The following is a 72,089-nucleotide window of genomic DNA, read 5'->3' as shown; positions in this document are numbered from 1 at the left end:
AAGGAGATGTCTCCCAGGCCATGGCGGAGCACAGATCTCCCAACACAAGGGACCCAAGGAAGACAACACCAAGACATATAATAATTAAAATGGCAAAGATCAAGGATAAGGACAGAGTATTAAAAGAAGCCAGAAAGAGAAAAAAGATCACCTACAAAGGAAAAACCATCAGGCAATCATCAGACTTCTCACAGAAACCTTTCAGCAGCACAAGGGAGTGATATGATATATTTAATGCAATGAGGCAGAAGGGCCTCAAACCAAGACTACTCTACATGGCAAGATTATCATTTAAATTTGAGAGAGGGTTTAAACAATGTCCAGATAAGCAAAAGCTGAGAGAATTTATGTCTCATAAAACCATCTCTACATGTATTTTGGAGGGACTGCTATAGATGGGAAATGTTCCTAAGGCCAAATAGCTGCCACCAGATGTAATAAAAGCACAGTAGAGAAAGTAGACTAATTAACTACTAAGCAGATGCAAAATCAAATCAATTACCCCCAAAGTCAGTCAAGGGATAGACAAGAGTACAGAATATGATACCTAATATATAAAGAATAGAGGAGGAAGAAAAGGAGGAAAAAAAAGAAACTTTAGATTGTGTTTGTAATAGCATACTACGTGAGTTAAGGTAGACTATTAGATAGTGAGGAAGGTACCCTTGAACCTTTGGTAACTACGAATCTAAAGCCTGCAATACCAGTACATACCTATTGAGAATCACCCTAAATGTAAATGGTCTGAAAGCAACAATCAAAAGACACAGAGTCATTGAATGGATAAAAAACAGGACCTGTCTATATACTGCCTACAAGAGACTCACTTCAAACCCAAAGACATACACAGAAGTGTAAGGGATGGAAAAGTGTAAGTGAAGGGATGGAAAAAGATATTTCATGCAACTAATAGGGAGAAAAAAGTAGGTGTTGCACTACTTGTACCAGACAAAATAGACTTCAAAGCAAAGAAAGTAAAAAGAGACAAAGAAGGATATTAAATAATGATAAAGGGGTCAGTCCAACAAGAGGGTATAACCATTATAAATGTCTATGCACCCCAAAAAAAGGAGCACCGACATATGTGAAACAAATACTAACAGAATTAAAACAGGAAATAGAATGCAATGAATTCATTTTAGGAGACTTCAAAACACCACTCACTTCAAAGGACAGATCAACCAGACAGAAAATAAGTAAGGAGACAGAGGCACTGAACAACACATTAGAACAGATGGACCTAACAGCCATCTATAGAACACTCCACCCAAAAGCAGCAGGACACACATTCTTCTCAAGTGTACATGGAACATTTACAAGAATAGATCATATACTAGGCCACAAAACGAACCTCAGTAAATTAAAAAAGATTGAAATTGTACCAACCAGTTTCTCAGACCACAAAGGTATGAAACTAGAAATAAATTACACAGACAACAAAAAAGCCCACAAACACAGGATGACTTAACAACATGCTCCTAAATAATCAATGGATCAATGACCAAATAAAAACAGAGATCAAGGAATACATGGAGACAAATGATAACAATAACACAATACTGCAAAATCTGTGGTATGCAGAGAAGGCTGTGCTAAGAGGGAAGTATATTGCAATGTAGGTTTACCTCAGAAAACAATGAACAGTCTAAATTCACAATTACCATATGAACAGTCTAAACTCACAATTAATGAAACTAGAAAAAGAAGAAATGAGACACAAAGTCAGTAGAAGGAGAAACATAATAAAGATTAAAGCATCAATAAATAAAATCAAGAAAAGTAAAACAATAAAAAGAATCAATGAAAACATGAGCTGGTTCTTCAAGAAAATAAAACAGATAAAGCCATAGCCAGACTTATTATGAAAAAAAGACAGTCTATAAACATAAACAGAATCAGAAATGAGAAAGGAAAAATCACTACAGAAAACACAGATATACAAAGAATTATTAGAGAATACTATGAAAAACTGTATGCTAAAAAAACTGGATAACCTCCAAGAAATAGACAACTTTCTAGAAAAAAACAACCTTCCAAGGCTGACACAAGAAGAAATAGAAAATTTGAACAGACCAATCACCAGCAACAAAATTAAACTGGTAATCAAAAAACTACCTAAGAAAAAAATGCCTAGTCCATATGGTTTCACCACTGAATTTTATAAAATATTTAGTGAAGACCTAATACCCATCCTCCTTTAAGTTTTCCAAAAAGTAGAAGAGGAGGGAACACTTCCAAACTCATTCTATGATGTCAGCATCACTCTAATACCAAAACCAAAGACAGCACAAAAAAAGAAAATTACAGACCAATATCCCTGATGAACATAAATGCAAAAATACTCAACAAAATATTAGTAAACCAAATTCAAAAAATACATCGGAAAGATTATCCATCATGATCAAGTAGGATTTATTCCAGGATAGCAAGGATGGTACAATATTAAAAAATCCATGAACATCATCCACATCAACAAAAAAGGACAAAAATCACATAATCATCTCCATACATGCTGAAAATCATTTGACAAAATTCAACATCCATTCATGATAAAAACTCTCAACAAGATGGGTAGAGAGGACAAGTACCTCAACATAGCAAAGGCATATATGACAAACACCCAGCCAATACCATACTTGACAGTGAGAAGCTGAAAGCTTTTCCTTTGAGACTGGGAACAAGACAAGGATGCCCACTCTCCCCACTTTTATTCAACACAGTTCTGGAGGTCCTAGTCACTGCAATCAGACAACACAAAGAAATAAAAGGTATCCAGATTGGTAAGGAAGAAGTTAAACTGTTACTGTTTGCAGATGACATGATATTGTATATAGAAAACCCTAAGGAATCCACCCCAAAACTACTAGAATAACTGAATTCAGCAAAGTTGGAGGAAACAAAATTAATACACATAAATCTGTTGCATTCCTATATATTAATGATGAACTAGCAGAAAGAGAAATCAGGAAAACAATTTCATTCACAATTGCATCAGAAAGAATACAATACCTAGGAATAAACCTAACCAAGCTAGTGAAAGACCTATACCCAGAAAACTACAAGACACTCATGAGAGAAATTAAATTAGATACTAATAAATGGAAATGCATTCCATGCTTATGGATAGGAAAAATTAATATTGTCAAAGTGGCCATCCTGCCTAAAGCAATCTATAGATTCAATGTAATCCCTATCAAAATACCAACAGCGTTCTTCAATGAACTAGAGGAAATGGTTCTAAAATTCATATGGAACTGCAAAAGACCCTGAATAACCAAAGCAATCCTGAGAAGGAAGAATAAACCTGGGTGGATTATGCTCTCTGACTTCCAGCTCTACTACAAAGCCACAGTAATCAAGACAATTTGGTACTCGCACACAAACAGACCGATAGATCAACGGAACAGAACAGAGAGCCCAGATATAAACCCACACATATATGGTCAATTAATATACGATAAAGGAGCCATGGACATAGAATGGGGAAATGACTGCCTCTTCAACAGCTGGTGTTGGCAAATCTGGACAGCTACATGTAAGAGAATGAAACTGGATTACTGTCTAACTTCACACACAAAAATAAACTCAGAATGGATGAAAGACCTGAATGTAAGTCATGAAACCATAAAACTCTTAGAGGAAAATGTAGGGAAAAGTCTCTTGAATATAAACATGAGCCACTTTTTCATGAACCCATCTCCTCAGGCAAGGGAAACAAAAGCAAAAATGAAGAAATGGTTCTACATCAAGCTAAAACGCTTCTATACAGCAAAGACACCAGCAGTAGAAAAGGCATCCTACAGTATGGGACAATATATTTCTAAACGACATATCCGACAAGGGGTTACCATCCAAAATATATAAAGAACTCACATGCCTCAATACCCAAAAAGCAAATTACCCGATTAAAAAATAGGCAGAGGATATGAAGAGACAGTTTTCCAAAGACATTCAGATGGCCAAAAGGCACATGAAAAGATGCTCCACACTGATAATTATCAGGAAAATGCAAATTAAAACCACTATGAGATACCACCTCACACCAGTTAGGATGGCCAACATCCAAAAGACAAATAACAACAAATGCTGGTGAGGATACAGAGAAAGGGGAATCCTCCTACACTGCTGGTGGGAATGTAAATTAGTTCAACCATTGTGGAAAGCAATATGGAGGTTCCTCAATAACTAAAAATAGAAATACCATTTGACCCAGGAATTCCACTCCTAGGAATTTACCCAAAGAATACAAGTTCTCAGATTCACAAAGAAATATGCACCCCTATGTTTATTGCTGTACTATTTACAATAGCCACAGTATGGAAGCAACCTAAGCATCCATCAGTAGGTGAATGGATAAAGAAGATGTGGTGCATATACACAATGGAATATTATTCAGCTAGAAGAAGAAAACAAATCCTACCATTTGCAAAATATGGTTGGAGCTGGAGGACATTATGCTCAGTGAAATAAGCCAGACAGAGAAAGACAAGTATCAAATGATTTCCCTCATTTGTGGAGTATAACAATGAAGTGAAACTGAAGGAACAAAATGGCAGCAGACTCACAGACTCCTAAGAGGGACTAGTGGTTACTAAAGGGGAGGGGTGGGGAAGGAGAAGGGGATTGAGCAGTATTATGATTTGTACACATGGTGTGTGTGTGGGTTACGGGGAGGACAGTGTAGCACAGAGAAGACAAGCCATGACTCTCTGGCATATTACTACACCGATGGACAATGAGTTCAATGGTGTATGGGGGAGACTTGATAATATGGGTGAATGTAGTAAACACATTGTTACTCATGTGACACCTTCATAAGAGTTTATGTCAATGATACCTTAATAACAAATAGATACATATTAAGCCTTAAGAAGTCACAATAAAATTGGATTCACTCATTCAATACAATCAACAGCTTGAAGTCTGATATTCTTTCTTCTTTATTCACATCTGAATGTCCAATGTCCAGTACATATTAGGAGTCCAATAAATATTCATTGATTGACTATCCATGGTGGTCTTGAAAATTTGTCATTTAGGAATAAATATGATTACATGTAGCAAAAAGCATGCTTCTGAACAGCTCCCACATTAAGCTGAAAGGCAAAGAGTAAATGGAACTGGTTTGCTCCAAGCTGTCCCAACTTACCTCCCAAGGCCAAGAAAATGGAGTACTCTTAACCAGGCAGAAGACAAAGAAGAGGCCTTTTTTACAGGGAACAGGTGGCCAGAAGGTAGTGGTACCAAACACCTTTCTTTCTGCTTTCCCAATCTGCCATCCACGGTGACAGACTCTCACTGTGCAGACATCCTCCCTTGGGACGTGGTTGTCACTGAGCGTCAACTTCAGGTGATGATCCAGAGAGCAAAATTCAAATCACTTTACACACACGAGTACCCGTCTTCGTACGACATCCTCTGCGAACAGGACTGTGTATTCTGATGATGTGCCCATTCAGAAGCAGGGGCCTGCTCCGCCTGCTCCGTCATGTGGGCACAGAAGTAGAGCGCATACTCGTCCTACTCCCACGGCCACCTTACCTGGAACAGAGGTCTAAGTCTTATTGTTTCTATTGCTTTTTCTTGCTTGGGAATACAAAATGCAGTAACACTGGGAAATAAAGCCCTGAGGCAGTTAGCAGGTGTTGACTTGTGACCTTTTGTTTTTTATGCCAGAACTTGTCATTCCTAAACACACTGGTGTTTGCTCCCCTTTCCTCACCTGCCAATGAGATGAGGTCAAGTGGATGGATCCTTGTGGCTGCAAAGGACTGTCTATGACGCTGCTCTTGCCCTTTGACACAGCAATCCCCCAACTAAAAGGTGTAAGAAACAACTCAGACGTGAAATGTCCACCACAGTCCTGTGTAGACAGAGCATAGTGGTCCATGAACGCTGACGGGGTTGAGAAGGGAAAACAAAGCTGATGCCCAAGCTGCTGGTTTGGAAAACTGAGCAGCCGGCAGGGCCACTCCCTGAAAGAGAGGCACAGCCAGGGCACGAGAGCGGGGCTCCAGCTGCGTGAGCTGTGCGCTGAGAGGCTGGACTGCTGGGAGTGGGGGTGAGAGGGCTCTTCAGACTTAGGCAAGTGTTAGAGCAAATGAAGATGACTGTTTCCAGTCCTGTTTACTAAACCAGCATTGAACACCTAGGCCCAAGCCCTACCCTACAGCACACGGCCTCTTTTTGCACAGGTTTTTACATTTTTTTACAAAAAAGAACATGCTATAGAGACCAGATGCGACCCGTAGAGCCCAAAATATTTACTATCAGGCCCTTTACAGAAAATGTTTGCCAACCCCTGCCTTAACCCATAATTGTTCTTTACTGACATATAACTTCAAAAGAGATTCAGGAATATAGAGCTGTCCAATCTCCCTTCAAATGATACTGAAGTGATACTTTTAAGTCTGGTTTCTGGTTTAATTTTATGTCTTCATCCATGCTACTTTCAAACACCACCCCCACCTTGCCCCCTCCCCCACCAGTGCTTCCCCTAACACATGGCTCTGTCTACTTGTTTATTTTATTTTTGTCAGCTGTGGACTCAAAAGTTATGCAGTCAAGTTTCTTAAAAGGTTGGTTCTGAAAAATGCAACGAACTCATAGACACCTAGAAGAGACGGGTGGTTACCATGGGGAGGATTTGGGTGGGTGGGTAAAATAGTTGAAGGGGATAAAGAGGCACAAAATCTCAGTCACAATATAAATTAGTCACAGGGATGAAAAGTACAGCATAGAAAATACAGTCAATAGTTCTGTAACATCTTTCATGTAGATAGATTGTAACTACTCTAATTGGGGTGAGCATTTAATATTATGTAACTGTTGAATCACTATGTTGTATACTTTGAAACCAATAGATATTGTATACCAACTACAACTAAAAAAAATTCTGGATAAGGCTATAAACAGCTCTTAGTTGAGTACATTTTGAATTTTAGTGCCTCAACCTTTTACTGTCTCAAGTATCTTTTTATTTTTGAAGCTTTGATAACCCTGGTATCCAGATGTCACTTACTAGGTCACTTCAGCCACTATATATATATATATATATATATATATATATATATATATATATGTATTTTTTTTTTAATTGAAGGGTAGTTGACACACAGTATTACATTAGTTTCAGGTGTACAACACAGTGATTCAATATTTATATAGATGATAATTCTAGGTACCAGCTATCACCATACCAAGTTGTTACAATATTTTGACTATATTCTTTATGCTATATATTACATCCCGGTTACTTATTTATTTTACAATTGGAAGTGTGTTTATATATATATATATATATTTTTTTTTGTGAGGGCATCTCTCATATTTATTGATCAAATGGTTGTTAACAACAATAAAATTCTGTATAGGGGGGTCAATACTCAATGCACAATCATTAATCCATCCCAAGCCTAATTTTCATCAGTCTCCAATCTTCTGATGCATAACGAACAAGTTCTTACATGGAGAACAAATTCTTACATAGTGAATAAGTTACATGGTGAACAGTACAAGGGCAGTCATCACAGAAGCTTTCGGTTTTGTTCATGCATTATGAACTATAAACAGTTCAAATATGAATGTTCATTTGATTTTTAAACTTGATTTATATGTGGATACATTTCTCTCTTTATTATTATTACTTTTAATAAAATGCTGAAGTGGTAGGTAGATACGAGATAAAGGTAGAAAACAGAGTTTAGTGTTGTAAGAGAGCAAATGTAAATGATCAGGTGTGTGCCTGTAGACTATGTGTTAATCCGAGCTAGACAAGGGCAATAAAACATCCACGTATGCAGAAGATTTCTCTCAGAACATGAGGGGGGAGGTTCTAAGCCTCACCTCTGCTGATTCCCATTTTCTCACCTGATGGCCCCCCTGCAACTGTGCCTGTCTTAGGTTGTTCCTCCCTTGAGGAATCTTACCCGTCTCTGGCTAACCAGTCATCTTCCGGGTTCAGCCACTATATTGCATGTATGTATAATACGAATCTAGATTCATTTTTAGCCAAGGTCTGTAATTTTCCTATTTTGCCTATTTATGGGGTTAGGTTTTCTTTCCTCTCCCCTCTAAAATAGCTTAGTCCACAGTGACCTAAAAAGTTTTGCTCTTCAGAAAATCACTTTCCACAACTTTCAGTGCTTGAGGTTCCTCAATTTAGTAATTTCTTAGTAGAACTGGATTATCAGCTTTTCTGCTATAACTGTTGACCTTTTAAAGGATAAAGTTAGTTTTGGGGTAGTATTTTTATTAAGTGATTATTGAAATCTATTTATCTCCAATCTATAGATAATCTTTCTCAGATTGTTTGCTTTAAAATATATATACAGAATCCCATGAGCAGTCAGAGACTGTCCACCAGTGTTAGTTAAGAACAGCTTCACCCAGGCAACACACTTGGGAGCCCTAAGGATACAGAGGTTCTAACCAGGTAATGAGGTAAAAAGGCAGTTTAGGAGAACAGAAGAGCCTTTGGGGAGGACATAGGAATCTGGCTCCCCTCCATTTATTCTGATACCACCCCAAATTTGCTCTCCAGCCAAGTAGTTTGGACAAAGCTGATCCTATTTGCGTAGAAGAGAACTGACATGGCAGGCCCGAGACTGCAGCCCTTAGAGAGGCTGGCTTGCAAGGCTGGCCCTTGGCGGACATCTGGGGGCTTGGATTCCAGGAACGACCCTACCCTTTCCTTGCAGAGAACTCTGAGTGGCACCCTATGCCCAATGGTGCAAACCATGTGGTTTATGCTACATGCCTGCTTTCCTTCAAGGAGCCTGGAATTCTGGCTTGTGCTCTGGCAGAAGCAGCTATGTGACCAGCCTCTCAATTAAAACCCTGGATCCTGAGTCTTGGTGGACATTTCACATGTGTTGTCACAATTTGATGCTGGGGCAATTCAACGTGTCCTGTGTAAGTCTACAGGGAAAGATTGTGTGGAAGCTTGTTTCTTCCAGCCTTCATTCCATGCAGCCTTTTCCTTTTTCTGATTTGTTTGTATTGTTTTGATGTAATAGATTATAGTCATAAGTATGACTGTATGTTAAGCCCCATGCATCCTGGCAAATCACCAAAACCAGGAGAAGTCTTGGAGATCCTTAGCTACAGGTACGGGCCCAGAGACGCAGGCCAATCAGCACAGCCAACATCTCTAGCTAGTGACAGATTAAGGGATTGATTTATAACCAGTCAGTGAGACTAGAGGGGCCATTGCTGAGGCTCCTGACAGACGCCAGTGCTCTCCTCTGCTGGCTGACTTGGGCTGAGGCTGCACCTGCTGGCTGCCTTCTTGCGACCAAACAGGAAGGGCCTGGAGCTGCCCGGGGGAGGGTACCACATGGAGTCTGTGGATAACACAGGCAGAGAGAGGGTAAGGACTTGGGCCTAGATACACTGAATTGCTTGATCAAGTTCCTTCAAAGCCAGTCCTACCCTTCTAGGTTTTTCTGTTAAATGTGGAAAAGTTTTGTTATACCAATTTGAACTGGTTTTATTACTTGCAACTGAAAGAATCCCACTGATGTAACCTTGAACCATGCCAGAGTCTGAGAGTAAGATGACCAAGTTGGACCTGTCACAGGTTTCTAAGCTGGGAAGTCCCACGTTCAGAGGTGTGTTTGAGCAATGCCCGTCTGGTGGGTAAATAAGGTGGACGGTGAGACAAGACCAGTTGGAAAGCCACGAAAAGGAACTATTAGGTAGGAGGGCCCACTAGGGTAGTGTCAGCAGAGAGTAAAACCCTTAAATATTCAGGAAATACAAGTGACAAGAGCTGGTGAAGGATTGGGTGTGGAGTTTAGGCAGAGGAAAATCAAAGATGACTCTGGTTTCTTAGTTGAACTCAGCAAAAGGTGATGTTCTTAACTGAGACAATAAGAGTAGGAGCAGATTTAGGAGTAGGAAGATCACGCTTACTTTGGAGATGCGTCTGCAATAACCCAGGACAACAGCCTTCTAATGATTTGGAACTATGGGTGGAAGTATGGAATTAGGGAGAGGGCAGAGCTGAAGACACAGACACAGTTACCAGCACTCAGGAGATGGCTGAAGGTAGGGCAGCAGATGAAATCACCCATTCTTGGGTACTGTGAGTCTGCTACTGTTTCTATTTATTTATTTATTTAAAACTTTAAAAAAATTTTGTTATCATTAATCTACAATTACATGAAGAACATTATGTTTACTAGGCTCGCCCCTACCCCAAGTCCCTCCCACAAACCCCATTACAGTCACTGTCCATCAGCATAGTAAGATGTTGTAGAATCACTACTTGTCTTCTCTGTGTTGAACAGCCCTCCCCTTTCCCCCACCACCCACATTATACATGCTAATCATAATACCCCCTTTCTTCTTCCCTGCCCTTATCCCTCCCTATCCTCCCATTCTCCCCAGTCTCTTTCCCTTTGGTAACTGTTAGTCCATTCTTGGTTTCTGTGATTCTGCTGCTGTTTTGTTCCTTAAGTTTTTCCTTTGTTCTTATACTCCACAGATGAGTGAAATCATTTGGTATTTGTCTTTCTCCACTTGGCTTATTTCACTGAGCATAATACCCTCTAGCTCCATCCATGTTGTTGCAAATGGTAGGATTTGTTTTCTTCTTATGGCTGAATAATATTCCATTGTGTATATGTACCACACCTTCTTTATCCATTCATCTACCGATGGACACCTAGGTTGCTTCCAATTCTTGGCTATTGTAAATAGTGCTGTGATAAACACAGGGGTGCATCTGTCTTTTTCAAACTGGAGTGCTGCATTTTTAGGGTAAATTCCTAGAAGTGAAATTCCTGGGTCAAATGGTATGTCTATTTTGAGCATTTTGAAGAACCTCTATACTGCTTTCCACAATGGTTGAACTAGTTTACATTCCCACCAGCAGTGTAGGAGGGTTCCCCTTTCTCCACAACCTCGCCAACATTTGTTGTTGTTTGTCTTTTGGATGGTAGCCATCCTTACTGGTGTGAGGTGATATCTCATTGTGGTTTTAATTTGCATTTCTCTGATAACTAGAGATGTGGAGCATCTTTCCATGTGTCCGTTGGCCATCTGAATTTCTTTTTTGGAGATTTGTCTGTTCAGGTCCTCTCCCCATTTTTTAATTGGATTATTTGATTTTTGTTTGTTGAGGTGCGTGAGCTCTTTATATATTTTGGATGCCAAGCCTTTATCAGATATGTCATTTACAAATATATTCTCCCATACTGTAGGGTACCTTTTTGTTCTATTGATGGTGTCTATGAAAATGATCATGTGGTTTTTGTCCTTTTTGTTAATGTTGATGGATTTTAGAATATTGTACTATCCTTGCATCCCTGAGATGAATCCCACTTGGTCATGGTGTATGATCTTCTTGGTGTATTTTTGAATTTGGTTTGCTAATATTTTGTTGAGTATTTTTGCATCTCTGTTTTTTTCTTTTTTTGTGGGGTCTTTGCCTGGTTTTAGTATTAGAGTGAGGCTGGCTTCCTAGAATGAGTTTGGAAGTATTCTGTTCTCTTCTACTTTTTGGGAAACTTTAAGGAGAATGGGTATTATGTCTTCTCTACATGTCTGATAAAATTCAGTGGTGAATCCATCTGGCCCCGAGGTTTTGTTCTTGGGTAGTTTTTTGATTACTGACTCAATTTCTTTGCTGGTAATTGGTCTGTTTAGATTTTAAAGGAACTCAAATTTTAATTTCTAATACTTCATCTAAAATTATACCAATGGCTATTCTTTCATAAAATTATGGTTTCGCTAAAAATGTTAGGGTAATGTCTAAAGTTAAGGTAGCATTCTCTAAAACTAATTTTAACAATCATGAAGATCATTCTCCCTTTACTACTTCTCATCATATATCAGAAAAATAATCTTTCAAACAGTTCATTTTATTTTAAATTATATACAGTGAAAATCATGTAAAGAGACAATTATGAACAAAATACACTTTAGTAAATTACTTTCCTGTAATGAAGCCGAGCACAAGAATAGTTTAAAATGTTTCCCAAAATACAACGTGAAGGTTACTTAACATAGTACTGGAGGTCCTAGACACAGCAATTAGACAAAACAAAGAAATACAAGGAATCCAGATTGGTAAAGAAGAAGTCAAACTGTCACTATTTGCAGATGACATGATATTGTACATAAAAAATCCTAAAGACCCCATTCCAAAACTACTAGAACTGATATCGGAATACAGCAAAGTTGCAGGATACAAAATTAACACACAGAAATCTGTGGCTTTCCTGTACACTAACAATGAACTAATAGAAAGAGAAATCAGGAAAACAATTCAATTCACAATAGCATCAAAAAGACTAAAATACCTAGGAATAAACCTAACCAAAGAAGTGAAAGACCTATACCCTGAAAACTAAAAGACTCTTAAAGAAAGAAATTAAAGAGGACACTAACAAATGGAAATTCATCCCATGCTCTTGGCTAGGAAGAATTAATATTGTCAAAATGGCCATCCTGCCCAAAGCAATATACAGATTTGTTGCAATCCCTATCAAATTACCAATAGCATTCTTCAACGAACTGGAACAAACAGTTCAAAAATTCATATGGAAACACCAAAGACACCGAATAGCCAAAGCAATCCTGAGAAAGAAGAATAAAGTGGGGTGGGATCTCACTCCCCAACTTCAAGCTCTACTACAAAGCCACAGTAAATCAAGACAATTTGGTACTGGCACAAGAGCAGAGCCACAGACCAGTGGAACAGAATAGAGACTCCAGACATTAACCCAAACATATATGGTCAATTAATATACGATAAAGGAGCCATGGACATACAATGGGGAAACGACAGTCTCTTCAACAGATGGTGCTGGCAAAACTGGACAGCTACATGTAAGAGAATGAAACTGGATCACTGTCTAACCCCATACACAAAAGTGAATTCAAAATGGATCAAAGAGCTGAATGTAAGCCATGAAACCATAAAACTCTTAGGAAAAAACATGGGCAAAAATCTCTTGGACATAAACGTGAGTAACTTCTTAATGAACATATCTTCCCAGGCAAGGGAAGCAAAAGCAAAAATGAACAAGTGGGACTATATCAAGCTGAAAAGCTTCTGTACAGCAAAGGACACCATCAATAGAAGAAAAAGGCATCCTACAGTATGGGAGAATATATTCATAAATGACAGATCTGATAAAGGGTTGATATCCAAAATATATAAAGTGTTGGGAGCCACACAAAGACAACAAGATGGCCACAGTTCATGAGGTTCCTGCTTCACTTCCTGAAGATTAGCTGCGAGCCCGCGCGCGCCAACAAGGAAACCCGCGCGCGCCAAGAGATACTCTTCTCCCCCTCCTTCCCCATTATCATATACCAATCAGAATGTAACTCGCTGCGCCTGCAGCCAATCCCCTGCTTACAAGTATCCTATGGTCCACTCTGCCCCTGAACACTAGTGTATATCTACCCCCGTCTTACAATAAAATTTGAGGGCTTGATCAGAATACTGTCTTGCCTTCGCTCTTCTCTCGCCCCCATTTTCTTTCAGGTCGGATCCCCCTCGTCCCCACAAATAACTAGGTCCCGCTGGACGGGACAAGTGGCGCCCAACGTGGGGCTCGAGGCGCGGATCCTTCGCAGGCGGACCCCCGAGTAAGATATCGTCTGGCCAGACCCCTTCTTGATGAAACAATAGGAGACGCCTTTCGCCGCTCACGGAGGTCGTCGTCCCTGGTGAGTACCGGCCGCCTTACAAGAAAATGGGAACTAAATTAAGTAAAGAAGCGGTCTTCATAAGAGACCTAAAAAGTTCACTTAGGGAGAGAGGAGTTCGAGTTAAAAAGAAAGACTTGGTAAAGTTTTTTATTTTTGTTGATGAAGTCTGTCCGTGGTTTATCATTAATGGCCCCGAAATTCATCCTAAAAAATGGCAGAAAGTAGGTAGAGATTTAAATGATTATCTTATCAAAAACGGCCCTGACTCTGTTCCTGTTTCAGTATTTTCCTATTGGGGTCTTATCAGAGATATTGTTGAAAATACTGACCCTGATAAACGTCAACTCTTGTCAGTGGCAGAATATTGCCTCCGCCCCCTATCTCGGGCGGCCTCAAAATCGTCTCTTTCGAGTGATCCCCCTGCCCCAAAATCAGCTAAATCCCCCTCCCCTAGCCCGACACCATCTTTGCTCGGTGCCCTCCATGATACCCCTCCCAAATGTTGCATTTATCCGCCTCTCCCTCGAGATTCGGACTTCGTCGATACACAAAAAGTTTTTCCAGTCGTGACTAAGAGCCAAAATGGCGAGCCTTTAGATCCGGGAGACGCGGCTGAACTAGAAGACGAAGCGGCCAAGTATCACAACCCAGATTGGCCCCTTGCCGCCCCGTCGCTTAACCCCCCTTCTTACACACCCCCAGTTTTGAAAAGAGCCTCTTACACTCCCTCTATTCAGCCTCCCAATGTTTGCGCCCCGGCCTTTTTGCCCCCGTCGGCCCCTCCGCTACCCCCTCCGGCTCCCGGTCCTGTTAGCCCCCCTACCAGCACTGAAGACCTAATAGCACAGATAGTAGAACAAAGAATAACTTGCCATCTCCAAAAATTAGTTGTCTCCCAACCAGTTCGTCCCGCATTATATTCGCAAAGGGGCCTCTCTAAGAAACCGCTTACAGCCACAAAACCTAAAAAACAACCTAAAAAACTGCTCTTTCCTGTTCTTACCCGGGCCTCCGCCCGCTCTGGCCCCACCTCCACAACACATAGCCCGGAAGAGGACGATCTTGAAAGCGACGGCGAAGACGCCCCTGCTGCTCAGGAAATAGAAAGTGAGGGAGAGGAGCAGGCTGAGCCAGAGCCGGCCGAGCCTGCTGATGGCCCTAGAGAATTTCACAAAATCCATTTCAAAAGCTTAAAAGAGCTGAACGCGGCCGTTAAAGCTTATGGCCCCAATGCCCCTTTTACCCTTTCTGTTCTTGATTCGCTGTCTCGAGGAGGACATTTACTCCCAGGTGAATGGCTGCGTATAGTCCAGGCTGTGCTTACCCGTGGTCAGTTTTTAACTTGGAAGGCAGATTTTGCTGACCGCTGTCAGACCATCGCTGCTGCCAATGTAAAAGACCCTCATTCCCCAACAGCGTCCTGGACTTTTGATAAGCTTACGGGACAGGGCAGATATATCTCTGAAACCAGGCAGCAGCGCCTTCCCCTTGGTCTTTTATCTCAAGTGAAAGATGCCGCTTTGGGCGCTTGGATATCACTCCCTGCTTCCGGGACTGCTAACACTCCTCTAACTAAGATCACTCAAAGCTCGCAAGAAGACTATAGCGAATTTGTTAGCAGACTGTTAGAGGCCGCCGAAAGGACCCTTGGTTCCGCGGCTGCCAATGATAAGATTGTAAAACAGCTAGCCTATGAAAACGCCAATTCGGCATGTCGAGCCGTCCTCCGCGGTAAGACTCGAGACAAAACTCTTGATGAAATGCTGAGAATGTGTAGAGATGTCGATCCTTTTACATCCAAAGTCCAAGCCCTTTTAGCTGTAGGTGCCGCTGTTCAAACTCCCCCGGCTTCTTATCCTCCTTCCTTCCCCAGGGGCGCACCGCCTATGCGTAACTGCTTTAAATGTGGACAGCCAGGCCATTTCGCTCGCCAATGCCCTACCACAGCTCCTCCTCCTAGAGTTGGGTCAGTCCCCGGTATTTGCCCTCGCTGCCATAAGGGGCGGCACTGGGCCAAAGAGTGCCGTAACAATCCAACAAATCCTTTTTACAGTACCACAAATCCTTTCACCCCCCCTTTTCAGGGAAACGGGCTGAGGGGCCAGCCCCGGGCCCCCCAGCCAATTCCATTTCAGCCGGCCTCGGGGAACAGCCTAGCTGTAGCACTCCCGCCCTCTATCGGGCCACACCCGGGAGTGCAGGACTTGACCTCTGTGCCTCCTCCTCAACAATATTAACGCCTGAAGAGGGAATTACAATTATTTCCACAGGAATTTATGGCCCACCTCCCAAAGATACTTATTTTCTAATTTTAGGGCGAGCTTCCACCACAATAAACGGCCTTATTGTCCACCCTTCCTTAGCTGACAATGACTATACTGGAGAAATAAAAATTCTTGCTAGTGCCCCCCAGTGCCCTGTCAGCATTATGAAAGGTCAGCGCCTTGCGCAGGCGCTCCCCCTCCCTTTAAGTACATCTCACCCTGCTATTCATAAGCAGCGAGGCTCCTCTACCCCAGGTTCTTCAGACTTATATTGGATCCAAGCTATTACTAAAGAACGCCCCACTCTTAAACTTAAGATCCAAGGAAAAGTATTTGAAGGAATTTTAGATTCGGGGGCCGACTCTACGGTCATATCTCAGGCTTCATGGCCCTCCAGCTGGCCCTTACACGCTTCTTTGACCCATCTACAAGGAATTGGGCAGTCAAGAAACACCTTACAGAGCTCACAGTTATTAAACTGGGAAGATGAAGAAGGAAATACCGGATTCATTCAACCCTTCGTAGTTCCTGGGTTGCCGGTAAATCTTTGGGGAAGAGATATCCTTTCTCAAATGAAGGTCATCATGTGTAGCCCTAATGAAGTTGTAACACAGCAGATGCTTTCACAGGGTTACCTCCCTGGTCAGGGGTTGGGCAAACTAAAACAGGGAGATCCCAACCCGATACTGGCCACGCCTAAGATAGACCGCTCGGGTTTAGGGTTTGAAAAACATTTTTCGTAAGGGCCGTTGCTCCTCCTGCACTCCAGGCAGACAAGATTACTTGGAAAAGTAATGTTCCTGTCTGGATCGATCAATGGCCCCTTACCACTACAAAATTAAATGCAGCCATAGAGTTAGTGCAGGAACAGCTGGCTGCTGGACATATTGAACCTTCTACATCCCCTTGGAACACCCCAATCTTTGTAATCCAAAAGAAATCAGGCAAGTGGAGGCTCCTACAAGACCTCAGGGCGGTTAATAAGACTATGGTCTCTATGGGCGCATTACAACCGGGAATTCCCTCTCCAATAGCCATCCCTAAAGGGTATGTCAAATTAGTAATTGATCTAAAAGATTGTTTTTTCTCCATACCTTTGCATCCTGATGATTGCAAACGTTTTGCCTTTAGTATACCCATTACCAATTGTGTAGGGCCTTCTCCCCGGTTTCAGTGGAGAGTTCTCCCACAAGGAATGGCCAACAGCCCCACTCTTTGCCAAAAGTTTGTAGCCCAGACTATAGACCCCTTTAGGTTGCTCTTCCCCACTTTGTATATTATCCATTATATGGATGATATTCTTCTTGCCGGTCCTGACCAGCAACAGCTCTATGCGGCCAGTCAACAGCTAGTCACTGCCCTCCGAGATCGAGGACTACAAATTTCCCCAGAAAAAGTCCAGGTCCACCCCCCCCAACTTTTTTTAGGTTTTGAATTATTTTCTAATAAAATCCTCACTCAAAAAATTCAGTTAAAGAGAAGCTCCTTAAACACTCTTAATGATTTTCAGCGTCTGCTAGGAGACATCAACTGGCTCAGGCCTTATTTAAAGCTGACCACCGGAGAGTTAAAGCCCTTGTTTGATGTCCTACGTGGAGACCCTGATCCTTCCTCCCCCCGCTCGCTTTCATCAGAAGCACAAAGGGCATTAACCATTGTAGAGCGGGCTATTTCTGAACAGACCATTAGCTACTTCTCTCCACATCTAAGTTTGTGGCTGCTCATTTTCCCTACCCCCTTCTCCCCTACAGGAGTCCTTTGGCAAAACCATCCACTATTTTGGGTTCATTTGCCAGCCTCCCCCCCTAAAGTCTTAGCTACCTATCCTCAATTAGTTGCTGCCCTCTTACGTTTAGGCCGAGAGGCAGCTCTCAAGTTGTTTGGGAGAGACCCTGAAGTTATAACCCTCCCATACAATACATCTCAATTACAATGGCTTATTCAACATGATGATGATTGGGCAATTAGCTGCACCTCCTTCCAGGGGACAATAGACAATCATTACCCTGCAGACAGATTAGTCCAGTTCCTTCAAAAGACCCCGGTTGTCTTTCCCAAGAGGACTAAAACCACGCCAATTGCTGGGGCCGTAATGGTGTTCTCTGATGGGTCCTCCTCAGGTATAGCCGCTTTCAGTATTAATGGGCAAGTTACTCGAATACAGACAGACCTCTCTTCTGCACAACTTGTTGAACTAACTGCAATAATCAAAGTTTTTGAGCTTTTAATAGATGCCCCCTTTAACCTTTACACTGACAGTGCCTATGTAGCAACCTCTGTTCCCCTATTAGAGACAGTGCCTTACATACGTCCCTCTACAAATGCTTCCCCCCTATTCGCAAAATTGCAAAAATTAATTCTAAACCGCGATGCCCCTTTTTTCATCGGGCACATACGCGCTCACACTGGCCTTCCAGGGCCGCTTGCCAAAGGCAATGACAGAGTTGATCTGGCGACTCAATTAGTAGCCTCTGTCACGTCAGACTCACCCTTGGCTGCAGCCCAACGGGCTCATGAACTACATCATCTCAATGCTCACACTCTTAGACTCAAATTTTCAATCACCCGAGAACAAGCCCGCCAAATAGTTCGGCAATGTCAAGGATGTCTAACTCTCCTCCCAGAGCCTCATAACGGAATCAACCCCCGGGGGTTAGTTCCAGGAGAGATATGGCAAATGGATGTCACTCATTACCCTTCTTTTGGTAAATTAAAATATATCCATGTGTCTATTGACACATGTAGTGGTTTCCTATGTGCATCCTTGCAAACGGGAGAGGCAACTAAAAATGTTATTACCCATGTTCTCTCATGCCTGGCATATCTACCACCACCTAAAATCTTAAAAACTGACAATGGGCCTGGATACGCCAGCTCTAGCTTTAAACAGTTCTGTGCGCAGTTAGGTATTAAGCACATAACAGGAATTCCCTATAATCCCCAAGGCCAAGGCATTGTTGAAAGAGCCCACTTAACCCTTAAAAACATGTTATTCAAACTTCAGTCGGGGGGAGAAGTACTCTATCCGAAAACAGGTAATGCAAAGACACTCCTAAATCATGCACTGTTTGTTCTTAATTTCCTTACTTATGACTCCGCGGGTAAAACCGCTGCTGATCGCCTTTGGCATCCCTCCACGGCAGATAATTATGCACAGGCTATGTGGAGAGATCCGATGACCAACACATGGCACGGGCCTGACCCTGTGCTCATATGGGGGAAAGGACATGCTTGTATATATGATGCTAAGGCACAAAATGCCCGATGGCTCCCAGATAGGCTCATTAAACTTCTAGACACAGATAGAGGCAAAAACAATAATAATTCCAGTCCAGGGCATATTAACCCCTGAGAAGCCTTCCCTTTCTGTTTATTTTCAGGAGGCAAAAATGAAGATATGTACACTATTGACCCTCGTCATGACCTTTCGCCCCGTTTGGACCCATCAGATTTTCAATTTCACCTGGACAGTCACCAGTGAAGCAGGAGACGTCGTTTTCAGTTCTTCTACCTTAGCAAGTTCCCCCCCATGGCCTGTTCTTGCCCCTGACCTCTGTGACTTGGCCGCTGGAGCTTCTGCGGCCTGGGGGACCCCAGACATTTACTTTCCTTTTTCCACCTCCCCTGAGACCTACCCTGAGGGACAATCTACCACCTCTCCTGGGTGTAACAACACCCCTAGGAGAACCTACCTCAGAGAAACAGAATTTTATGTTTGCCCGGGAGCTCATAGAGATCGAGCCCTTAACTATAAATGTGGATATAGAGACTCCTATTTCTGTGACTCCTGGGGGTGTGAGACTACAGGAGATGCTAGTTGGAAGCCTAGCTCCACCTGGGATTATATAACTGTAAGTAGGGCTTGGAATCCCAAGCCTAACTCAACTGTTACCCCAGAATGTCAAAGCACCCAATCCACAAGGGGGCGATGTACACCGCTCTCCATTGCCTTTACTGACAAGGGAAAAAGGGCCCCTATTGATGGATGGCTCAGGGGACATGAATGGGGGCTAAGGCTTTATGTTTCAGGAAAGGACCCTGGGCTCACTTTTAAAATCAAATTAATTCGATCCATTCCAAACGCCAACAAGCACGTTGTCCTTGGCCCTATTGCCCCTAAGGCAAGAGACCCAAGACCTTCTAACCCTTCTCCCCTGTCTACTAGTACTATTTTCCAGGCCTTGCTCCCCCCAGTTTTACCCTCTACAGGCGAAATCCTTAAAGGCCTGGCTAATGTGACTGCAGAATCCCTTAACTCCACTGGATATAGCGAGTGCTGGTTATGTTTCTCCCCCATTCCCCCGTTTTACGAAGGGATAGCAGTTTTAGTAAACACCTCAGCAGACCTCATACTTACCAATGACTCCAGCAAGACTCGCTGGTCAGACCCCTCCCGTTTTTCAGAGACCTCTCCGGGTCTCACATTGACGCAGCTTTCAGGAATAGGCCTCTGTATACATAGCCCCATCTTGCGTCTACCCCCTCAGCTAATACCCATTTGTAACAGCTCCTTCTCACCCCCGCTGTCCTATGAATTCCTTGTCGCGCCCAACGGTACTTATTTTGCTTGCTCCTTTGGCATAACGCCCTCTGTTAACCCGCGCTTGCTAATATCTAACAATGAATATTGTGTTTTAGTCATGCTCATGCCCAAGATTTCCATACATCCCACCGAAGACCTCCTTCCATATTACTCGGGCTCTACTCGCACTAAGCGTGAGCCAGTAACCGCCATTACCTTATCTGTAATATTAGGATTAGGAGCAGCTGGGGCTGGAACAGGCATTGCCTCCATAATTACTTCTAAACAACAATATTATGCTCTTAGTCAGGCTATTGATAAAGACATACAAAATCTGCAAGAAGGTTTAGACAGCCTGAAAGAATCTGTTGTCTCTCTCTCTGAGGTAGTGCTCCAAAATCGCCGAGGGTTAGACCTCCTTTTCCTGAAAGAAGGAGGCCTCTGCGCTGCTCTTAAAGAAGAATGTTGCTTCTATAAAGACAAAACAGGGTTAGTGCAAGATAGCATTGATAAAGTTAAGAAAAACCTAGAAGCCAGGCAAAAACAAAGAGAAAAGGATGAGGCCTGGTATAAAAACTGGACCTCTGCCACCCCTTGGTTAACTACTCTGATCCCCACCATCCTTGGACCCTTGGCAGGATTCTTCCTTTTAGTGTCTCTTGGCCCTTGGGCCTTAAGAAAACTGACAGTTTTTATTCGAGAGCAAGTTGACCAGCTCGTCAAGCCAGCGGTTGCTGTTCATTATCACAGACTTACAGCCTGTGATGAAGAGTCTTACACCGAACCAACCAATGCTCCCGGTCTCCAGTTCTCAACTTTACAGGCGCCTCAACCATGGTACCATCGATTCTGGCACTGTACTTAATGTGGCCCATATGCTGGTCAGCCAGAACCAGACATACCCCTAACTATGAGGGTATGGGCATCGAGATGAGTGCGAGACAAAGTACCGCAAGGGAGGGTTCTTCCTAGAACCTCTCTGGTCCTCCCTGAGAATACGCCTGGCTTGCATAGAGGTTGGTATCCATATGTACATAAAGCCTTGATATATTAAGATCAATTTGGCTTTCAGCTCTGCCTCTCCTCCCTAAAAGATACCGAGAGCATTTGCAAAATGTTACCCTGCTGGAGGAGCCAGGCCTCTATTCCCTCACTCGATTAAGGCCCACCTTTCTGAAATAAATAGAAAGGGAGGAGATGTTGGGAGCCACACAAAGACAACAAGATGGCCACAGTTCATGAGGTTCCTGCTTCACTTCCTGAAGATTAGCTGCGAGCCCGCGCGCGCCAACAAGGAAACCCGCGCGCGCCAAGAGATACTCTTCTCCCCCTCCTTCCCCATTATCATATACCAATCAGAATGTAACTCGCTGCGCCTGCAGCCAATCCCCTGCTTACAAGTATCCTATGGTCCACTCTGCCCCTGAACACTAGTGTATATCTACCCCCGTCTTACAATAAAATTTGAGGGCTTGATCAGAATACTGTCTTGCCTTCGCTCTTCTCTCGCCCCCATTTTCTTTCAGGTCGGATCCCCCTCGTCCCCACAAATAACTAGGTCCCGCTGGACGGGACAATAAAGAGCTCATAGACCTCAACAAACAAAAAGCAAATAATCCAACAAAAAAATGGTCAGAGGAACTGAACAGACAGTTCTCCAAAGAAGAAATTCAGATGGCCAACAGACACATGAAAAGATGCTCCACATCGCTTGTCATCAGAGAAATGCAAATTAAAACCACAATGAGATAACACCTCACACCAGGAAGGATCACCAACATCCAAAAGATAAACAACAACAAATGTTGTCGAGGGTGTGGAGAAAGGGGAACTCTCCTACAGTGCTGGTGGGAATGTAAATTAGTTCAACCACTGTGGAAAGCAGTATAGAGGTTCCTCAAAATGCTCAAAATAGACATACTATTTGACCCAGGAATTCCACTTGTAGGAATTTACCCTAAGAATGCAGCAGCCCAGTTTGAAAAAGACAGATGCACCCCTATGTTTATCGCAGCACTATTTACAATTGCCAAGAAATGGAATCAACCTAAGTGTCCATCAGTAGATGAATGGATAATGAAGGTGTGGTACATATACACAATGGAATATTATTCAGCCATGAGAAGAAAATAAATCCCACCATTTGCAACAACATGGATGGAGCTGGAGGGTATTATGCTCAGTGAAATAAGCCAGGCGGAGAAAGACAAGTACCAGATGATTTCACTCATATGTGGAGCAGAAGAACAAAGAAAAACTTAAGGAACAAAACAGCAGCAGAATCACAGAACCCAACAAAGGACTAATAGTTACCAAATGGAAAAGGACTGGGGAGAATGGGAGGGAAGGGAGGGATAAGGGCCGGAAGAAAGAAAGGGGGCATTTCGATTAGCAAGTATAATGTGGGGGGTGCATAGGAGGGATGTGCAACACAGAGAAGACAAGTAGTGATTCTACAGAATCTTACTATGCTGATGGACAGTGACTGTAATGGGGTTTGTGCTGGGGGGGACTTGGTGAAGGGGGGACCCTAGTAAACATAATGTTCTTCATGTAAATATAGATTAATGATAATAACAGCAATGAAAAAAATACAATGTGAAGGATGAAAAGAAAGGGAGAAAGGGAGGCAAAGAAGGATTCCTATATATATCTAATAGAAAGAGACCTCTACTCACTGGGGGGGGGGGGAATAGCAAATATACTGAAAAGACAAGACATGCTTAGAATTAATGCAATGGCAAGAATGTATTACATTTACATACTAACTTATTTCTTAACCCTTTAAGTTTATATCCATAGACATTATTTCTGTACTCTTCATTACTAAAATTGTGGAAAAATCGAAACCTGTAATGCAGTCATGGTCCTTAACACTAATTTTATAGTTCATAATCTTATCCAAAAAATAAAACCAACATGAAATAATTAGAAAATAGGAAAGCTCCATAGTTATGTGGCACAAACATTAATTGCAAGAGGATTTCAGAGAACGCCAGTATGTGCATTTGTATGGACGGGGAAAAGGAAGGTAGCAAGGGACCGCCTCTAAGGGCAAGCAGAGCTTGAATTGAAGTCTAAAAGACAGGAGGAATTTTTAAAGTGAAATAAATAGTGTGAATAAATTAAGCAGGAAAATGATATAGCTTAGCAGCTAGAAGTAGAAAGGAATAAGGTCGCCACATAAAGAAGAGTTCCGCAAAGTTATTTATTTATGAAAGAAATCATGACACAATGAAGAGAGTTAGGGCTCTGAGCCCAAGCTTTGAGCCAGAAGACCCAGGTCTCTAAACCAGCTCCATCACTTTCTGTGTGACCATAAGCAAGTTATTTAGGAGACCTGACCCTAGATTTTCTTATATTAAATATAGAGTCATTATGCATGTGAGAGATAATTGCATAGCCAGCTTATAGGTCAATAACTGAAACTGTTACTATTATTGTGGGTGTTTAAACTGCTCAACACAAACCGTCTACGTAGTACAAAATGATCAGGCCAGAAAAGCAGCAGCCTGGTCAACTGTGTTAACAAAATTATCTTTAAAAACATTTTAAATAAAAGGATGATTTCATGTCCTTTCAGTATTTTACCGGAGTGCTGCTAATAGCCTCATCCAAAAATTACTTAACTGTATAGGGAGCTATACTTTAGCCTTGTCATTTACTATTAATTAGGCCCAGGTTCTGTGACATCAGATGTTAATTTGTGGATTTTTGTGTGATCAAGAAGCATAAAGTTTCTATCCAGTAGAAAAGATAGCCATAAATGATATGGTTGTATTGTTCTGTAGAACATTAACTAGTTTTGTCTCTAATTCAGAATTATTATAAGAATACCTTTCCTGTAGACTATATAAATATTATTCGAATTCTCTTTGAACCAATTTCATCATCTTGCTAGCTTCCTGGTTAAGGAATAAATTTTTGTCACATTTTCATTTTATATTTGAGTGCTATGCTTTTAATTTTTTGAAAATTATATTTTGACAACTTGACTGGTTGAGCCAAAAATATACTGTTGTTTGGGTTTTCACAATCACCGTGTCACTACTCCACAGACAGGCACCAGTTAAGTTGAGAACAAAACAGAAAATAAAAAACAATGTACACTGCCAACTTACTTTTGACTAATAGTCAACACTAATTGAAAAAGAAAACAAAAAACCTTTCTAGGTTTCATCTCCTATCCGTACTTCTAACCAAAAGGATGCCGAGATGGAGCATAATGACAGGGGATGGGGAAGAGGGGGCCAAACATGGTACCTCTGCCTACATTACTCGCACCTTGGTCTGGAAATGGATCTATGTCCTTCCTTCCACATCTCAGTTTGTAGAGTTTGTCCTGGATATACCAGTTTTGCAAAATGAACCTTCTGAAAAAATGAGTTTTGGGGTTTAAAATGTTTAAAATGAAACTTTTTTACTTCTGGGGGAAAAAATAGGGAGAGAGGTTGGAGAGCAAAAAGGAACCAAATAGACAATTTATTTAATTAAATTATTATATATTATAATATAGATGTAAATTTATTTAAATTCATATTTATTTAAATATATTCAAATATTTAAGGGAATGCCTTCAATATATTTATATTTAATTTCATTAAGGATTAAGTATATTATATTTAAATTCATATATATTCAGATTCATAAAGGAATAAAACGACAAAATTAGCAGAGCAAGGATATAGTTAGTATAAGCTAGTTCTTTATCTTTCAAAGTATAGAGTCAATAAACAGTGTTTAATTTTGACAGGTCAAGAAACAGAAGCATAACCACATTAAATAGAGATACAGGTAACAACTAGAACAACTTAATAGAAGCTGTTAAAAGTAGTACTAATTAAACTTGGGGAGTAAGATCTGAGGTGACATATAGGACAAAATCATTTCATTTTTCATTTCATAATTTTCTATACTATTTTATTTGCTTGTGTACATATTATTAGATAATACTAGAAATAGTTAAAATGTAAAGCATGAGAATATCAGTGTTATCAAAGGCAAGGAATCAGAAAATGCATTTTCATTGCTGCACTGAACACAAACTGATAAAAGCTTTCAAAGCTATGGGACTCTGTCTTAAACCTTTTATTTCAATTGTGTATCTTTTGACTTACACAAAGATACTATGTGTAGAGAGTTTTCTTTGTAATTTATAATGGATAAAAACTTGAAACCAACTTAAAAGCACAAAAACTGACATCAATATGTACCTATTGTACTGATACAGGTATGTTTATTACAGTTCAAATGCAGCCACTTAGCATTTTCATTTAAATTAAGGCAAGTTACAAAACAGTCCTAAGGAGATGTTTTACGGTAAATCTCGAGTTTTTGTTAAGGCATATATGGCTGATATATGCATACCCTAAGTAAAACAATCCGATCAATCTGTTGAAATTCTAACTGTATATGATATACTTCATGATGCATGTGTAATAGAGGTACTTCTAGCTACAAAAAGAAAACATGCAGATTGCCAAGTTAATGAAATAAAATGCAGACTGCTTCAATACAGCACTTATTTTAAATGAAGTCACTAAAACCCCTTTTCTTCTCTAAAAATAAGAAACTGACATTCACATCTGCTATAATATACCTTAATTGCCTTAAATCTCGACACATCGGTATCTGCAAACTGCCTTAAAATATGCCTGGCAGAAAGTCCCAATGTACATGAGCCATGTAATATGGGCTTGTCAAAGCCTAAAAAAGGAGAGAGAGTATTTTGTTAGATATAGGCACATTTCATATACAAAAATGAGTAATTAATTTAGGATTTCAAAATACATCATTAAACTGCCTTAGCCTTAACTATTCCATTGTTTTAAGAAACATGGAAAATATTTTATAAATAATACTTCATGGGAGAAAATTATGAAATAAACAAAAGAAGAGAAAAAAAAGAAAGGAAGTTAGAGAACTGAGGACACAAGAATTGTTTTGTTTAGCTCTGGTTGTACCCATAAACTCAATCAGGAAGATTCCAACACCTCTGTATGTAGACGATCCCTCCCTAACCTTTCAGTTCCTTGCTGTCTCCTCCAATGACCTTACTCTGCAAAGTAACTCAGACAGGCATCCTCATGGCCCTATATTAGACCTTGCACTAGCAGGAGCTTACACTACAACCTCAATTTCAACACCATTTTCTGAACATACTTCCTCCTTTTCCATACCCTTTGCATAAATGTGTTAGGAAAGGGTACTCAAACTCCCAGTCAAAAGTAGCCATGTTTTTAGGTATTGCTTAGATAACTGAGCTAATATTTTTCTTTGGTACATAGGATTAGCAACTAACCTGCTAAGCTAGAGAAGTTAGGATCAATGTGTAAGGGATTCCAGTCTCCACTGAGGCGGTACAGAGCAGCCTGTGGAGAAAAAGATGATAAAAGCAACTAGCACTCAGCACTTCCTCTGAATACATTAAAAGAGAAACAAGAAATACGGCTGGCTATTGCATAAAAAATGCATCACTAATGTACCTAACTGAAGCTTTCATTGAAAAATAACTATTTCTAACAAAAAAGGTTAACTGTAAATCAAATGTTTTTTTTTGTAACACCTGCCACTGAAAGCAGTTGGGAGGGTGGAAACATCAAATAACAGGAATAAGAGCAAAGAACTATATCTAAGTATAACAGTGGTTACCATTGTCCAAGGGGGAAATTCACACACACACGCACACACACACACACACACACACACAATTCAATCCACTCTCATTAAAACACAATGAAGATAAGGTAAGTGCCATATATTTATGCCTCTTCTAACCAAGTAAGATTTATGCCAACTTTCTTAATGGAGTGTTTTAAATTGAAGCCTGTAACACAATACTAGACATATAAAAACATCAAAGACATCTCACAAAGTTCCATTCTCCTGGTACACTAAATACTCACCCCTCAATAAAAAAAAGATTGATAGACTGATATCAAGATTAAATTTCTGCTTAGTCTACATTTTCACATGAGTTGTTTAAGGCAGGATTAGCAAAAAATTAAAGATAACAAGAGAAAAGAGTCGCCATACTTCCCAGCATTTAAAATAAACATTGTTCAAACTAGAAAGTACTTTTCAGTACTGAATGGGAGGAATTTACAAAACAGCTAACAGGAAGTATCTTTACATTAACTTACACCCTTTGGACTCACACCAAGATTTCCACCCTTTCTCATCAATTGCTAGTCTAAACTTTTCATACTGTTAAAATGTTGTGTAAAGATTAGCCATGTGAGCATACCTTTCTTAATTACTGATTTTGTATTATTTTTAATTATTGATTCTCCTTTAACAAATTTTATTTATATAAAATTAACATTTTCTATATTTCACAGGAAAACATTCCCTTTTTAATGTAGTTTGTAAAATTTTAATAAGTTCTTTCTCTTCTTTAGAACCCCATATGATAAGTCTGTAAATTATTCAGTTTTTCAATGACTACATGCTTTTTTCCTTTTGCATGTCTTCTAAAAATAACTAAATCACATCCACAATTTTTGAATAGTGGTGACTTGGAAGATTCTGTAGACCAAGTGTTGATGGATTAAGTGATAATTTTTATTTAACACTTTACAAACAATAAAACACAAGGCAACACATCATGATGCATACAGATTGAAGAAAAGATACATACACTCAGGGCCTAAAGGAGAAGCTGTCAAACACGTGACGGATCTTGGGCTTTGGCACCAGATACCCTGGACTTAAATCCAGCTCTGCCATTAATTAATGGTCAAGTTTCTTTATGACCCTATGCCTCAATATTTTCATTTAAAAAGTGAGAGGTTAATGAACTTCTTGCAAAGCATTACCTTCTATAAATACTAGTATCTTAATAAATGTGAGCTATTATCATTATTTAATTATTATTATATAAAAGCATCAGTATAAGATAACCGAGATTTTAAGGTTAGTAACAGTATTCTTCCTATAAATGAGAGAAAAAACCTCTCTGAAATCACATTAAATGAAAATTTTCCTAGTGTTTCAGTTACAGCAGTGCTTCCTGGAGATGGCAGTCAGCAAAGACAGAAAGAACCATTTATATGAGACGACTAAAGCCAACTGGATATCTGCCTAAATTCAACTGTAATGCAAAATACACCACTCTCCAGATGATGAGGAACAGTGTCAAGGCTTAATTTCGGAACATTTTGAGGAACTTTTATATTTCAGAATGAAAGTTAAAATCTTGTTTTATTTCATTGCTGCCTAGCTACAAAAATCACTAGAATTCACAAACAGACACACACAGCCAGAAAAATAGGTATATATTATCTTGTGTAAAATGTGAGTGGAAGGATCTTCTATATATTAATAAATTATTTTTAATTTTATTCTTTTAAATTATACCACTAGGGGAGTATAACAAAGTAAAACCAAAGGAACAAACAGCAGCAGATTCACAGACTCCAAGAAAGGACTAGTGACATCCAAAGGGGAGGGTTGGGAAGGGTGGGTGGGGAGGGAGGGAGAGGGGATTATGGGGGCATTATGATTAGCACGCACGATACAGGTAGGTCAACAGGGAAGGCAGTACAGCATGGAGAAGACAAGTAATGACTCTATAGCTCTTACTACACTGATGGACAGTGACTGCAGTGGGATGGGGGGGCACTTGATAATATGGGTGGATGCTGAAACCACAATGTTGCTCATGTGAAACCTTCATAAGATTGTATATCAATGACACCTTAATTAAAAAAAATTATACCACTAGGTTAAACTAAATGCTAAGTAAAAAGGCTCAGGAATCAGTGCTTTCCAAATCCTCCAATCTTCCAATCCTCCATGGCAACACACAGATCAGCAAGAAGAAAACAACAAGTGACACAGATCCCAAGGTTACAGTGTAACTGGCATAGAGAGAACACTACAAACTTCAAATGATCCTGTAAGTAGAAAAGTAAACACCAACTTCCAGCAGTGCTATCCCTGAGCACTCTCTCCAAGCTACTGAAGAGAGAGGCAGGGGTGGGGAAGATTGCAAACACAGTGCATAGAAGAGGGAAGTGGAAAAGAAAGACCACTTCTAGACAGAGGACAGAAGTGCCAAAAAGATTCCTGGAATATTATTAGAGCACTGACTACAGAGAAAAGGATTAAAAGTGTACAGTCCTCCAAATGGCAGTCCCAGAAATGCAATACTTTGCAGAAGAAGAGGATAAAACCAAGACACCCCTTGGAAGACTGGATGGTGAAAGAAAAAAAAAAGAGAGATAAATTCATGATCTTGCAAGATAAAGAGAACTAAAACAAATTTTTTAAACAAAACACTTCCACATAAGGCCCACTTCAAGATCCATCTATTAAAGAAAGTGAGCTTTGCCACATGCAAACAAGAGGGAAGTTTTGAATTCCTCGAAAAGAAAGTCTTGTAAATCACCCCAAACTACCAAATTTATCCACAAAGTGCATATTGGTAAGTAATATTCATCTGCACCAAACTACTATAGAATAAAAGAGAAACTAAGAATCAAAACATTATAATAAATGAAATTTCTCCAAACAAAACAACTATGAAACTGAAGAAAACTATACATAACACCCAAGCATGTGGAGACATGAAACAAATGTCTTGACTCTAAAATTCAAAAACTAAAAATTTAAGTGGACAACAAACATGAAGAAATGCAGTAAGAGATTATTAAATTCAGGAAAGAAATGGGAGAAAAAATCAAAATCATATCAGAAATGAAGATTACATTAGAAGGTACCTAAAAGAGAAAATATTCAGTTAAAAATTAGCAAGGATCACAGAGGAGAGAGGAAAAGAAGTGAGAGAAGGAAAATGAGATCAAGAGAGGACTAAAAAAGGACAGAGAAAAAGGCAATGAAAAACAGAAAAAAAATCCAGTGTACACATACTTGGAGTACTTGAAGAAAGAAAAATAAAACAATGAGTGACATTAATTTTTAAAATTATAATCCTAGAAAACTGTGTGAAAATAAAAGACACATACTGAAAGGCCCGCCCACTACACTGGAAACTGACCTGGAGTGAGCAGCACTGAGACATGGAAACTATTAGACTTTAAAGATAAAGGGAAAATTCCCAAGGGCCTCCAGGATAAAAATAAGTAACTTGGAGGAAGATTGCTGGACTGGAATCAGACTTCTCAAAAGCAACATATAAAGCAAGACAGCCAGTGGAACACCATTTTTAAGAAACTTAAGATTGTATATGCAGCCAAGCTGCCCACTACCTAGGGTATAGAAACACAGTTTTAAATACACAGGAACCAAAGGAATACTATACACCTGAGCCCTTCTCTACCACGGGAGCTTTGTCCAACTAGGAGATGATGGGGAAACTCTGGCAAAAGGATTGATATATTCAATTGCAAATCCAAGATTAAAACAAAGACAGGGAAGCAAGTGGAAGAATAATAATAAATGTCAAATGTTCTGAAATATTAAATTAATGCATCCCCCAAATGAGAGTCAGGGAGAAATAAGAAAACAGGCCCTTTAATTGTTATACTGGAAACAAAGATCAACAAATAAAAACTGAAAAGCCAGAGAGTAATATATGAGGAAAGGAGACAATAAGGGCCGAGCCATGAGAAATAATAAATCATTATCTCAAAATAAAAAAACAGTACTTATAATACATGTGGGTAATTTGATAAAGTATTTTCATGCATAGTATAACTAATATACCAAAGATTAACTTTATTTAATGATGATAGTTAAAGTCCTAATTATTAGATATAATGCATAAGATATTTTTTTGGGGAAACCACAGATATTTGTTTTCATTCTCCCCAAATGCAAAGCTTGACATCTAATATATATTTATGCTTTAGTCTTTCTAGATTGGGGATGAATTTTCTATTTATTAATTATGGAAAACTCTAAAGTACACCTGTGATGTCCACACCAGTTTGAGCATGAATAAATTCTCCTAAAGACATGATTAACAGAATATCCAAGAAGTAATATTGGTAGAGCTAAAAATATTGTTGCCAGTTTCCTTACAGATTTAAAAGCTACTTATTTAAGTGTTAGCACAAAGTTTATGCTATACCGGCATAGCTTTTTCTTATTCCCACTTCTCCTAAAACATCTGTCCACCCACAACCATCTCCCACTGCTCTCCGACGTGAGCACTCTTACTCCGACTCCTGTACACATCTCACGCTCTTCTCTTCCCTGCTACCATTACTTCTTATGCCCTTCCTGGCCACTCTGCCAAGCCCTGCATCCTTGGTCAGAGGGAATATCTATAGGCCATTTTCATTCGGCTAAGTCCCACCTTTCCTATCAAGCGCTTCTGTGTGTCATTCCTTCTCTGAATGTTGCTGGGAATAGGCACCCTAATTATTCAGGCATCTCTGTCTTGAGTATCCAAGTGTCCTCTCAGCCCCTGGACAATATCACGTTTCTTCTTGATTTCTATCTCCTTTGGCACAGATACAGTTTAAAACAAACCACAAATCCTCTGAAATTTGTACAAAGTTTTATGCAAAATATTTGTAATAAATAGTAAGTACCTTTCATCATATTCTGAAATGACTATATGACACAAAATGGTCAGGCACTTCTGTCAAATGAGGGGTGCCATTATTTATACAAAAAAATATTTCTTGACTTAACAACTGTCCTTTGTCACACAGCAAAACAGTCAACTCTGATAAAAGCTAACAAAAAGTTCTACTCATCTGAAAAAGAGTAACGGAAAGACAAACCTCTCTGCTTACTGTGTGTAGAAATTCAAGCCTTGGCAACTATTCAGCCTTTCTTTTCTAGAGCAGATATATTTTATTATTTCACTAACCCAAGAATAACAGAGGAACACTGTTGGGTTTTCTGAACCATGAAACCATGAAGCTTTTCTGTTCTTTGGTGCCCTAATAAAACTAATTACACTGTTAGGCAGAAAAACAGACATGAGTGTGGTGGAAAGAGAATAAAACCAGTCCCACTAAACGGGACTCCAAGAGTTAACCAGATAAAAGCAGGGCCAGAGAGACTCACTGAGTTAAGGAGTTAGTAAGTTGAAGTTTCAAAGGCCAGGAGCAACTAGGAATGTCCAGATATTTCCCAAAAAGAGAAAAGTATCCGAGCACAGCCCAGATCTTCGTTGTACCAATTAGATCATGCCATTGTAAAATCTACTTAGCCTGCAAAGAAAGACCCAGTTTATTCTTTAACTTAAGGTATATGCTGTTTTTTCCTCTTCTTCCAGCCCTTTAATCAAGCTTTATAACCAGGGCAGGAAACAGGCCTCTGAAGTGTAAATAAACCTATGCAGACAAAGAATGTTTTAGTCCGAACCAACTCAGTCACCTAAATAACCAATTCTTGAGACAAAACTTCAAAGGGATTACGTATTACTTGTATGCTTTATGCCTTATGCTCTTACCGAAAAATCCCTATAAAACCCCAGACCCTCAAGGGTGCCTCCTCTCTGAGGTTGCCCACACTCCCCTTTCTTTGAGGGTGCCACTCTCTCTGTTCTACTCCAGACAGGTGGGGAGGGGCTGCTGAGAGCTCTGATTTGGGCCTGCAAGTTCCCATTGCCTGGGTAACGCAGACGGAACTGCAGCTGTACGATCCTGACCCTTAGTAGCCTGCCAGAAAATCTCCTTTCTTTGCCTTTGGGAAGTTCCCAGAACATAATCTCACTCCATCCAGTCTCTGCAGCTCCTGCAAATCCTGGGGTGGTAGGGGCTTAGTTTCCACACCGTGCAGATCTAAGCAGACACTGGGACCCCTGCTTTAGGAGACAGCAAGGATCTGTCCAATGCTGAGCAGGAATTCAATGAGCTTCCCCTTCCTCTCTGCTTTATTCACGTAAACCTGCCTTTGTCTGCCTTGACTCTGGCCCAGCTCTCCCCTTAGAGTGTATTCAAATGATTTCATTTGGCCTTGCTACTGTGTCTCTGCCCTTCAATTCTCTGTTGTGGTGGGGACAAGAACCAAGGAGAATAAACTCAACCCCCAACAAAACTATGAAGCTGTAATTGAACATGAATATGAGTATATTCTTAAGAAACAGGGATGGGAAAACTTTTAGAGGCAAGAACTAATCTGAGGAAGAGAGTATGGTTCTTTCCATCACCGGATTACACAGTGCAGAAAAAAATACAATTAATATGTACCAACCTTAATTCTTTCTGGCTCAAGAAATTACATTCCTATTTGCCATCAAACATAGATTCTGCAAAAGTTCTCAAATCAATCACATCAAAAAATAAGTGAACTTTATAATTTGCTGTCATGACATGCTCCTCAGAGCATGACTTCAGAGCTTTATGTATTCTGTTATGTATCTGCATGGTTAGTCTTCTGGCTACCTTAAAGAATAATCTTTAGGTCTGTCAAAAACAAAGTTGCTTTTCTCATCTATGATTACCTTTTGTTTCTAAAATAAATCTTTGTGCGCTCACAGAATTTGTTAACTGATAGGGCTTTTTATTTCCTCCATCAGAAAACAAACTAGGCCAGACAAAAGAGATTAAATCACATACCTCTTCTAAGATGATTTATTTTGCCTGTCCACTAAACTTAGCATAAAATAATCTGTTTTTGAGGAACACAGTTCAGTTTTCTCTCCTGATTGAGGAAAGGATTACTAAAATTTACCTTTTAATTCTTTTTATCCTGTTTTCTAAGGCTTTCAGGAAATTCTTCACTACTAAGCTAGGCAGTCTCCTTAAGGCAAGCCAACAATGCATGATGCTTTTTGAACTGACTAATGAAAACCCATTTTATATTTTCTCTTGATACCTCCTGGGGAAAAACATTTGTAAGTAAAAATACAGAAAGAATGAATTACACCCACAGAAATGCATCATTATTTTTAGTATGCTGAAGGACGCAGCCAATACTTTTGAACACAAAAAAATTATAGGGTATCAGAGTTATAAATTAAAAAGTGTCATCAGACAAGTGGCTTTATTTGCTTTTCAAAAATACCGTTTTACCTGATTAAGTGAGGTGGTGTCTGTAGGCACAGCATCAGGAGGTCTATTAGGTATGGCTACAGCCACGTGAAATCAAAACACATTATATGTTAAATATTAACAAAGTAATTGTTATTTTCTTTACCCAAACTGGCATTTAGATATACAACTATGTGTAATAAAATCTGTAAATTGGAGAAAATAATTTTTTAAATATTTTACGTTCAGGAGATAATGATATTAGAAATTTCAAAACTGCTATTTCATCTACATTATTTCCCTGAAATGGCCGTGTGTGGTGCAAAACAACCAGACCCATTCTCTAGGCCACAAAGGAGAAAAAGGTAAACACTTTTTCCCAATGCAAATGATGATAACTATAAGAATTAAACAATTCACATCTCATTTAATCTTTAAATGTACTTTACTAAGGGTGTGGATCTCTTTGTATTTATACCCTATCTGGAGTTGGCTTAACTTCCTGGATGTGTAGATTCATGTTTTTCATCAAAGCCATTACTTCTTTGATTTTTTTTCTGCTTCTCTCCTCATTTTCTGGTACTCCCATTACAGAAATGCTGTGTGCTAACAGCATCCCACATTCTCTGAGGCTCTTCATTCTTTTTATTTTCTTCATCCTTTTAGACAAAGACAGACAGATCTAGATCTTCAAGCTTTCTGATTTCTTTCTTCTCTGAGTTCAAATCTACCATTAAGCCTCTCTAGTAAATTCTTCATTTCAGTTATTGTACTTTCAGCCCCAAAACTTCTATGTGGTTCTTTTTTATGATTTCTGTTTATTGATATTCTCTATGGATGAGTCAATGCCACACTTTCCTTTATTTCTCTAAGCATGGTCTCCTTTATGTCCTCGGAACATACTTATTATAGCTGCTTTGATGTCTTCATCAATTTCTGTTACCTGTTTTGTTTTGTGTTGTCTTTTTTAAATTTTTTTAAATCTCTGGGTCACACTCTTCTGTCTTTATCATGTCTTTTCATTTTGTTAACTGGACATTTTAGATAATGTGTTGTAGCAACTCTGGATACATATCTCCTGTCCCCTTCCAGGGTTTGTGGCTACTGTTAACTTGTTTATTTGTTTAGTGACTTAAACTATTTTCACTAACTCTATTTCCCACCCAGTGCACAGTCACTGCTGTTGCTCCTCCCAGGGTATAGCCTTGACTGGCACAGTCACCCTGGGATGACAGTTTTGGCAAGGCTCTCTGTAACTGTCTCTCTCTGATCTGTTAACTGTCTGCCTCTTTTGGTATCACACTCAGCTGTTAGGCTCCACTACTTGCCAGATGATTACTCTATTATTTACAACAATGCTCTGGGACATAAATTGCTCCACAGTTTGATTCAATTAAAAGTCAAGCCTCTTTGCAGGAGTAGCCTTGTAGGCCAGTCTTTGAGATTCGGTATGATCCCATGAGAGCTTTTCTTAGCTGTCTCTTTCCATGGTTCTCTTTAGTAAAGTTCTAGGTGGGCTGGTTTAACTCACGACTTACGGAGTTACCAGCCTCCTCTTAATACTCACTAAAGCAACCTTGTGTTTGAGAGCACCCTTACTTATGAACTTACAAATACTCTGTTCCAAAATGAGCTAGTCTTGGGAAGAGCTTCAGAGATCTCTATTGTTGGCCTGCTGGGCAAAACCTCTACAGCACTCACTGCAGCGGCAATGGGAGCAAGGACACGTCTGTCCAGGTGACATCCTCACTTTACAAGAAGGGTACTAGGCAGGGATGGTAGCTTCTGGTCTTCTCAGCTTGCCTCTCCCAGCATGGAACCTCCACCCTAGGAGCAAGTTGGGGTAAGAGTGATCAGGGAGGGCTCCGGTATCCTCAACCTGCGATGGGAGGAACGGAGTTTCTACCCTACGAGTAGGGGCTGGGGAGAGGAAAACAGCCCCATTACTTGTAGCCACTTTGTGGGGAAAATGGGAATTTTATGGCCAGGATTCTTACCTCACCTGATTTGAGTATCCTTATTGTATACATATTTAGCCTGCTTATATACCTCTTGGCAGAAAACTGTTTAGGTAGATAGAGCCACCTGGAATGAACTGTCAGTCATGGCAATACAGGCTGAGGGGTGGAGAGGAAGAACACCTCAAGGCCTGGGCATAGTAAGTCGGGCATCCGCCAGTCACCAGAGAGCCCAGCCCACAGAGTTCTGCAGGAAGGAGAGGCAGAGAGCTGAGGAAGCCGAGAGAGGAAGCAGGGGAGAAAAGTTGTGGAGCCCCAGTGCTGGACAGAGAGAAGAGAGTCCTGTGCTGGGGAGGAGGGAGAACAGGCTGTAGGCAAGCCAGAGACTGAAAGAGGCTCACCACGTGTGTATAAGTGGGTGACCGCATCAGAATAAAGTTTGGTATGGGCCCCTTTTCGCCCCTAACGCACTGTTTTTTTTATTCGGTCTCAGCGAATTCATAGTGAACTTGCTCGAAGCAGGCAACCCCCTCCTCCCGGAGCAACACACCTTCACCCAGAATAGAGCTTCTGCAACACAAGCTGGGGAGGAAGAAGAACTAGTGACCTGCTCCTCCTGGGAAGATAGTGTGGCCCACTCTGGGAGCGAGGAGCTGGGAGATGCTGTGCTCCTGACTGCACACGCCCGGAGAGGAGCTTCTGTCTGCTGAGCCGGCAGAAGAGGGGCGAGGGAGAGAGCGTGCTTCAAACGCTACAGATTCTCACTATTCTTACTAATACACAGATTTTCTTGAATAAATATGTCTTCATTTGCTATATGCCCTTAGGACAATTTTCAGAGACTTTATATATACAAATTTTTGAATTTTACCAGTTATGACTGTGTCATTGTGGACTCATTCCAGAAGTTGTCTTACAGAACTGTTTTAAGTAATACTTTACTTACTCCAAAAGAAAATTTATTACAGTATAATCTTATCATTCTCCAAATAAATGAGAGGTAAAGGCCAATTAAACTAGTGCAAATCCAAAATCTAAAATATTTCAGGAAAAATGTTTTTAGATAGAATTTGAGAACTATAGTGTGGAATTGTCTTCCACAAGAAAAATGTTCAGTGAATTTAATGAATGAAGATTTTAATTCACACAAGAATCACTTGTATACATTTCATTTCTCTAAAGACTTCTGGGTGCTGCAAAGTTTGAACAGGAAGTAAAATATTCCCGTAATTATCTCAGGTATACTATACTTATCTAAGCCAGACTTTTCTATATATACCATGTTATATAATAAAATACACAAACATAAACTGTACTTTAAATCCAAGGAACATATTCTGATTCAAATGTGGATTACTAAGGCTCTCCCCTATGGAATTACACACATGGTAATACAGTAAATTCAAAATGTAGATAAAGCACCTTAACTGCACACCTATTTTGCTTATAAGCACAGCCCACCTTCGCTTTGCCCGATGTCCTCTGTCCACCAGTGCCTCCAGAGCCAACAGGTGATCATGACAGACAAGCTCACTCTCAGAGTGAGAATAACTGCAAAGTACATGAAGGAAAAAGTAAAAGAAATTATCAAAAACGTAACTAATGAACCAATATACAGTCAACAATTCCTTTAAAAATTTCAAAACCAAAACCTAATTACTGAAAGGTTCTGTGATGTAAAGATGCCCATACTGGGGTCACAACACATTCATTTTAATTCATTCACTACAAGTTTCAGGAAATCACACACACAAAAAAACCAACCTTCACAAATCTTTTCTTGACTATGAAATAGCAGTTTCTCTCACCTCTTCTTGTACCTCTCCAACTGCTCTTCACATTTCAATTCTCTCCACCTCAAACATTCCAAACAGATCTCACTATAAAATGCCATATTCTCAAACTTTCAAACCTTCTGCCAAAGCACTTGAAAAGAGGCAGTACGTGAAGGGGGAGATGAGTGACAGTGACGGTGTCGGGGTCAGGAGGCAGGGTCATGGCTGTTTTGCTATCGTATTAGATATGTTTACCCAGCACTTGGACCAAAAGGCACCTATATAAAAAGGTACCTAATAAATAATTATTAAATTAATGAATCAATGAATAAATAAATGACATAAGTGAGCAAATTAGTGAATAAGTAAGCAAATAACAAATGACTCTAAGACAGCTGTCACTCTTTCTACTTATTTCCCAGGGAGAGGTTGAGTATTATCTGGCTCTAGAAAACTAGGAATATGATTTTGAACCGCATACTGAGGAAAAATCTATTGTTAACAAAAATAAAGAGAGTTATGGAAATTTGTATTTAAAAGAAGAGTTTTATCTTTATTACACAGTAAATTAGGTATCTAATTTCATCTATGTTTTATCACAAATTCTAATATATTATTACCCATTACCAATCCATAGTTCAATAAATGGAACAGATCAAAAGAAAATAGCAAAAGTGAAAGCTGAAGTTACTGTAGACCTCTTGCTTTGTGGTATATGTTACATTTGGTAGAATGGTAAGAAAACTGGTAAAACCGTAGCCCAATGTTGGCCAACATCTAAGATGACAAGAAAATAGGAACACCTACAAGAGGGAGGAGAAGAAAGAGATGACAAGAAAGAGAGGAAGGGGAGAGGAGAGAGAGCAGACACATGATGAAACAGTACCAGTTGACAAAAGTAATGTAGGAGGAAAATATTTAAGAGCATCAAAAATGTTCTCAATAAATCATTAAAACAAGGAAAGTTCCAAAACAGCATATCCAATATAACCTATGTACTTAGAACAAAAATGATAAAGCCTATATTCCAAATGTCAGACAATACAATCCCACTGTTCCTTATTTTCAAAATTTTTGACAATATCTACTATTTCTTTTGTTCTTAAACCTTAAAATGAATAAATTTTAAGCAATGTAACTTCAGCTTACATTTTTAGTATTTCAACATGTATTAAACTACCATAATTTTTGTTTCCATCACAAATAAAATGTGGCTGTGGTTTAAACCACGTTCCGAGTTTAGCAGGCTTGAATGCACAGGGTTAGGAATCAAACTGTCATTTATAAGAATGATGCAGGGGGTCAAATATGTTTCAAGTTCCAAAGAGCGAGCATAGGAAAGAATACCTCAAACAGAGCCTAATTATCAATTGAGGGCTGTCTGTGTTTCCTTCCTGCCAAAAACATACCCCAGCAAGAGGATTATTCTTGATCCTCCTCTATGACCCTACACCAGCCACATTTCTCCCCCTGTGCTTGGATTACACTGCCTCAAATCCCCTCAAATGCCCCACTCTCCCCACTACCTCAATCAACTCCTCCCCCCTCCTCCCTGTTTTCTAAAAGAGCTGACAAATTTCTGGAATGCTTACCTTCCTTTCTTACAAACTGGAAGATAACATAACCAACTTCTATGGTAAAGCATTATGTCACATACAAAGCCTATCAATTTAATATTATTATTATAAGAACTGGAAATGAGTTACCATCCACAAGAATTACTAAAGTGGATCCTTTATCCAGGATATCAGCAACAACTGCTTCACATCTGAATTTTCCTAAAATGAAAAGCAAAATAAATAAATAGAAAGATAACAAAAGACTGTGTTAAAGACCTTAAGTTATTATATTAAGACATGAAGAGTATTTAACATAATTTCCACTACGAAGTTCAGCAAAACTAAAATATTATGGTTTGAAATAATTTTCAATGTAACGTTCAATAACTCAACATTAAAAGCAATTAGAATATCTGAGTCACTAAATTTGAAACAGTAGTAATTTCAATAAATTAAAAAAAAGTTTTAAAAAAGCGCTTTCAATCATTCAACAAACATTTGTTAAGCCTACAACCAATACCACTGATCCTATTCCTTCTCAAATTTCTACTCACTCCACTTGCTTCAATCAGAGTTTTTCAAATCACTATTTCTTTTATGGACTCTTCTTTCCATCACTTAATTGGTGCTGTCTTGACAGACTGTCAGTGTCTAGGGGTGAACTCATCATCGTTTTCTCTAACCTGCTTTTCTCTTTGTTCTCTCACATGGTAAATGGTGCTGTCCTCCCTGCTGCCCAAGCCAGAGACTGGAGCTTCACTCCTGACTCATAAAATACAGCCTAAGTACATGGCAGAACTTGAGTATGCAGAGATTGAGAGACACTAGGTTATAAAAAACGCTTTTAACTTTGTCCTGAAGTCTACGGACAGCAACCTGAGGTTTTCAACAGGAAGTGACAAACACATTTGCACTTTGGAAATAACATTCTGGCTACACTGAGGCCAACAGACCTGAGTGGGGCAAGAACAGAGGCAGAGAGAACATGCAGAAAGTGAGAGAGGTGATGGTGGCCTCAACAGAGAAGTGCAAGTGGAGATGGACAGGAACAGGAGGATTCTGGATATACTGAGGGAGAGACAAAGAACTCGATGATCGTCTGGATGTGAAGGATGGTACAAGACAAGCCAAGGACGATAGTCAGATCGCTGCCACTTTAACCTCACACCCACTTCTCTCCATCCCTCCAACCCCACCTTAGACCAAGCTAAACTACTGCAACAGACTTCCACCTGCACACCCACTCCGAGCAACTTTAAAATGTGCTCCATATTACATCCAAGGTGCTATTTCCCTAAAGGCAAATCTGACAATATGACTCTCTTCCCAGCATCACCACCACCTCATCAGGCTCTTGGGATAAATATAAAACTCTCTAATATGATCTATGTGATACTATTTCCTACCAGCACCAGGCTCTCTAGCCATCCTGGCCTTCCTCTGCTCCTCCGTAGCCGTGCTTCTCCGTGTCTCAAGGGCCTTTATGTAAGCCGCTGGCTGCCTGGAATGTTCTTTCTTTCCTTCTTTGCTAAGTTCTTACCTAGCTGAAATCCTTCTCTCGAATCTCCCCTCTCCTCAAGTTCTCAGAGCACACTTGCCTTCCCACCCTTTGCCAAAGCCTTCCATTTTAAGTTCTAATAGCATCATGTGTGGTTTACCTGCATTGTTTATCACATGTAGTTGCACCAGGACACTTATTTGTGTGGTTATTTGATTCTGGCTCCCCTCCCCACCACCTGGGTTATATGCTCCATGAGGGCAGAGTACAGATTTGTTTCTGTTCTCCATTCCCTTACAGCCCCAGCAGAATGCCTGGAACTTAGCAAGCAAGCAACAAATAATGGACAAATTGGTGATGATCTCCCCAGATGAGCAATTTCATGTCCAATCAAAGAGCAGGCCTACTACCTACAAATCTCTCCAATTTCTGCTCTTGTATCCACCCTCTTAACCACAGTCCTGTCCAACCCACTAGGGTCTCTGAACCTACATTACTACAACACCTCCTTCCTTTTACCTCATTCCCTTTTAATCCAAGCATTACCAAGATGAGCCAGTTGATGCTTTCTAAAACCCACATTTGATCACATAATTCTCTCCTGCTTATAGTCTTTCAGTTGCTGTCTACTGTCTTCAAAATAAAATGCAAACTTCCTCACCTGCCTTTCAAGGCATCTCAAGACCATTTTTACCTTTCTGCTTTCTTGTCTTGTTTCCCTCCCTAACTTGCCTTTAAAGGACCTTAAATTATTTTCAGTTCTCTTAGCCCAGCTCTTTCTCACTTCCAAACCTCTACATAGTTTTTCCTTCACCTGACATATCTTTCAATCTCCTCTTAACATAGTTAAACTCTGAATTTCAGATCTCAGTTCAGATCTCATTTCTACCAAGAAGCTTCCTCAACCCCTCAAGTTCAGTTCCAGGTTCGAGACCTTACAATGTGTTCCTGTGCCAAACGCATTTCTCCCATTATATCACAAGGTTTATCATTGCCCGTTGTGTCTACTCATCATTAAACAGACTCCAAACTCTACATAAGTAAAGATCATGTCTTTTTCATGGTTATATTACCAATCCTTAGCAGAATGCCTGGCACATAACAAGTATTTTATAAATATTCAATAAGTGAATAAATAATTACAGACAACTCTTTTCTTGCTATACTTTTCTATAATTTCCAAATTTTCTATAATGAGCAAAGTGTTATTTTATAGTTTTGTAAAAATCTAAAGATGAATATTTAAGGAGAAAAAAGGTTAAATCTACCATAACAATGGAAACCACAGCTCCATCAGGTTCTATTTTGGGAATCTGGCATAATTACATTTGCATAAGTGCTTACTGTTGAAAAGCAGAGTTACATATACCAATATTTGATGGTCACATATTCCCTTCAACACAATCAAGGCTGGTAACTTTATAAACCTCACTTTCCAGATGAAATATTGTTTTACCCTAATAATAGAAATTATGTTGAGAAAGAAGTGAGTCTAATAAAGACATCATAATAGAAACATAATGATCAAACTTTTGAACCTAGAAAATCTAAAGGCTAGTACATCTTGGACTAGAATATATTCTCATTCACGACGGGAAATAAATGCTGCTCTTAGGTTCCTTACACTTCATTTAATACTTGGCCCCCTCCCCCCCCACGAGGAGAGGTAAGTCAGCCTAAGGCGGCACCACTGCTCTGAGAACTGAGCCGGTAAGGGGCACGGAGATGCCGACACCAGTCCCCTGATGCTTGAGGGCCACATCTCACCAACTGGAGCATTTTATGGAAAGCTTATAAATACTAGTCATACCTTGCTTTTTGGCAGTTTAAAGAGGTTCCAAACTATAAGTATCTTGAACTTTGAATATTCATATTTACCAGAGAGAAACTTTAGAACTATTTAAAGAAAATGCACAGAAGCTACTGAGCTCATAATTCATGAGAAACATAACTGGAGGCTAAGGAGGTACCAGAAATGAAGAAGAGTATTTTCCATACTTTCCAATTATCACTTCTCAGTTGAATTTTTTTTGCATATATCTAATGTCTCTCTCCATATGTAAAATTACTAAAGGCAGGAACCTACCTCACACATGTCTACTTGCCTTACAACAGTTGGACCCTTGTTAGGCTGATGGTACATGAAACATTATGACAGCCTCCTGGTCTTTGCCTCCACCACTAGCACCACCAACACCACATACACATGACACACACGTGCACCCAAAATCCATACTTGGGATCCAGAATCCATACTTATTAAACAGTGATATAGTGTAATGTAATGACTGATAGTTTCGATATGCAGCCAGGTTAGGAAATCATCTAAGATCAAATCCTGTGCCTTGCACATAGCAAGTACGCAGCATATATTTGATGAAGGCAGTCACCACGAACTGTACGGCTTCAGAGAGAAAGAGCTGTGTGAAAGCTTATGCTGTGACATCAACACTGAAATAAAGCTATTCAGCCCTAAGCAACAACAATCTCATAAATTTTTTAGTAAAATTAAAAAATTTAGGAAAAAATTAAAGTAGAATTCTAGCTACTTGGTGACTGCTTCATTTATCTGAAATGACAAACATGTTTTTTGTATTTTACCATCTTACATGGCCATTATATAGACAATATTCTGACAACAGAGTAGCAATACAAAGACATCAGATTTTAATGAAAGAATAAAAAGGGCTTTACTGAATAAGCAAGATATTACTGAGAAAAAATTTATTGTTAGAGCTGACTTGGTATTATTTACTCTAAAAGAGAACAGGAAAAAGTTAATTACAAGAAATTCTGTATCTCCTAATATTGTTTACTTTATGAAAATCAGTACCAATGTGAATACCTGAGCAAACAATTTAGAACCATTCATAAAAATAACTGATTACATACAATCAATAAATTTACAACACCCCTCCCAAAAATGCTTCTCAGTCATTAATAATACATACAACAATAAATTGTTTTTTTTAAGTAATTTATTATATAAGACTATTATAGGACAAAGTTTAAAGTAACCAAAACAGGTGCCAGTTAACATCAATCTACTCTAATGGCTGCCTTACACCTTAGTAACTTCTGATATGGTTTATTTAGATCCCTCTATGCCAGTTTAACATACTGGCACAGTTTGGAAGGTTAGTCAGAAAATAAAACCATGGTATGATTATGAAATTTGTATATCAAGAACTCACCGGCTCTGGGAAGTGGCTTATACAACTCCAAGTACTGCTCCCCATGAAGAACCTATGTTAGGAGAAACAAAATTTTATTAGAACCTTGTTAAATGGGTTCTACCTGTGTATACCGCTAATCAGAGGTAGTATTTCACTGTCCGCATGCTCACATCACTACTTCCCCCAAATGATCTGACTCACTGAGGCGGTCCTGCATTTGTCCTCCCACCATCACCCTCACCCCCGTTTTTCCCTCTGTGTTCTGAGGAAGACTGGAAATTAAGCTGTCCCGTGGCAGTGGGACGTGGTCATTTGGATATGTGGATCAGGTTTTGTTTTTCCTGTCCTAGTGTTTTCCCACCTTATGTGGGTATTCCTGCTTCAATATACTGAGGTTAAGTGACTATGAATTTATACACTGTCCTTAGAATCTACTCTTTGTAGATAATTTAAAAAATATTATAATAAGGAAATACTGACATTGATAATATTTTATTTTGAACATGGCTGTAAGGTTTATCTCTCTGTTTTAGTTGAGTTGTTTGTATTTGGTATGTGTGATCTGCAATTACATTATTAGCACTGGCCAATTTGTTCATTTTTATCCAACAGATGTTTATTAGATGTCCTATATGCACGAGACACAGGGATAAGCACTGGAAACACAGCTTAGTTCAATGTCTCCATCTGCAAATAATCCATGATTACTAGTCAGTGAGGATTTGAGTGTTGGGGAAGAACACAACTTTAAGATATCTTCTCTGCTCCAAAAGAGCTGACAATCTTTATATTAGAGGACTGATTATTTCTGCATCATATGATTAAGAAGTAGAAACCAAACTAAGCCCCAAAGCAAGTGAACAGCAGAGAGAGAATTAATAACATTATGCCATAGTTATGGGACTGTACATAATTGCTTGCCTTTTCAAATATCATCTTTTATTCTTATGAAGAAAAATCACAAGATATGCTAAGTCTTTATTCCTGAATCAACCACTACAAACTATTTTATTCACACACACACACATACAGAGGATGTGCTATTTATCTATCATATTTAAAGATATGGAAGAAAAGCAAAATAAAGGTTTTCTATTATGCGTACCTTTGCAAAATTGATTGAAATCTCAGGAATCTCTGCTAATCCTCCACCTATGATGGATTTCTGTGCTCTAATAACTCCAAAGGTAGGCAAAGAGGAGAAATCAGAGCTTCCTTCATAAATAAATTTCAAATCTTTTGGATCCTTGAGCGGTGCTCCCCCTCCAAGTGCCTACATAATAGCTTCCAGTTCCGTGTAAGTAGAAGAGATCTGAGGAAGTTTGCAGCCAATGGCTCTAGCCTATGGGGCAGTTATACAAAACAATGTTTTATTGATATTTTGGTCAAATCCTTAAAATTTTAACTTTCAAAACTATTAAATGCTTATATACCTAGTTCTGCTTTTGAAAACATGAAAATAGAATGTCATTTTAGGGAATTTCATATAATATCATAATTGTTTCATTATATTTGATTTTTTAAAAGAAATCAATTAGATAATGTGTAGAAAATGACTTCATTTACAGATAAGTACTTTTTTATTGCTTGCTTCTTGCTAACAGTTTGTCTCATTTTCAACTTTCCCGTCTATGATGGTGGAAAACCCTATTAATTCAGCAACTATCAGTCACTCAGAAATATAAAAAATTATGAATTTGTTATGAATAGGGATAGTGAATTGCCCTATAATATCTATCATATAAAATTCACTGTAAACAAATAAGCAAAATACTACTAAGTGCTTGTAAATTAGACTGCCTCATAATGGTTTTAGTTAAAATGAGATTTCACCTCAAGTTCCTTCCCAGGAATGCCCTTTAACTAACTGGATATTATACTTTTCTGCTTAGTGATGATAGGCCTAGCTAATGCATGAAGCATGGTTCGGTTATAAAAGAATGATGCCCAATTCTCAACTGATTTCACTCTGAAATAAGAATAGTCAAACAACTCAGAGGTAGAATGGTTTTTACGTTTTGAAAGAGTAGTTTAACAAAAAAGAAAACCAGGAGGACTGTGACAGAAACAGTACATGGTCCATAAAGCCTAAAATATTTACTATCTGGCCCTGTGCTGAAAATGTTTGCCACCCTCTATGCTAAAGTAAAATCGTATTTATAAGCTGATCATATTTTCAGGTCTAAAACTAGATTGTTAATTTTATCACTATGTCTGCCCTGGGTCACAAAACACTAGAATCAAACCTGTCAAATAATTTATTTCTTTTTTATGCAATCCAATTTTTTTGAAGGGTAAGTACAGAAGACAGAAAATCAGCAACTTCACATCAGCTATTAGAATTTCTGACACAGTGGGAGGCTTTTTACTTGTAGCTATGTTGAACTATTTCCATAATTATAATGTATCAATGTTTTCCCTTAAAAGAAATGACTTCAAAGAGGCACTGACATAAATATCCTTTTCCAAAAAGTTGGAAAGTTAGTAACTCAAGTAGGATTATCAATGATACTCCAAAACAAACAAAGGAAGACACTTGTTCAATACTGAAGAAGACAAAGTAAAACTTACCCTTAATATTTTAGCCTTGTGGTCATTCAACTTGTATAGTATTTAGTATATATTTCATGAACAGTTTTGTGGTCACTTATCTTTCCTATTTAACAATAAATTAATACCCTGGAAAATAATATTTTTGTATGAAAGAAAAGAGAAGAAAAGGAGAGAAGAAAAAAGAAAAGAAAAAAGTCCCAGAGAAGGCACAGCTTTAGGCTTTTTTCCCCCACTTACAAACCCTGAGACGGCTGCTGATGCCGCATGACTGGTATCATTTGTCGAAATTCTTCCATCCGATTCTATTTGACTCAGAGCTCCAATTATATTGCTAACTGATTCTATAAAAATAATAATAATAATAGTGCTTTTGGTAAAGACATGACTAAGAAAAGCTACAATGTGCTAGATAATTACTCCTATAGCATTTAGCACTGGATGTATGATGTCAAGTTATTACAGGAAAAAAGTGTGAAAGACTTTGAAATAGACCAAAGATAACTAGGGTATTTTCAAGTGAAAACAAGACACTGTCCAACATCCTGTTCACAGGTTATGATTCTAAGGAAGTGCTGAGCTTTGCAATGTCTTTGAGCAGTTTTATGCCTCTGTAAGGTGGGATCCTTGTCCATAGAAATGCAGTGTCTGGTGGAAGCACAACTAATTTCCCTTCTCTCCCCACCTTGCCCCTGCTCCAGGAGGGAACAATGCCAAGATCACCACCCCCTCAGGTCTCTATACTATCCCTATACTACCATCTATTCAGTAATAGCTCTAAATATAGTACTGAATTTCTTCCAGAGAAAACCATCATTATGACCAGTGTGGGGAAGTTGGGGTTCCTATGGCCAGGATCCTCACGGAACTTAAACTGCCTGATGATGTAACTGGCCTGTTGCTAGGCTACTGCTTCCACACCCGTAGACAATAAGCTATTATTGCACTATACAGAGAGCTCGGCCCAGTGCTCTGGGCAGAGGCAGAGACACCACTGCTCGACCTACTACCAGAACAAGCCAGGTAACAAACCCCTTTCGTCCCAAGAACGTTCTACTGTCATTTCTTTGGTCACACTGAATCCACAGTGAACTTGCCCGGGGCTGGAACCCATTAGCAGGACAACCAGTGATTCCAGACAGGATTCAGAAGTCTAAAGCATTAATAAAGGAGGCTCGCAGAGCATCTGCATGTGCTGTAAGAGACTGAAGGCTCTGGGACAAACCTTAGAGATGTGGGCCTCCTTCCACACTCAGACAAAGCCAAACTATGGAATGTGAGATGCTAGGGGTAGATTCCATCCCTGGTGACACCAGTAAGGAGGCTTCTTGCCAACTAACCCTCCCCTTACCACCCATTCAGGTTGCTGCCTAGAGGGGAGCTATTTAACCAAGAGTCTCCTTGGCACAGGCTGAAAGTGCTGCATTCAGAGACACACAACCTGCTCTAACCCTTGGCTCAAACTCAGAGAAAGCTGTGGCCAGTTATCAGGTGCTCTGGGATTTAGTCCCATCACCCGTAAAATGAGAACACTGAACTAGGTGCTCTGGAGAGGCTCAATTCCAGAGAAAAGGTGAAATTATTTTTCTAACTGTACTTCAAATACTAGAGGTCTCTTCTCACTTATAATTATGTAATTCATTTAGTTAACTTTTTCTTTATATTAGTCTAATACTTTAAAGGTAATAAAGTAGAACTCTGATGTCAGAGGGCATTTTTTAATATATTTCTTTCTTTTCCCTTCCATTCATTTTCATTGATAGGTGACTGCTATTCATAGACTAAATTTATCTAAAATAACAGAGCAAATGCTACTATAACATAACAATCATGCATCCTCTAATTGAGAAAAAGCATAATGAAAATTTCAGTGAGTGGACCAGTAGGCAGGAAAGTGTTACTAAGGAGAGGAAAAAAAAACAACAGTCATTTTTCAGATATATTCTTCTATCACACACTGAATATAAAATTACTAAGAGGAAAACAAAGATTTTTCCTGATTCATGATCTTTCCCGAAAGAACCTTTAAATTTCATATGCTACATGCATATGTGAGCTATACTAGAAAAAATCACGTGACCTTTATTGGTTACCTATTCCTGTGGCATGTCATAGATAGTTCAATAATTCAAAGTAACAAGCATTTTCTAAGTCCTTTCTATTAGCTCAGCACTATGATAACAACAAATACAGAAGTGTATATGAGATACAGCTCTGGCTCCAAACAAACATACTATGCAGTTAAAAAAACCACGTACTTAGGAAATAATAACAGTGAAAAGCAATTAAGATTAGTTGCTTAAGTGCTAGGAGTTCAGCTAAGAGAGAGATCTAGGTAGCTCAATAACTGGGGAGGTTTGGTTGACTACCTGGGCTTGAGATTTTCTTAAGAAGCATTAAGATTAGTAGAGGCAATAAAAGGAGGAAAGGGCTTTTTTGAAAGGGAGAGAGATAGTAGCAAAGAGAAAGTGCTAAAACAAAGCAAAAATCTATTCACTGAGACAGGCTTAAATAAACTTTTGGGGATGAAGGAAAATCAGGTGAGACAAGGAACACCTGGTTAGACAATGGAAGACTTTGAAACCAACTGTCAATTGCAGAGTAGACGCATTCAGCACAAGTGGATAAATACCTTACCATCCAGCTACCACCCATACGCCAAAAAACTAGGGTTATAAAAGAACTAAGAAACTACAGTGGGAACGCATACATATCTTAAATTCAAAGAGTTCTAATACCTACTAGAGAAGAAAAATGTTCTCTAGATGATTCAAGTGTCTAAGTCCCCACAGTTAAAATAGAAGACAATTCCCAAAGAGATGAGAAGGCTCTGTTGCCTCTGGTCCCCCAACCAGGACCGACCCGGCCTGGGCCTCTTTACCTTGACTTCTCTGAGGCTTGCTGGCATTATCAGTCCCAGATCTTCTGCCGTTAGCCTTCACTGCCTCAGGGGTCATTGGCTGATTCTTCTGTCTTACACAGGCTCCGAGGGTCCGCTCCCAGCGTGCTGGTGATAGAAACAAAACTAAGGTACTGAGTACACAGTTTAAGAGGGAGACAGAAAAAAAGTAAAATTCATAAGAGCCCTCTGATTTTTTTTTAACCTCAAGAAAAAGGGAATTCTGGGGGAAAAAAGGTCCTAACATCTAAAGAGTTTTACTATAAGCTTCAAAACGTGTTTTTTTCTAAAATAATTAATCTCATTAGGATGTCAATTTTTAAAAATATATTTGAAGCTGAAGAGAAAAACTCTGACTATGCCAGACACTACTAAACGCTGTACGAAATGCTGACTCAGAAGACGTTAAATTATAAACAACTGTGCCAAAGAATGACTTCATGACCACAGACCAATCGGGTAACAGAGTTCAAGAAAACAGAAGAGAGCTTCGTGGGATAGCAAACTGAGGACAGGAGTGACAACAGGTCAAAGGATCAGACAACCAAATACGTCAGTTCACTCCAAAGAAGTCTCCCTTTTCCCCCCTTTGTTTTTCCTCCTTTCCCACAGGAAGTCAACTAGAATGCACAGCACAGATTCACAAGAATCACTATTGCTGCCTAAGTTTCATGAGGAGAATTTTAACACTGGTTTTCTTTCTAAAAAGGCCAAGGAATAAACTACCACTAGTAACCTTATTTAAACATAATGGTCAGACTTTGGTGGTCATAAAATTGAATATTTGTCTTGAGGAATGACAAAATGCTGCTTCTAGAGCTTTCCTATAAATAAAGTCCCAGATAAAGCTTTTACTGCACAAACTTATCTTCTTTTCTAAATGGCTATAATTAAAACACTTGAAAATATTCAGGAATATTACTTTAATAAGTGGAGAAAAAGTCACTGATGATGAAATGTTGATTCTACAATATATTGTAACAATCCCCTCCAGTAAGGGCAATCCTTTAAATAACTCAGTTAATTTTCATATGAGCAGCCAACTGAAAACCTGATTTCGGGTATTGGAATTTTCACAATTTTTTTTGAATGTCAAAAAGCAATTATCCAATTTGGAGCTCACAAGGTTTGAGAGCTGGGGTAAGAGAGTTGAAGCCAAATGAGTTTACTGTTGGGCTGACAGAGTACTTGTAATTTCTGTCCCAGAAAGTTGTCCAGTGTGATTCCGCTCTGTCTCCTCCTGGATGGCTCAAGCTCCAAGGAAGAAGAGAGTCAAATGAGAGAACTGGAGAGCCTGCCTGCTGCCCCATCTAGGCTCTTGCCATCTTTCCAAAACCAGTCCTCCCTGCCACTTACTTCTCTGCTGAAACAGCAAGGACAAGCATGTGGGATGCCAGAGACGTGGGAGAACAAACAACAGAAAGAGAGATCATTTTGCCTAAAGGAATAGCCACTTCTGAATAAGACAGGACGAGCTCTGAATACAGACTGCTGAAAGAACAAAACTGAACAGATTGTTTAAAATGACACAAGCCTGAAGGACAATTTCCACGCTTTAGAAAACCTGTTGGTATAACACCATTTGCGCTCGAATATGCAGGCACTAGATCCATTGATTAGGCATTGGACAAGGTCTTTACCAAGCTCTCGGATATAAAGGTTTAAAGTTACGAAAATAATATATGGCAAACGAAAAACATTACAAAAACTTACATTTTCCAGTCCATCCTCCTCCAACCTACCAAAAAAAAAAAAAAAAAAAAAAGAGGTGAAAAAAGTTATACCATCTAATGTGAAATCACTAACAAGAGTTTTTAAAATCAGAAAAACAGGCAGCTATCTTACTAAGAGTACTAGACGCTAGATGACATTGCATGAAATACTATAGCTCTACAAAAGTCTACTGGCCCCTCTGATTGCACTGGTTATGCCGTCAGAGTAGAACCACAAAGCAGCACCATGTACAGAAGAACATGACTCTGACAGCAGGAACCGATGTTTGATATTAGTTCTCTGGCTAGTTTGTGTGACCCTGGTCACATTACTTGACTTCCCTAACTTGAAGTTTCCCCTTTTGTAAAATAAGGATAATAATACACTCTTTGTGAAGAGCCATGAAGGTTAAACAACATAATACAGTTGACCCTTGAATAATGCAGGACAGGGGTACCAACTCCCCATGCACTTAAAAATCCACATACAGCTTTTGACTTCCCAAAAACTTAATCACTAATAGCCTACTGTTGACCAGAAGCTTTACTGATAACATAAACAGTCCCATAACACATATTTTGTATATTATATGTGTTATATACTGTATTCTTACAGTAAAGCAAGCTAGAGAACAATTTTCAAATTGGCACAAATCTCCAAAATGTTTACAATATATGTATTGAAAAAGTCTGTGGACCAACACAAGCCTATGTTGTCAAGGGTCAACTGTAGTAAAACTGCCCAGCCCCTTGCAGGCTGAACAACACATCCCTCTAGGAAAACTTGGTGAAAAAAAAAGTAAAAAGAAAAGAAGAATAAAACCAGGATTTGACTTAATGAACTAGATAGTCATTTTACTGAAACACCTTTATATAGAGATAAGGCAAATGACCAAATATATTAACTGCTATGCAGTAAGGTAAATTTTTTTCTAGAGGTCATTTGAAGAAATCCTCGGAAGAAAATGTTTGATGTAAAGAAAATCTGTTTGTCATATCTTCAAACACTGCAACTGCAGTGTACCAGAACTTATCACAAGAATGTCACATGCCCATGAGAGAAGAAAATGTATCAGCAGACAGCACCCACTTTAGTGGCTCTGGGCTCAAGGGTATGGCTTTTGATTACTCTTTGCCTTTATAGCCATATGCCCACACCTTTTGTGATAAGCCCATCAGCCTTGATGCTGTCACAGTAGATAAATCAGCAGTGGTTCTGATATCAGGCAGGAAAGATAATCACTTTTTACCACATTTTGGAGTGAAGCAACAAGCTATAAGCTCCTCTCAGGAGCAAGAAGCAACCACTCCAGCCAAACCAAAGAATCTGTATCTGCCATTCTAGCTAGCTATCAGAACTTCGCAAAGTGGCAATTTACTTTCAAGATATCACACACATACATCCCTTACTATATTTTACCGATCATGCATACCAAATGTTCTTCACTAAAAACGTTCACAATATAGTAAAGGAAAACAGCAACATAACAAAACTTCATCTGCAGTATGATCTAAGTTATCTGGGTATGTTTGGGTGTATGTATAAAATGTGTATATAAAAAAAGACTATTCATGTAAATGTACATCTAATCAAAGACTGGGAGAGAATGCATAAAAATTTAATAATAGTTACCTCTGGATAGTGATTTTTATTTTCTTCTATATACTTTCCTGTATATTTTAAGTTTTCTACAAAAAGCACATTAGCTTTGTTCACATAATTAATAATAGATACAACTGTAAAAGACAAAAAGTTTAATGATAAAATTCTTTAATAACATGAAAGACAGGCGAAATTCTGAACTCCAGATGGCTTGATATTATTAAATTTTCCTCTTCTGTAAATTTAGAGTTGTAAAGTCCTTTCTACCTCTAATTTTCCACAACTCACATTTAATGGCTGTGATTAAGAAAATGGAGACACGTCTCTCTGCTTTGACAAGTGTAGACTTTTTATGTATTTATCAGCTTTTTATTCAAATGAATCAGGTTAATATACATCATTCACTTCAAACTGAGTGAGGTTACTTTGCTACCAAGAAATATTTTTGAGTATCATAGTATTCCTCATAGGACAGGTTCATTATTATCACAGAGAATCAAATAAAGGTGGGGTGATCTAAAATACAACTGTTCATGCTGGAAAAGAAAAAGACCAAAATCAAATGACAAAAAATGTATAAATTGGCATTAGAAGATCGAAAGTGACTTTGACTATGGAGCAAAAAAATAGGATATTGCTGGATGGTGGGATTATGCATGATTTTTATTTTTATGATAAACATTTAAAGCTCTGCAATAAGGCAAAATAGAAAAGTTTATTTTTAAAGTTAAGGTAAATAATAAATTATGTTTACTGATCTATCATACTAGACTAAATTCTTGCTATGCTGATAGTAGCTAAAATTAAGGGGTAACAGCTATGGATGAGGTCTATGTTAAGGGTGTAAAAGTATGATTTCTAGTTACAACAAAACTAAAGCTCAGGGAGATTAACCTGTATAATATTCCATCAAGCCAGAACAAAGAACTAACACAATTTTTTTTTTGCAATTACCAGAACAAACAATTCAAAACCTGGCCTGGCTGACTCATACCCCAAGTTCTAGCTTTCCACTTTACCATTCAGCTTCTCAAACCAAATGACACTTATATGACTAAACACATCAAGCCAGCCAGGTTTTCATTTGGTAAGAAATTAGGAAGGAAGGACTAAGGGAAAAGACAATTTATGAAGTTGCTGTTACTTTCTCGAAAAGGACATTAGTCAGCACTTGTTCCTTTATTATATCAAACATAATATCTAAAAACATGCAAGTGATGTCAAAATTAGATCTTAAAGAGTTTTTACTCGATCCAGTCCTTGTGAAATCAAAATTAGATCTTAAAGAGTTTTTACTCGATCCAGTCCTTTTTCCCACATTTCTAGGTGATAGGATTTCTAGCATTACTGTGAATAGGTACTCTGAAAAACCCTTCTGCTGCCAGAAATTAGATTTTTGAAACATTGCTGAAATGGAGAAAGTATCCCTCAATCAAAAAGAAATAAGGAAGAGGTGAAAAAAAGATGGTGGCATGAGAAGTGAGGCGGAAATCTCCTTCCAAAACCACATATAATATGAAAATACAGCAAATACAACTAATCCTAAAAGAGTGACCAGAAATAAGATTACACCAGCAAGCCTTCATCTGGGAAAAGAGAACATCTCATGGAAAAGGGTGAAGTAACAAACCCGTGACCTGGCCGACCCAAGACCCCGCCCCATGCCAGCTCACCCATAGGAGGAAGAGAAACAGAGGGAGAGGGAGTAGAAGCCCAGGACTGCTAAATACCCAGTCCTGGAGATCTACTCTGGGAGCATAAACCCACATTGCATGGTGCTCTGGAGATTAGAGGGGTTGAAAAGCAAAAGTCAGAGACTGAGACGCCAGTCACTTGTGGAGAACAGGTTCCCACAGCCGGCCGCTCTGGGACAAAACAAAGGCAGGTGCTTTGACAGACTTCCCAACAGTGACGGAGCTGCTGAAGGGACAAGGATTACACAGACCTTGCTGCTCAGGAGAAGGAACAGGTGGACAAAATCATCCCATCACACTCAGCCCAACATGTTGGGAACTTTCAGGAGCTTCAGCGGCTCCATTCCCCTGGATGGCAATGCAGCCCTGAGGCCCTCCACTGTGATAAGCACTCTGCTGCTCCCTCCTCCCAGCTGGCACCTGTGTGCAAACCTGCTGCTCCTAGCACTGCTCCAGGCCACCCAGAGGTCAGCCCCGACTAGAGCAACTACACAGGCTTAACGCAGAGGCTGCTCCCTGTGCGCAGCTCAGTGGCCCTGACAGAGGAGGCAGGCACAGAGACTGGGAAGCAGGAAAGAGCTCTCTCCTTAGGATACACATTGGCACCCCTTGCCTGAAACCACGGCTATCGCTCCAGGTGCTGGGCAGCTACGAAGAGCAGAGCTTTTGGGCATTACATACATGGAGCCGCCTATACAAACCTAATATTTCTCATTATCCAATAGGATTATGAAAAGGCAGAAGAACCTTGTTCACTCTCAAACCCCTCAAACACCAGAAATAGGGATCAGTGAAACTGAACTCAACAAACTTTCTGAAAAATAATTCAAAATAAAAGTCACAAGCATGCTAATGGAGCTACTATATATTGAATATAATAATATTCAAGAGCTTAGGGACAAACTTAAGAGGGAGATAGACACTTTGAAAATTACAACAGCTGAAATGAAACATACAATGGAGGGATTTAAAAGCAGACTAGATGAAGTAGAGGAGACAGTAAATGGAATAGAAATTGGAGAAAAGGAATACAAAGAAGCAGAGGCTCAGAGAGCAAAAAAGATCACTAGGAATGAAAGAATATTAAGAGAACTGGGTGACCAATCCAAAAGGAACAATATTCACATTATAGGGAGATGAGAAGAAGAGAGAGAAAAAGGGATAGAAAGTGTCTTTGAAGATATAAATGCAGAAAACTTCCCCAATCTGGGGAAGGAAATAGGTCTCTCAGGTCATGGAAGGGCACAGATCTCCCAATGCAAGGGACCCAAGGAAGACAACACCTAGAGATATAAGAAGTAAAATGGCAAAGATCAAGGACAAGGACAGAGTATTAAAAGCAGCCAGAAAGACAAAAAAGATCACCTACAAAGAAAAACCCATCAGACTATCGTAAGACTCCTCAGCAGAAACCTTACAGGCCAGAAGGGAGTGGCATGATATATTTAATGCAGTGAAACAGAAGGGCCTCAAACCAAGAATACTCTATCCAGAAAGATTATCATTTATATTTGAAGGAGGGATTAAACAATTTCAAGATAAGCAAAAGTTGAGGGAATTTATCCCCCACAAACCATCTCTACAGAGTATTTTAAAGGGACTGCTCTAGATGGAAGTGTTCCTAAATCTAAATAGCTGTCACTAGAGAAAATAAAACTATGCTAAGGGTAGCAGACCAATTAATTACTAACCAAATTTAAAATTAAATCAGCTACCCACAAAGCCAGTCAAGGGATAGACAAAGAGTAAAGAATATGACACTTGACACATAAAGAGTGGAGTGGAAGAAAAGGAAGGAAGAGAAAAAAAAGAATCTTTAGATTGTATTTATAATGGCATAATAAACGAGTTAAATTAGACTGTTAGATAGTAAAGAAGCTGCACTTGAACCACTGGTAATGAGGAATCCAAAGCCTGCAATGGAAATAAGTATATATCTACTGATAATCACCCTACATGTAAATGGACTGAATGCACCAATGAAAAGACACAGAGTTCCAGACTGGATAAAAAAACAAGACCCATCAATATGCTGCCTACAAAAGACTCACTTCAAATCCAAAGACTAAAACTGAAGGGACAGAAAAATATATTTCATGCAAACAACAGGGAGAAAAAAAGCAGGAGTTTCAGTACTTGTATCAGACAAAATAGACTTCAAAAAAAAGAAAGTCACAAGAGATAAAGAAGGACATTACATAATGATACAGGGGTCAGTCCAATAATAGGACATAACCATTATAAACATATATGCACCAAACACAGGAGCACCCAAATATGTACAAAAATAGTAACAATTAATTAGAGAAAGAGAATGCAATGCATTCATTTTAGGAGACTTCAACACACCACTCACTCCAAAGGACATATCAACCAGACAGAAAATAAGGACACAGAGGCACTGAACAACACATTAAAACAGATGGACCTAAGAGACATCTACAGAACACTCCACCCAAAAGCAATAGGATACACATTCTTCTCAGGGGCACATAGAACATTTTCGAAATACATCACACACAAGGCCACAAAAAGAGCCACAGTAAATTTAAAAACATTGAAATCCTACCAACCAACTTCTCAGGTCACAAAGGTATAAAACTAGAAATAAACTGTGTGAAGAAAACAAAAAGACCCATAAACACATGGAGGCTTCACAACATGCTCCTAAATAATCAATGGATCAATGACCAAATTAAAACAGAGATCAAGCACTATATGGAGACAAATGAAAACAACAGGTGAATGCCCCAACTTCTGTGGTATGCACTGAAGGCAGTTCTAAGAGGAAAGCATACAGCAATTCAGGCCTATGTCAAAAAAGAACAATCCCAAATAAACCATGTAAACTCACAATTAATGAAACTGGAAAAAGAACAACAAATGAGGCCCAAAGTCAGTACAAGGAGGGACATAATAAAGATTAGAGAAGAAATAAATAAAACTGACAAGAATATAACAATAGAAAGAATTAATGAAACCAAGAGCTGGTACTTTAAGGAAATAAAAGAGATAAACCTCTAGCCAGACTTCTCAAGACAAGAAGAGAGTCTACACACATAAACAGAATCAGAAATGAGAAAGGAAAAATCACTACAGACACCACAGCAATACAAAGAATTATTAGAGAATACTCTTAGAAGAAAACAAGGCAAAAATCTCTTGAATATAAACATGAGCAGCTTTTTCATGAACATATCTCCCTGGCTAAGGGAAACAAAAAAGTGAACAAGTGAGACTATATCAAATTAAAAAGCTTCTGTACAGCAAAGGACACCATAAGTAGAACAGAGGCATTCTACAGTATGGGAGAATATATTCATAAATAACATATGTGATAAGGGGTTGACATCCAAAATATATAAAGAGCTCACATGCCTCAACAACCAAAGAGCAAATAACCCAATTAAAAAATGGGCAGAAGCTCTGTACAGATACTTCTCCAAAGAGGAAATTCAGATGGCCAATAGGCACATGAAAATATGCTCCACATTGATAATCATCAGAGAAATGCACATTAAAACTACAATGAGATATCACCTCACACCAGTTAGGATGGCCAACATCCAAAAGACAAACAACAAATGCTGGTGAGGATGTGGAGAAAGGGGAACCCTCCTACACTGCTGGTGGGAATGTAGATTAGTTTAACCACTGTGGAAAGCAGCATGGAGGTTCCTCAAAAAACTAAAAATAGAAATATCATTTGACCCAGGAATTCCACTCCTAGGAATTTACCCTAAGAATGCAGGAGCCCAGATTCAAAAAGACATATGCACCCCTATATTTATTGCAGCACTATTTAAAATAGCCAAGAAATGGAAGCCACCCAGGTGTCCATCAGTAGATAAATGGATAAGGAAGATGTGGTACATTTACACAATGGAATGAATACTACTCAGCCATAAGAAAACAAATCCTATCATTTGCAACAACATGGATGGAGCTAGAGGGTATTATGCTCAGTGAAATAAGCCAGATAGAGAAAGACAAGTACCAAATGATTTTACTCATCTGTGGAGTATAACAACAAAGCAAAAACTGAAGGAACAAAATAGCAGCAGACTCACAGAAACCAAGAATGGATTAACAGTTACAAAAGGGAAAGGAACTGGGGTGAGTGGGTGGGAAGGGAGGGATAAGGGGATTAAGGGGCATTATGATTAGTAAGGATATTGTAGGGGGCGGGGCACGGGGAAGGCAGTGTAATAGCACAGAGAAGACAAGTAGTGACTCTATAGCACTTACTACGCTGATGGATAGTGTCTGTAATGGGGTATGGTTGGGACTTTGACAATGGGGGAAATCTGGTAACCACAATGTTGCTCATGTGATTGTATATCAATGATACCTTAATAAAAAATAATAATAATTTAGCATTATCTTAAGTTTAGCATTTGAATATTCTATGACTCAACAATTTTACTTTTAAGTAAACTACCCCCAGAAAAATTCCTGTTTGTGTGAACCAGAACACATGTATGAGAAGACAACACTGTTCAAAAAAACAAACTTAAAACAATTCCAGATACCCATTAATAAGAATTATAAAAATTCACAAAATGGACTACTATATAGCAGTAAAAGTGAATGAACTACAGCTATACATAAAAAAAGTTGATTTCAGAAATGTAATACTGCATGGAAAAAACAAAGAGCAATTCCCAAGGAATACAGTATATTGCAATTCCATGAGGATCAAAAAACAAGCAAACAAAATGACAAAGTATTCAGCCATGTATTAATCCCTTTTTTTAAAAGTAAGATAATGAAAACTAAACATTTTCTTTAAGTGATTACTTCTGAAGGAAGCAGGTATTTTGGCATGAAATGGTAACAAAGATGCAAGCTCTTGGTAATGCCCCAGCTTTGGGGTGCATAGTAGCTACTCTTCAAGATGGCCCTAATGAACCCCATCTCTTATTCACCCTTTTCAGAGTCCCCTCACACAATGTACCAGGGTTGGTAGTTTGTGTGACCAGAGGGATAGGTCAGAAGTGATGGCATGTCACTTCTGAAACCAGTTTATAAAAGATTGCAACTTTTGCCTTGGTGACTATTGGGAAAAGCCAGCTAGCTGCCTTAACAGAAACAATCCTATGGAGAAGCCCACTTTGTGAGAAACTGAGGCTTCCAAACAACAACTCAGAAGCAATGGAGGCCTCTTGCCAACTGCTGTGGACATGTATGAGCTTGAAAGCTGAGCCTCCAACCCAGCCAAGCCGTCCAATGACTGGAGTCTCAGCAAACATCTTCATTGAAACCTCATTAGAGACACAGAAGCAGAACTTTCCAGCTAAGCCACTCTGGATTTCTGACCCTAGAAACTCTGTAAGGTAATGTTTGTTGTTTTCATCCACTAAGTTTGCAGTTATTTATTACAGAGAAGTAAATAATTAATTTCTTAGTATTAATTACTATAGATTGGTATTCATTCTAGGATTATGTTTTATTTCATGTAAGAAATATGTAAGTTACATACACTACTTTCCATTTATTTCAAATACATTTCAAAGGGGGAAATGAAATTGCAAATATCTCTACACATTGCTCATAGCATTTGGTTCTTTAAACAAATAATTCATTTGATAGCCTGTAAATGGATATTTCAGAGGAAGAGAAGAAAAACTGTGGGGCAAAGTGAGTTTTCAGCTTTTTTTTAACTATAGAAGAGTAATAAAAAAATTTAAAGTTAACAGAAATTTAGAAACTGAAGGGTCTACAACAACTCTCTTACTTTACAGAAAACAGGTCTAGAAAGATTAAGTCATTTGTCTAAAGTAGATCTTATTTTCCAAACATTTTTTACTAGAGTATGGTGGGCATAAAATATATTAAATACATTAAACATTTACTTAACATCTCTAGAGGTACAGACCTGTCCAAATACATGGAAGCTACATTATCAAAGGAAAACAAATTTAAAACCCAAAGTGTTCAATATTTTTTTGAAAACGACTGTTTCCCAGAAGGAGTCTACAGCTGATGACAAAAGCCTGATTAAGGCAGAAGTCTAACAACAGAATGACAAACACAAAGTTCTAAGTGGTGGTTATCTTTTGGCAGGAAGCAGAGGGGTGGAACAGAGGACAGAAAGGAGATGCAAGTTTGTGGTAACATTCCAATTCTTAAGTTGAATAGTGAGCTCATGACTATTAATTATGTTTTTTTGCTGCACTTTTCACCAGTCATCTATACTGCTTTGCATATATATGTAGTATTATATGGAAAAGAAAAAAAGTGAATTGTATCTGTCCTTCATATGATCTGGTCCTTTTTTCTCTTTCATTCTTTTCCCAGGGGAAAGTGTGAACATAGTCACCCAGTACCACAAATGATGCAGTCGAGTTTCCCACGTTTGGGGAAATCTCAGGGGTCAGCACATCTGGAGAGCAATGGATCAGCCTCGCCCTGGGAAAACCACCTCCTTGCCAAGTAAGTACATATAACCTGTTTTTTTTTTTTCTAGGAAGTTGTCCATTTCTCCTAGGTTTCCCAGCTTGTTAGCATATAGGTTTTCATAGTAGTCTCTAATAATTCTTTGTATTTCTGCGGGATCTGTTGTGATTTTTCCTTTCTCATTTCTGATACTGTTGATTTGTGTTGACTCTCTTTTCCTCTTAATAAGTCTGGCTAGAGGCTTATCTATTTTATTTTCTTGAAGAACCAGCTCTTGGTTTCATTGATTTTTGCTATTGTTTTATTCTTCTCAATTTTATTTATTTCTTCTCTGATCTTTATTATGTCCCTCCTTCTGCTGACCTTAGGCCTTATTTGTTCTTCTTTTTCCAATTTCGATAGTTGTGACATTAGACCGTTCATTTGGGCTTGTTCGTCCTTTTAAAAATATGCTTGGATTGCTATATACTTTCCTCTTAAGACTGCTTTTGCTGCGTCCCACAGAAGTTGGGGCTTAGTGTTGTTGTTGTCATTTGTTTCCATATATTGCTGGATCTCCATTTTGATTTGGTCATTGATCCATTGATTATTTAGGAGCGTGTTGTTTAGCCTCCATGTGTTTGTGAGCCTTTTTGCTTTCTTTGAACAGTTTATTTCTAGTTTAATGCCTTTGTGGTCTGAAAAGTTGGTTGGTAGGATTTCAATCTTTTGGAATTTACTGAGGTTCTTTTTGTGTCCTAGTATGTGGTCTATTCTGGAGAATGTTCCATGTGCACTTGAGAAGAACGTGTATCCTGTTGCTTTTGGATGTAGAGTTCTGTAGATGTCTATTAGGTCCATCTGTTCTAGTGTGTTGTTCAGTGCCTCTGTTTCCTTACTTACTTTCTGTCTGGTGGATCTGTCCTTTGGAGTGAGTGGTGTGTTGAAGTCTCCTAGAATGAATGCATTGCATTCTATTTCCTCCTTTAGTTCTGTTAATATTTGTTTCAGGTATGTTGGTGCTCCTGTATTGGGTGCATATATATTTATAATGGTTATATCCTCTTGATGGACTGAGCCCTTTATCATTATGTAATGTCCTTCTTTGTCTTTTGTTACTTTCTTTATTTTGAAGTCTGTTTTGTCTGATACCAGAATTGCAACACCTGCTTTCTTCTCTCTGTTGTTTGCTTGAAATATCTTTTTCCATCCCTTGACTTTAAGTCTGTGCGCGTCTTTGGGTTTGAGGTGAGTCTCTTGTAAGCAGCATATGGATGGATCTTGCTTTTTTATCCATTCTATTACTCTGTGTCTTTTGATTGGTGCATTCAGTCCATTTACATTTAGGGTGATTATTGAAAGGTATGAATTTATTGCCATTGCAGGCTTTAAGTTTGTGGTTACCAAAGGTTTAGGGTTAGCTTCTTTACTGTCTTACTGTCTAACTTAACTCGCTTGTTGAGCTATTATAAACACAATCTGATGATTCTTTATTTCTCTCCCTTCTTATTCCTCCTCCTCCCTTCTTCATATGTTGGGTGTTTTGTTGTGTGCTCTTTTTAGGAGTGCTCCCATCTAGAGCAGTCCCTGTAGGATGCCCTGTAGAGGTGGTTTGTGAGAGGCAAATTCCCTCAACTTTTGCTTGTCTGGGAATTGTTTAATCCCTCCTTCATATTTAAATGATATTCGTGCTGGATACAGTAGTCTTGGTTCGAGGCCCTTCTGTTTCATTGCATTAAGTGTATCATGCCATTCTCTTCTGGCCTGTAGGGTTTCTGTTGAGAAGTCTGATGATAGCCTGATGGGTTTTCCTTTGTAGGTAACCTTTTTTCTCTCTGGCTGCTTGTAATACTTTGTCCTTGTCTTTGATCTTTGCCATTTTAATTATTATGTGTCTTGGTGTTGCCCTCCTTGGATCCCTTGTCATGGGAGTTCTGTGTACCTCTGTGGTCTGAGAGGCCATTTCTTCCCCTAGTTTGGGGAAATTTTCAGCAATTATTTCTTCAAAGACATTTTCTATCCCCTTTTCTCTCTCTACTTCTTCTGGAATACCTATGATTCTTATATTATTCCTTTTAGATTGATCACTCAGCTCTCTTAAAATTCTTTCATTCCTGGAGATCCTTTTATCTCTCTCTGCATCAGCTTCTCTGCGTTCCTGTTCTCTGTTTTCTAGTCCATTAATGGTCTCTTGCATCTCGTCCATTCTGTTTTGAAGTCCTTCCAGAGCTTGTTTTATTTCTGAATTCTCCTTCCTTAGTTCTTGCATATTTCTCTGCAAGTCCATCAGCATGGTTATGACTTTTGTTTTGAATTCTTTTTCAGGTAGACTGGCTAAATCTATCTCCCCAGATTCCTTCTCAGGGGAAGATGTAGCAGATGCTGAAGCTGTCTGGGTTAGTCTTGTCTGGATCATATTTTTTTGCCTTTTCATGTTGACAGGTGCTATTGACTGTCAGCTGGGTGGGCCAAAATTTTCACTTGCTACTGGCCTTTCTTTACTGGGACAACTGCGACCCCTAGTGGCTTGTGTTGGGTAATTGCGTGTAGAGTGGGTCTTTGTGTCTTGCCTGGCCGGAAGGGAGAAATTTCCCTTTCTGTGGGCGGAATTTGTCTCAGGCTGCTTCTCTGCTTTCGCAGCGCCCGGTGGGGTAATGGATGGGGGGGCTGCTTGACTGTTTGCCTCCGTGAGGGGTCTCAGAGCTGTTGCCCAGGGGGTTAGTGCACCCGGTTTTCCCTGTAATTTCCAGCTGCTGTACTGTGACCTGGGTTGTTTCCGTCAAGCTGTTAAGTCCCTGTCCCTTTAAGACTTTCAAAAAGCCCCCGCTTTTCTTTTTCACAGGGGCATCAGCTTCAGCACCCGCTCAGAGGTCTTACTCCCTGTTCCCCCAGTATCCAGGGCCCCCTGGGCATGTACTGTGTCTGCGCTCTGGCCCGGATGGCTGGGGCTGGGTGTTCGGCAGTCCTGGGCTCCGTCTCCCTCCCGCTCTGCCTATTGTTCTCCCGCCGGGAGCTGGGGGGAGGGGCGCTCGGGTCCCGCCGGGCCGGGGCTTGTATCTTACCCCTTTCACCAGTCGCTGGGTTCTCGCTGGTGTAGGTGCAGTCTGGCCACTGTCCTGCGTCTTCTGGTCTCTCTTTTAGGGCTAGTTGTGTTTGTTGTATTTTCAAAAGCATATATGTTTTTGGGAGGAGATTCCCACTGTCCTACTCACGCTGCCATGTTGGCTCCGCCCAAACTCATAACCTGTTTTTTTAACAAGAATTCCTTTGATATGAATATGAGAGTATAAAGTTTTTAAAGTAAAGACTTTTAAAAATGGCCCTGCTGACAAAGGAAAGGGGGGAAAAAAGATCTCAGGTACAAATATCTCTTCTACACTAAAGAAGCTGGTTAGGTACAGGTCTTAGCAGAGGCTATCAAGTGTATACTTTGTATTAGAAATTTCAAGTTCTAAAATGAATGTTAGCTGAAATGTGGAAAGTAAATGGTACTGTGAATAAGTATTTGTGTTCCATGAAGTAGCTAACTTTAAAATAATGTCACTCATCAATAGTTTTGTACCATTTCACAGAAGCTACTTTTAAAGTACTATGAAAATTTTCTTTTTAGAAGTATGTTAAAAACCAAGAGTATAAAAAACCACACAGTTTTCCACTAGTCAAATATTCGGTTTATTATATAACTAAGCATAGGTTCTCAGTTAAACTTTAAAAATTTTTTAATTTTACATTTTCAAAGAACAAAGCTGGGAAACCCCTATTACCTGACTTCAAGGCTTACTATAAAACTATAGTAATCAAAACAGTATAGTAAAGGGGCAGCCCCATAGATCAATGGAAAACAAAGAATCCAGAAATACACCGACACATATGTGTTCAACTGATTTTCCACAGAAGTGCAAAGGCAACCCACATGAAAGAAAAAGGGATAGTCTATGCAACAAATGACCTAGTTTCTTCAACAAGAAGCTTTTTTTTTAAGGAGAATTAACTATTACGTGTTAAATGAAACTTCAAGAGATACAGTAACAAAATGCCTGCAGATTTTGTGTGTATTCTGAATGAATAAACCAACTTTAAAAAGGTATCTTTTTTGGACAACTGGGAAATTTTAATATGAATTTGGTATTTGGTTAAGCTAATGAATTATTTTGTGAAATGTGATAATGGCATTGTGGTTACAATGTCCATATCTGTTAAAGATACATTTTGAAGTATTTTTTAGGTGAAATACCTAAGACTTGCTTTGAAATATTACAAAAAACACAGAAGAAAATCATACTGAAATATTCCCAGAGAGTTCTGTTCTCCTTAACAAAGGCCTATCCCACCACAGCCTCATCTGACCTAACAGAAGGGCATTAGACAGCTGGAGCCCCTTTAGGCTCCTGTCTCAAATAAGGAAAAGAAAAAACAGGCCAAGAAACTCTTCTGAAGGACATAACCCAGTAACTCTAATCCACTAATAAAACTGAAGATTTAATCATAAGATTAGAGATCATGTCCCCTCTCCAATAACTTTCAGCCACATCAACAGGACTCCAGTATAGTAACAGTGGGTGACAACTGAAAGAACTCCAAGACACACAGTCTGTTTAACAGAGTTTCTAGGGAAACCTGAAGACAACAGAAAACACAAAAACCAGGACACAAGGAAAATGAAGCCTCTGACACTGAAAGCTACAGCAAACAATAAACAGCCTAACTTCTAACCAGAAAAGAGCAGAACTTCACACTACAGGCCCATTTGCTTTACTTTCTAATACCCTAATACTCATATTCAGCTTTCAACAAAAATTTCAAGGTATGCTAAAAGGCAAGAAAAGCACATTCTGAAGAAACAAAGCAAGCATCTGAACCAGACTCAAATTAGCTGAGATTCTAGACTTAACAGACTGGGAATTTAAAATAATTGTGATTAATATGGTAAGGACTGTAATGACGTGGATAACATGCAACGATAGATGGCTACTGTAAGAAGAGATGGACACTAAGAAGAAAATCAAAAGGAAATGCTTAAGGACAAGAACAATGTGACAAAAATTAAAAAAGAACCAATGAGCTTGAATGTAAGTTGCTAGAAATGACCTAAACTGAAATGCAAAGAGAAGAAAGAAAAGGAGTGAATAATCCGTGCCTATTCATAACTGTGAGATAATTACATATGACATAACATGCACATAAATGGGGATTCCAGAAATGAGAGAAAGAAATAGATGAAACATCTGAAGTAGTGCTGGCTTAGAATTTTCCAAAACTAATGACAGAGATCAAACCACAGATTCAGGAAGCTCAGAAGATATCGAGCTGTTTGTTGCCAAAAATCTGTACCTAAACATATTATATACAAACTGCAGAAAAAAGCAAGGAGAAAATCCTGGAAGAAGGCAGAGGGAAAAATACCTTACCTAGAGGAAGAAGTAAAGAATCATGTCATACTTCCCTCCAGAAGCTATGTAAGCAAGAAGAGAATGGGATGGAATATTTAAAGTGTTGAATGAGAAAACTACCAACCCAGAATTCTGTATCCAGTGAAATTATCCTTCAAAAGTGGAAGATATCAAGATAATAAAAATACAATCTACAGACTGGAAGAAAATACTCATAAAATATGTATCGGATACAGAACTTGTTTCCAAAATATGTGAAGAACTCTAAAAACTCAACAATAAGAAAACATATAACCCAATTTAAACATAAATAAAAGATCCAAACAGACACATCATGGAAGATGACAAATAAATGGCAAATAAGCACAGGAAAAAATTGCACACCATATGTCATTAGGGAACTGCAAATTAAAACAATGAGATACCACTGTGTACCTATTAGAAGGACCAAATGAGAAAGACTGCAAACAATAAATGCTGACAAAGATGTGGAGCAACAAGAACTCTTATTTACTGCCAGTGGGAATGCAAAATGACACAGCCATTTTGGAAAATAGTATGGAAATTTCTTATAAAGCCAAACAGTCTTAACATAAGATCTAGCAATTATGCTTCTTAACATCTACCCAAACAAGTTGAAAATATATCCAAAGAAAAACCTGTGCATGAATATGTTTATAGAGGCTTTATCCGTAATTGCCAAAAAACTGGAAGCAACCAAAGTGCTCCTCACTAGGTAAATGATAAACAGTGGTCCCTCCAGACCATGAGGTATTATTCAGTGATAAAAAGAAATGAGCTTCAATTCTCCCAGATATTTAGGAAGAAGAGGGTAGGGATGAAGAGGTGAAGCTCAGGGGATTTTTAAGGCCCTGAGCTATTCTGTATGATCTGTAACAGTGGATACATAACATTACACATCTGTGAAAACTCATACAACTATATATAGTATACACAGACAGTGAATATTAATGTAAACTATGAACTTTAGTTAATAATAATGGATCAAAATCGTTCCCAATTGCAACAAATGTAGTGCACTAATGCAAGATGTTAAGAATAAGGGAAACTGTGGGGGTAGGGGAGGGGAGACTTTATGGGAATTCTCTTTTACTGGCTGCTCAATTTTTCTACTAACCAAAAACTGTTCAAAAAATACAGTCTATTGATTTTTAAAAATTATTATTATTATGAAACAGTAGTAATACTATGACCTCATTCTGTAAAAAACAAGTATGTATTTATGTCTACCTATACAGAGAAAAGGAATGAAAATTTATCTTAGCATGGTAGAATTAGGGGCATTTTTTTTTCCTTTGTGACTTTCTAAATTTTCTAAAATGAACAAATTATACATAACACTTTTTAAACTGTAAGGAAAATGATTTTTTACCTATTTAGAAAATCAAACACTTTTACAAAACTCCCTCTACAGAGATTTGTGGGTAAGAGCACTGAAAAATCTAAGTAACTTACCTCCTGGCAAAATATTCGGAGTCAAACGTGATCCAGCAATAGGGGCAACAGTGTTACAATGGATGTTGCTTTTCTTGCCTTCAACTGCAAGAGCTTCTGCAAGGCCCAGAAGGCCCAGTTTTGCAGCACTATAATCTGCCTGGCCAAAGTTGCCATATATTCCTGAAGCTGATGAAGCCATAATGATCCTAAAAGGAAAACGACTCTCTCAATATCACCTGCTCTAGGTTTTGATACTGTTGCAACTCTTAGGACTCTTTTTTCAATACACCACACCTGTCAGAAGCAATCTATACTGTCTCTAGGTCCTTGTAGTTATGATTTTATATGTCTAAGTAATATTAATAATATAAATAATCTCCCAAAATTCAACTACAAGATTTAACTGTTTTATAAAGAATCCCTGATTAGAACCTAATGAATTCGAGTGAAGGATGTATATTCATTATCTGTTGAAAAAAACCCAATATTTATAAACATAAAATAAAATGGCAATAAATATATAAGTTAACATTATCATAAGAAACATTAAGTAAATAAGTTTTGATTCTTTGTACTCATCTCTTTGCCCCTCTCTCTTTCTGGATTAAATATCAAATGCCTCACATCAAAAAGATGCCATCTACTAATTCACTCTACTTAGCAGATGAAGTAAAATGAATCACATAATTTACTTTCAGAAACTGGTAGGATTAGGATAACTAGAAATTTCCAATAAGAACAGGTATCATAAACAATTTACTTCTAGCAGATATACATGAACCCTAAGGCAGTAGGAGTGACCGTGACCAATAGAGTGCACGGAGCCACCTGACAGCTTCTGCCACGTTCTGAGTCACTCTCGGAGATGCAACTCTGAGAGTCCTACAGCTCCTGAACAGTTGATAAAGACCAACTCACATCTGACCAGTACGAGCCAGCAGGAAGCAGACACTCATCTGTCCCCAGGTGGTCAGTGGACATACAAAATGGAACTTTGGTTAGAGAATATACTGCTAAAACAGCAGAGAAAATCAGAAAAATCATTAATAATGAAAAGCAGGAGGTAAAAAGAAATATAAAGCTGTCCAGTTAAAGCTAACCTGTGATTAAATGACACCAATTTATAGGGTATATACCAAAACTACATTTTTAAAGCCTGTGCATGTATCTCAAGGTTTTTTCCTCAGTGTCAAAGCAATTATCTATCTCTGTGCAGAAGAACCTACACACAACATCACGATTCCCCCTTGATAGCCACACACAACTCTACCTTCCAAAGTTCTGTTTCTTCATGTGATCCCAAGCTGCCCGGGTCACTTGGAACGAGCCCCGCAAATGAACTCTATGGATGACATCTCAAACAAGAAATTCCTTTATTACATACATTGTCAAAAATTAGAAAGTCACAACTCAGAATCAATAAAGCAATGATTTACATTCGTAACAATGTTCATCTTATACCTAGCATTCAAAATCAACTATTGTCACACCACTCTCTGAGTAACCATTTTTGCTTCTGTTCCAATTTTGTAACCACATCCATTTTCCATATAATTTATGATAAATTTATTGTAGTCCCTGTTCACATCGAAATACAGTACCATCTTTAATTTATGCTTCATTTATATAAAAATCCACTAATACAAATAACTAAGAATTTTACATATATATTGGGGATCAGCACAAACATTAAAGCATAATCATAAACCAGAGTTCATCATCAAGAAATATTTACAAAATGCTCAGTATATCACTACATCCCTAATTTTACCAGGGTTTGCAAATAAGTTAGACTAAGCGGGGAAGGGTAACAAGTAAAAGGAGGGAGCTGGGAAGAAGAAAGACAGAAGACAATCTGCCTCTAGAGATGCCAACCCAATGAACAGGCAACCCAGGGAATGACACAGACAGGCAAACGACTCTAGCTGTAACTTTATTCTTTGCATTATTAAGTTTTTAACCATTTTTACTTATTTTTATTTCAATCTGGGGCCTCAACAAATGTTATGGTGTATATTAGAAGAATAAAAGTGAAAAAGAGTGAGAAAGAAAGGAAAAAGTGAAAAAGAAAGAAAAAGAAAGAGGGGGAAAGAGGGAGGAAGGGAGGGAGGAAAAATGAAAGAAGAACAGAAGGAAAGGGTAGTGGAGAGTGGTGAGCTCAGGACGACACCACAGGAGGAAACACACAGCCCTGCTAGAGCTCAAATGGAAGTGCCAACATAGCCCCCTTTGCCAACAAATCTTATCTTTCTCAGCTTCTCTTTTACCCCAGTTGTTACAAAGAGGAAACTAAAAGCCCTACTTTGCTTAATTCTAAATCACAAAGATATTCTGCTTTGTCCAAAAGAACTCCTGGAAATGTTACCCAGAGGCACACTCTGTAAACAATGATAAAACTCACCTCAGTTACCCTGCCTGCCCATGCTCTCAGCTACCACGGCTTTAGTTCTAGATGGCTAATGAAGGTAATGCAAATTAGAGCAAACAGGAAAAAAAAAAATTCGTGACTCTGCTTTTTTCATTACCTAAACTCAATCTTTGCAACAGGGCATTCCTAAAGGAAATTTTTCCTACTTAGAACCTTCAAAATTACCTGATTTTGCACTTGCAATAAAAATCACACAGCCAGATAAGATGCTAAAGGCTGTTAGAAAGAGTTAATACTGCTACAAATGCTAACCACCTCTCAAAGGAAAAAAGAGGAAACAAATCGAAAGGCACAAAATCCTCTTGGATAACTTTTACCAACTGATCTATACTATTTTTAATTTATCAAATATTAAACAAATATAGGCTACTTCCAAACTGTTCATCATTTTCAGTTGAAAGCTTGTTCATCACCTAAATCAGCAGAAGCAAAAGTAGGTAAAAGAAGTTTTTCCTTAAATGCATAAACTCATCAAATATTTAAGGCTAAATGGATAAGCATTCAAAACTTACCCCAGTCTTCCTCACTTATTCTACCAAAGGAATGGTCCCTCAGAATTCTAAAAAGCTGATATTATATAGGTTAGCTGGGGAAGAGGTACACACTTAAAACCTTTGCATGCACATTACTTCACCAAAAATAAAAGAATACAAAAAAAGATGGCAGAATAGGAAGGCAAGACAGAAACCTCCTCCCAAAACATATAAAAGAGGGAAAAACACGGCAAATGCAACTAGACCTGAAAACGACCTGAACACTGCAGAACAGACCCCCTGCACTTGAGGAGGAAGAGAGGAACCACGCGGGGGTGGGGGGCGGCAAAGCCGAGAGGGAGCAGGACTCAAGCCCTGCCTCCAGCCCAGCCTCCAGGCAGGAGAGGACCGGAGAGGGGAAGGGGAAGGCTCCCGGGAGTGCTGCATATCTGGCCCTGGGGATCTGCTCTGGGAGCACAAGCCCACGTCACACTGGGTTCCGGTGGTTCCTGGGGCTGGACACCAGGGGCAGGCGGGACACTCTGGGAGGCTGAGACTCCAGCCAGTGTGGAGGGCAGGCATGCTCTGCTGGTCCTGAGACCCAAAGTGGGAGTGCCAGCAGTGGGAGGGGTACTAGAGAGGTGAGGGTTGGACAGAACTCTGTCCTCAGGAGAACGAGCAGGTGGAGGGTACCTCCCCAGCCCTTCCTCAGCCCCACAGATCGGGAACCCTCGGGGCCTCCAGATGCTCCATCTGCCTTGCTTGCAATGCAGCCCTGAGGCCCCTCTCTGGGCACTGGGGCAATCCGCCCACGTGGCCCAGCATCAGCATCAGCCTTTGCTGCCCGGCAGGTGGAGGGAGACTCTCCCAGCTTGCCTGCCTCCATTTCAGCGCAGCCAGAGAGGTGCCTGGAGGCAACAGCCCCAGGAGCTCCTTCCTCCCTGAGGGTGTCTAAACCCCATGCTGTGCATCCAGCTGAGGCGCATCACTCCAGCCACCCCATTAACCCTGCAGCCCTGTCATTGCTGCAGGCCAGGCAGAGGGTGGGGCACCCACAGCGAGCTCAGCAGAGACTCCTGAGCTGATCACAAAGGCAGCAGTTCAAGCAAACTGCCCACCCAGACTAAGACCACTACAGAAGCCAGACAGAAGGGTGCCCTGCCCACAGCATGCCAGCAACTGGGGCCCC

General features: G+C 39.2%; 2 pseudogenes; both read right to left on the bottom strand.

The window, feature by feature from the left end:
- Nucleotides 1-36,003: 36,003 nt before the first annotated feature.
- On the bottom strand, nucleotides 36,004-71,786 carry LOC130679777 (peroxisomal multifunctional enzyme type 2-like; annotated as a pseudogene).
- On the bottom strand, nucleotides 61,071-61,216 carry LOC130680138 (U1 spliceosomal RNA; annotated as a pseudogene).
- Nucleotides 71,787-72,089: the final 303 nt, after the last annotated feature.

This window comes from Manis pentadactyla, chromosome 12 (assembly GCF_030020395.1).
Source record: "Manis pentadactyla isolate mManPen7 chromosome 12, mManPen7.hap1, whole genome shotgun sequence".
In the NCBI taxonomy this organism is placed as follows: domain Eukaryota; kingdom Metazoa; phylum Chordata; class Mammalia; order Pholidota; family Manidae; genus Manis; species Manis pentadactyla.
The sequence above is the reverse complement of the archived record's forward strand: the minus strand, read 5'-3'. Positions and strand labels throughout refer to the sequence as shown.